Source organism: Glycine max, chromosome 9 (genome assembly GCF_000004515.6).
Source record: "Glycine max cultivar Williams 82 chromosome 9, Glycine_max_v4.0, whole genome shotgun sequence".
Classification (NCBI taxonomy): Eukaryota; Viridiplantae; Streptophyta; class Magnoliopsida; order Fabales; family Fabaceae; genus Glycine; species Glycine max.
In genome coordinates, this window is record NC_038245.2 from 39,315,112 (window position 1) to 39,376,370 (window position 61,259).

At 30.3% G+C, this 61,259-nt stretch overlaps 5 protein-coding genes across 8 annotated transcripts; 2 read left to right on the plus strand and 3 right to left on the minus strand.

Moving 5' to 3' along the window:
• The first annotated feature begins 8,034 nt into the window (after nucleotides 1-8,034).
• LOC100816914 (uncharacterized) lies at nucleotides 8,035-15,263 on the plus strand. Of its 2 annotated transcripts, none has more exons than XM_006587343.4 (6): nucleotides 8,035-9,055; nucleotides 12,638-12,855; nucleotides 12,948-13,191; nucleotides 13,310-13,395; nucleotides 13,786-13,877; nucleotides 14,595-15,263. In XM_006587343.4, the coding sequence occupies exons 1-6, from the start codon at nucleotides 8,921-8,923 to the stop codon at nucleotides 14,867-14,869; spliced, it is 1,050 nt and encodes a 349-aa protein (XP_006587406.1). In that variant the 5' UTR covers nucleotides 8,035-8,920; the 3' UTR covers nucleotides 14,870-15,263. The 2 variants fall into 2 exon arrangements, with proteins under 2 accessions (XP_006587406.1, XP_006587405.1); XM_006587342.4 differs by lacking the exon at nucleotides 8,035-9,055 and adding an exon at nucleotides 10,659-11,861.
• A 5,108-nt stretch (nucleotides 15,264-20,371) lies between these two features.
• LOC100787320 (uncharacterized) lies at nucleotides 20,372-29,082 on the plus strand. 2 transcript variants are annotated; one of them, XM_006587344.4, is made up of 7 exons: nucleotides 20,372-21,041; nucleotides 21,169-21,404; nucleotides 22,414-23,095; nucleotides 23,892-24,258; nucleotides 25,321-25,415; nucleotides 27,465-27,659; nucleotides 28,316-29,082. In XM_006587344.4, exons 1-7 carry the CDS (start codon nucleotides 20,841-20,843, stop codon nucleotides 28,955-28,957), a joined length of 2,418 nt encoding a protein of 805 aa, XP_006587407.1. In that variant the 5' UTR covers nucleotides 20,372-20,840; the 3' UTR covers nucleotides 28,958-29,082. The 2 variants fall into 2 exon arrangements, with proteins under 2 accessions (XP_006587407.1, XP_006587408.1); XM_006587345.4 differs by having other exon boundaries at nucleotides 20,379-21,041; nucleotides 23,892-24,243.
• Nucleotides 29,083-32,934: 3,852 nt separating this feature from the next.
• Nucleotides 32,935-34,717, minus strand: LOC100787847 (pentatricopeptide repeat-containing protein At2g29760, chloroplastic). The gene is made up of 4 exons (XM_006588202.1): nucleotides 34,439-34,717; nucleotides 34,165-34,354; nucleotides 33,859-34,072; nucleotides 32,935-33,766 (listed from the first exon to the last, which is right to left on the minus strand). The coding sequence occupies exons 1-4, from the start codon at nucleotides 34,715-34,717 to the stop codon at nucleotides 32,935-32,937; spliced, it is 1,515 nt and encodes a 504-aa protein (XP_006588265.1).
• Nucleotides 34,718-39,509: 4,792 nt separating this feature from the next.
• LOC547845 (alpha galactosidase) lies at nucleotides 39,510-45,718 on the minus strand. Of its 2 annotated transcripts, none has more exons than XM_041004839.1 (15): nucleotides 45,211-45,718; nucleotides 42,775-42,833; nucleotides 42,603-42,659; nucleotides 42,469-42,503; nucleotides 42,293-42,396; nucleotides 42,130-42,190; nucleotides 41,976-42,034; nucleotides 41,830-41,895; nucleotides 41,569-41,652; nucleotides 41,058-41,122; nucleotides 40,789-40,871; nucleotides 40,601-40,691; nucleotides 40,470-40,519; nucleotides 39,938-40,078; nucleotides 39,510-39,833 (listed from the first exon to the last, which is right to left on the minus strand). In XM_041004839.1, exons 1-15 carry the CDS (start codon nucleotides 45,432-45,434, stop codon nucleotides 39,747-39,749), a joined length of 1,266 nt encoding a protein of 421 aa, XP_040860773.1. In that variant the 5' UTR covers nucleotides 45,435-45,718; the 3' UTR covers nucleotides 39,510-39,746.
• A 12,318-nt stretch (nucleotides 45,719-58,036) lies between these two features.
• LOC100817450 (aquaporin TIP3-1) lies at nucleotides 58,037-60,098 on the minus strand. The gene is made up of 3 exons (XM_003534021.5): nucleotides 59,743-60,098; nucleotides 59,196-59,446; nucleotides 58,037-58,681 (listed from the first exon to the last, which is right to left on the minus strand). The coding sequence occupies exons 1-3, from the start codon at nucleotides 59,873-59,875 to the stop codon at nucleotides 58,298-58,300; spliced, it is 768 nt and encodes a 255-aa protein (XP_003534069.1). The 5' UTR covers nucleotides 59,876-60,098; the 3' UTR covers nucleotides 58,037-58,297.
• Between the last annotated feature and the right edge of the window lie 1,161 nt (nucleotides 60,099-61,259).

Genomic DNA, 61,259 nt, shown 5'->3' on the forward strand with positions numbered 1-61,259 from the left:
AATTATCGAAAGCAAAGCAATTTTTTTATGAGCAAATGAAATACTAATATTTTTACCTCAGATAAGATCCAAAAGTTAATCAATCACAAACACCCCTACGAGTGATCATTGAGGAAGATTAATTTGAGCATTGTTTTGTCTATTTATTCAATGCATTAAATAAATGAGAGCTTAAAAAAACACGTTGGTTGACGTTAGGAGTCAGAGATTGAGGGAAGAGAGAGAAATGATAACTCTCTTGTTAAGATTTAAGAGGGTAAAGTCTAAGGATATTTTAAATGGCCAAAATTTAAGTTAGTCATTTTGAATATTTTATCGTATATTAAATTATTTTTTATTTTTAAGAAATTTTGGAAATGTGTTGTTTATATAAGATATTAATGTCAAAATTTAAAGAACCCACAATATCAATTAGATTTGTTCAAAAAAAATTATCTTAAGAAACTCATTAAATATCTTTCATTATAGATGACCCAAGAGAGTAAGAGCAAGTGAGCAACAAGTCAAGGAACACACGTGACAAATGCTTTGGGTGAAGAGACTGGAATAAATTTTGTTAGCAACGTAAAAGAAATTTTAAATAAATTGTGTGTTCACTTAAAACAATAACCAACATGTAGAGAAATGCAACGCAATAAAAATATTTTTATTAAATTAATTTAAATTTAATATTGATGTAACTATTTAAATTTGTAACACTACTCGAGCATATTAGTATTATTTTTAGTTTTAGACCCTTGACATTTATAAATTATGATCGATCGAATAAATTTGCTTAAAGAAAATATTTCAATAATATATATATATATATATATATATATATATATATATATATAAATAAAAGAGAAAGAGTGATCAAATTATATTGATATAACTTAATCTAATTTAAATAATTATTATATTATTTAATAGTTTTTAATTGGATAATATTTTCTTATAATCTACCATTAAATTAAAAGTTATTCTCACACATATCATATATATAAAATTTCATATTAATTTAAAATTATTATTACCTATTTATATAAATTCAAAATGAAATAATTTAATTTTTTTAAAATACACTACAATATGAATTATCTTATTACTTATTTACTGTCGTTTAATTTTGATAAAATTTGATACAAACAATCTTGATAGTCTATTATGTATCATATGACTAATTGACTATATTTTAAAATCCACTAATAATGTCTCATTTTCATTAGTTTCTTCAACTTTCATCATGTATCACCCCCCCCTCAAGAACATATATTTATAGAAAGACAGTATAGTCATCAAACTCTGCAATAGTTAAAGTGGATAATTCCTTTGCAAGAATTGCATACTTTTCATAAGCAGATGGACATTGAAAGTTTAAAACATGTTTTGAATAGTTGAAGTGGCTAATTCCTTTGCAAGAATTGCATACTTTTGTATTTTGTTTTTCTTCCCTTTAACATTTTAATAGTAAATTGCTTAAAAGTTAACCATGATTAATTGCTTTCTGATCTGATCATCTCGTTTAATTTCTCTGTTGTGAAATTTTCTGTAGGATTATTACATGAAATGCTTAGGTCAGCGAAAACAGGGGATTCAAAATCTACATGGAAGGTATAAGATGCTGAATTCTTCCTGAGTTTTTCTGCTTCACCATAATTACAGATGGGCCATCCTTCTGTCTGTTTTGGCCTCAGTCTGTAATTTCATTCTAGGAATTTTTAGAAGAAAGTTGAAGAAACTAATGAAAATGAGACAAAAAATGGATGGTGAGTACGGAAAGATCCGCTTACTCCAAGAACCTATCTTTAAAGTTATTCTAAATCTTAATCCTCCGTTATTATAAAATTCCAACTGTCCATGTTAAGAGTCTGTTTTGTATCATATGACTATATTACTCCCCTTTTCCTTTGTTTCATTGTTGGAAGTATATATAGAGAGAGTTTGACTCAGATAAGCATCCTTCTTTATGTGAGAACATGACTATCAAATAATGTTGGAGTGAAATATACTCGTTTTAAATATCATTAGCATACATTATATAAACCACACTGGAAGGATACTGTATTTATATTGTGTGTCTTTACGGTTTTGATAAAGATTAATCAATATTTTTAAATAATAAATACTTCCTACAAATTGATATTAGTCCATTATGGTAGTAATAAACTTGAGTTATGACTTACATAGTAATATAAGGGAATTAAGATATAAACAAATATATAATTTGATCCTGGACTAATTATTCTCACATAGTTAAAGAGAACTATTTCTGGGGTTGGGAATAATGATTAAAGAAGATTTTTTTTCTTCTAAAATCACATAAGTATCCTTTTATGAAAGCAATTACTCTTGGATGAATATAAATAATACCTTCAAATTAAAATATTAAAAACATTTAGGTATGTAAATTACTCATTAATTTCTGCCATAAATACCATTATTAAAAAATTCCTCATTAAATAAATATAGAATCATGTTCATTGTACATCTCTAAGAAAACACATGATTGTGATGTTATAAATATCATACTAAGGTGTGTTTAATTCGCTAAAAAAGAAGGGGCTGAACATCATAAAAATATTTATTCAAAGTTTGATTTAAAAAATAACTCAACGATTATACAAAATAAAGAATGATGGATTAGACAAAAATACCTAAAAATTTGTAACTCACTAAATCCAATATAATTTTTTGTCTCGTGTCTAACAAGAGTAAACATACAATATTATCCTTATTTTTTGACTTTTTATTATTCTATGCATTTTTTATTTTTTTCATATGCACCTTCTTCTCCAAACATTAATAACCTCACCACCCTCCTTTCTACCGTGTGAGAGCTCTCTCAATTCACCTCCTTCTCGCCTTTGCCACGCCCCACCGATCTCTTGAACCGCTCCTCCTTCTCTATTTTCACTGTTCGCAACACCTACCTCATTGCCGAAGACCACCTCTCCCCGATTGCCCTTGTCGACATCCTTCACTACCACATCCTCCCTTAGTTCCTCTCTTGGTCTGACCTTCATGCCCTCCCCCCTCTGGCAAACTCATCACCACGCTCCTTCAAACCATCGTCCGCACCATCAACAACTTCGACTCCATGAACCTCACTTGTGACTCTCAATCTGACATCATTTCGATATGCTCCCCCGCACCGTACTTTCCCTCCAAGTGCACTATCATCTCCTTTGATATTTAATAATTAAGAAAACTTGAATTTACTTATTATAAAAAATTATCTTAATAAGATTTTATATTTTTAATAACATTGTATTGTATGATTGTGACATATTTTTAGTTATAACATATGATCAATTATTATTAGTTTACTTATGTATTTTGTTAATTTATTACGAATTATTTTTTAGGTTATAATATGATACTTGTAAGATATAGTTAAAAATATATAAACATAATTAATAAATTGTATTTTTTTTATAACAATAAGTCTAAAATAATGCTTTAAAATATATCACAATATCAATAAATTATACATATTAGTAAAGCATGATATTAAATTTAATGTTAAATAATAAAATAGTTTAAAAAATTTTAAAATCTTGTTCTGTATCTTTTCTTAGTACAAATTAAACATATACAATATAAAGGATATTATAATAAAATTTATATTATTTTATCTAGTATATAAATGCATTAAACAAGATATAATATAAAATTATTTGTATTATACATTAATCACCACCAACCAGCATAAAATAAAAAAGTTTATCTTGTGAATAGAGTATTTATGAATAGAGTTCAATTCTCATAATATAAACACTTTTGCATTACTAATTAATAAAAAAAACATCACTATAATTTTAAAGTAATTATTATAAAAATTAATAAATTATATATAAAATTTTTGAAATTAAATGATAATATAAAAACATTTAAACTCTGTCGATATATTCTAAATAACTTCTTATGGATATTTTTATATTACATTATTCTCTGTTTTCAACAGTATTTTTTTTAAGTGAGTATATTATAAACTGAACTCTTTTTTTAGAGGGATAAACTGAACTCTTGAAACGCATATAAAAATAAACTCTTGAGTTATTTTATAAAATTATATGCATTTTCACGTTACTCTGTCAATAATTTCAATAATATTAGTTATTTAAATTTTGCTACCAAATAAATTAGTCCTTAAAATTTTTAAGATGTTTCTATATTTTTTTTATAAAAATGTTTTAAAGTATTATTTAGTAATACATAAAATGTTAAAATAGTTATTTTGTAATAATAAAACTATTAAAAGACTAATAAGGTAAGATTTAAGATTTTTCAAAAAGTAAATTAAAGAACAAAGTTTTTAGAAAGCTACTAAATTATATGTAGCTTAAAACGTGGTCGAGAGATGAAGTTCTATTTATTTATTTATTTATTTTACAAAAGAGATGAAACTCTATTAAAGATGATGAAATTGATTTTTTAACATAAATTAATTATTAATAAAAGTAAATAAATATTTCACAATAATATTATAATATATAACCCAACAAATATGTTAATAAATGATGAAATTAAGAATTGACTTTAAACTTAGATATCAAATTAGGAGATGACTTTTCACATTTTGAATGACTCCTTTATTTTAAAATGAAAATTATACCTTAACTAAAAAAAGTTAAATGCAAGGTTACATCCTTTTGTAAATGAATAGAATATGTATTTTTAATGTAAAGAAGTTATATAATGTTATTTCATCATAAATTATTATATATATAATTTTTTATAATAATTATCTTAATAATGATAATAATAATAGATAAAATGTTAACTCATATTTTTAGGATATCCATGAAGAACTTAAAAAGTATAAATATTTTTAATAGAAGACGAAAAATTAAGTTTTTTTTTTTACTTTCTAGTGATTTTCATAATAAATAATTTTATTTTAATTCTTTAACCAATATTTTTAACTAATATCATAAAAATACTGCTGAGCAATAACCTTATTATTATTTTCAAATAGTTAAAGAAAACTATTTCTCGAGATGGGATAATGGTTAAAGCAATTTTTTTCCAAAATGACAAAAGCCAAAGTTCACTTTATGAAAGCAATTATTTTCGGATAAATATCAATAATATCTTTGAATAAAAAAATACTTTTTAGGTTACTTATTATAATATTCGATTAACTAAAAACTCAATAAATTTAGTCAAGAATATAAAATTAAACCTTAATTAGTACTATTATTTTTCAGAACTATTCATGTGAAGTGTGAAAAGAACCAGAAAAAAATTAATGAGTTATGCTTCTTTTGTTTTATTGTTACATTATTCTAAAATTGACTTTTTAAAAAAATAATTTTTGGAAAAATTGATTAATATAATAAACATTTTAATTAGACCTTATAAAAATAATTACACCACACTTTTAATTTAAACATTATAATAATAACCAGAATAAGTATTAATAGTATCTTCAACTTAAATTATTAAAAATCATGTTAATTACTCCTTTTGGTCTCAAATATAAAATAAATTAATTTACACTAACTAAAAAAGTTTAATTATATTTAATTATATTAATTTTAATTAAAAACTAAATTTTTTCAAGTTACCATTCATTCAAACTTAGTATAAAAAAATCATTAAAACTAAAATCTTAATTAAATGAAAGTAAAATTAATTGGTTTTATTTTATATTTAAGATTAAGAAACTATTTTTTTTTCTTATATTTGAGATCAGAAAAAATATACCGGTTATTCATTAATTCATATCATTAATAGAATTATTTAAACAATTGTCTTTAATTATAAAATCATGTTCACTATACATCTCTACTAAAATGGATGATTGTGACTCTATAAATATCATACCAAGTATTTATGAATAGAGTCGATTTTTCGTATTAAATATTTTATATTATTAAATAATAATTTTTATAAATATTTCTATATTATGTTATGAATTTAATATTTATAATTATCTTTGATTATTTTAAAATAATTATTTTAACAATTAAAAAATTTATCATTATGATTGAATAATTATATACAACTTTTTACTTTACCAATTATAGGTATTTTTCTCTCTTATATTATTCTCTGTTTTCTACAGGATGTTTTAAGTCAGATAAATTTAACTCATGAAACGCATATAGAAAATAAAGTCTCGAGTTATTTTCTAACATTCCTATGCATTTTCACGTTACACTGAATAATTTTAATTATTAAATAACTCTTGAAAATCTTAAAATATTATTATATTAGTCATTTAATTTTTATCATTAAATTAGTCTTTAAAAAAGTTCATGATATTTGCTTAAAAAAAGGTTCATGATATTATTATATTTATTTTTAATAAAACTATCTTAAAAACTCATTTAGTAATAAAATAATGTTAAAAAATTACTTTATTAACAATGCTATTGAAAGATTAATATATTATTTTTATCTAAACCATAAGTATCCTTTATTAAAAATATCCTTTATTAAAAATAATCCTATTCAAATTGGATAAAATTATTATAAGTATGAAAAAAATTTCTTTATTATTTAACACAATTATGTGCTCAGCCCTTGAACCCGAAAACTATAATTGAATTATAACAACCTAAATCCATAGATGTAGGTGTGTTTGGTGATTGAACAACCAATAAAATAAGATTTTAGTTTTTTTAAAAAATTAAAATAATAAACTAAGTTCTTAATAGCTAACATAATTATACAGTATTTTGAATTATCAACTTAAGAGTTTACTATAATAACTTAAATATCAAAGGCAATGACTTATGACTTTTGAATGACTCCTTTAATTTAAGAGAAAAATAGTTATATAGTGACATTGAATTTATTTTTTCACAGTTATCTAATCACAATATTATTATATATAATAAATTTATTAATTTTTAAAATAATTATTTTAAAATAAGTCAAATAATATTTTATGATTAGATAATATTATAAAACTATTTAAAACATTAAACTCTTGATTTAAAATAAAAAATAGATGTTTGTATGAGTTAAAATAATTATTGTAAAAATTAACAAATTATTTTAAAATATTAATCAATCAAAAATCAATATTAATATGATTTTTAAGATAATTATTATAAAAATTAATAAATTTATCTTATATAATAAATTATGATAACGGTCTAATTTTTTTTTCACAATTACTACATAACCTATTTTTTCAAATAATATATATATATATATATATATATATATATATATATATATATATATATATATTCTCAGTTTATAGAGCTTTAATGTTATTATTATCATAAAATTCATATAAAAAGTAATTTTTATTAATTAATAATATAAAATTCTTTCTACTTGTAATAATAATAATTCAGCTGGTATATTGGATTGAAAAACAAACCATCATCATCAGACGTTGATTTCTGTACGTTGATTAAACCAGCAAATGTATTTTATTTATTTATTTTATTACTCATGAGGTTTAATTGTAACGTTACATTTTTACAGCGTGATGACGCATGTTCCTTACTGAGAACACAGCCAAATTAAAATACTCCAGCTAATATAACTTGTTTCTGCACAAATAAATCCTAAACCCCAGTATTAGTTACGTTATCCTAAAAGATATTCGACACGTGTTCCATGTTGCAACCCAATTATTGATAGAAAACTCTATACAATTTAAATTCAAAAACTAAAAAAATAAAAGAATCTGAAGCAGAGTTAAGAACAAAAACTTGAAGATAAGGACAAAAACAACCTGTCACCAAATTAAATAAATAAATAAATTGAAAATTAAGAGATATTAAAATTAATAACCCAATTAATAATTATATTAAAAGTATTCAATGAAATTAAATAATATAAGATAATATTTAATAACGTAATTAATTGCTTGATCAAATCTTAAATCTTCAAAATATATAAGATAATATTTAATAACATAATCAATACTATATATTTTAAAATTTGAGATGCAATAAATAATAATTTTATTTTCTGAAGAGATTAATATTAATAATTTATGTGAAATAAACATTTTATTTTAGCTAAAAAAAAGTGTTGTGTAGGACATACATAATAATACACATAAAAATAAAAACAGCCTCTGACAACACTTTTGCCTTAACACGCGGCGAAGCGAACTCTCTCTCCTTCGCCACCGCGACGCGCCATCACATAGCTTCCCTTCTCTTTCTTCATTCACTCTTTTTTTTTTTCTCTTTCAATTTCAAACAGACACTCTCTCTCTCTCTCTCACTCTCTCTATAAATCTTCTCTTTCTATGTCACTTTTGTCCAAAAACAAAATCAGCAAAAATAAAAGGCCCCAAAATCCGTTTCTCTTATCTTCCAATTAATTGAGTAACTGATTAAGCGCTTCATCTTCAACAACACCAAAAAAAACATACACCAAAAAGGAGTTACATTTGTTCATCTTCTTCTTCTTCTTCAACTCCAATTTGGGTCACCAAAATATCCTCCACCTTTATCAAACTGAAGCATTTAAAAAACCCAGAAGGGTCAATTATTTCCTTGCATTTCCTAGCTTAAAATATTCAGTAGGTGCACTTGGTCCATTTGCTTCTTTCTCTCCATTAGCAATTATTATTACCATCCCCTTTTACCCCCTCCCTTTTCTTATTTTCCCATTTGCAATTTTAATCAACCTTTCTTCTTGATACCCCCACCCCATCAAATCCATGATGAAATGTTTCAAATCTCTTCCTATAAGGAGAGTAGAAAAGTTCTTCCCCCCAAAAAATAAAATCTTAGATTGATTAAACCACATCCTATCCTACTTACCCATATTAAAAAAAAAAAAACATGATCTTTAGTCCCTTATATGATACACTCTACATAATGAGAGAGACTTGAGAGCTTCCTATATATACAAAAAAGAAAAGGCATTTAAACCCATTTGCTCAATCACTCTCTTGTGGGTTTTTTGAGAAAATTTTCCATCACTTTCTCGGGAAAATCTCTGAGAAACGACAATGCCCTCTTCCACCACCTCTTCCTCATCCTTCACAACCTCTTCATTCACATGTTGCTCCGCAAGTTCTCCTTCGAACCTGGAACGCTTTCTTCAATGTGTCAGTCCTCATGTTCCTTCTCAGATTCTACCCAAGGTATTCCATTTTATTTATTTTATTTTTCTCTTCTTTTTTTTGGTTAATTTATTTTTTTGGTTCGTGTTCAAGTACTTCTATTTGTCTCTCTGGGTTGATTCTCTTTGTTCCGATTCATCGGACGGTGCGTTTGTTTGTTTGTTTTGTTGTGGTTGTTTAATTTTTATTTTTCTAATTCCTGCAAATCCCATACACAATAAATAGAATATTTTTTTGGATCTTTGTTCGATTTTCATTGTTTCCTTTTTCCCTCGTATTTATCTTTATGAATGATTACAGGGTCAAACATTTTTATAGTTATTATGCATTATCCGTGTAATATTTTTTTTATATTGTGAATCAATTAAAATTATATTTTGTCCAATATTAATGTATAATTTATTTTCTCTTTTAAATAACATCCCTTATTTTGATTTGAGTAAATGGCCTGTATATTGACTTTGTATATTATATCATTCAATTCAATTAGAAATTGTTATATAAGGCAGTTTTACTAATTTACTTGATAATTGCTTTAAAAATTCTATATATTATGATATTTATGGAATTTTTTTGACTAGTTGATAAGTGGATATACATTATTTTTTATTATTTTAGTTTCAATAAATATTTTATTTCTTTAACTTATTATTATCTGCATATATTCTGATTTTGATTTTTCCGTTCTTAGAATATTTGTACCTGTTACGCACATTTATGAGTATTCGAGAGGAAGTAATTACTAGTATTATAAAAAATTGAAATAAAGTAATTCAAATTGGGAATACGGAAGGTGGATATGAAAAAAAATTAAACGTGTGCTCTTGTGTTCTTTTAATGTCTGATATCAAATAATAAATGAGAATATCCGTACCTTTTCTTTTTTAACTCTTTCTTGTATTGTTGTTCAAAAAAGTTTTCATGGGCTAATGCTACTCAGGCATAGCACAAAATAATATGGTTTTAGTCGAAATTTGTTAAGATTTTTTTTAATCAGTCAAATTTGTTTTGATTTGTTTTTTGGTGGATCAAATTTTTTAAGATTTTATTGTTGATTTTTTTGTACAATTGTTGTTTTAGACAAACTATTAGCTTTCTAGTAAATTTTTGTCGTATCCTATCGCAATTAATAATTAATATATAAAAGATTAAATAAAAATTAAATATACATTTAATATCTTAATAACATAAAAAATGTTAAATAATACTTTTTCTAATACAGTAGTAATTTCGAAAATTATTAACATGATCAGTTAAGATAGTTTGGATTTATTCTATTTAAAAATAATAAAATGAGTCACGGTTACTTTTTTTCTTCTCTTCTTTTGAGTGTTCAAATGTTTAAAAATTCGTTGAATACTACGTGAATATCTTTCTATTTGTCAACTCTCATTAAATATATTAATGAATTTAACTTCTTTCAGAATATACTTTAAAAGAGAAAATATAATCATAACTGTTAATTAAAAAAAATTTAAATTTTGATTTTAAATAAAATGTTTATCTCAAATTAATAACCAAATTCAATGATAATATGTTAATGTCAAATGGGTTATGGTTCTTTTAATAATAAATAGCCATTTGTTTTATTCTATTTGAATTATTATTATTATTATTATTTTTATTAACTTTGTTTATTTGCTTGTCTTTCATTTTCGTTTTCTCTGTGGGACTGTGATTGTGCATTTGTGGCGTTGAAGGGATCTGTCACTGGTGAGAGGAGACATTAATAAGTTAATGTTAATAATGAAAACTCTGAAACGGTGTCGTAAAGATACGAAGCCTTTTTGTCCTGTGTAGGGAATATCCATTGGATGCCTTTTGAAAAATCTCCCTCCACGTTTCATTTTTTCAATTATTATTATAAATAAAATAAATAAATGTTTAATAACCCATGGTTGATATTGACACCAAAGTTTTCTTAGTCGGGGAAAAAGACATTTTATTGTTTTTTTGTTATTTACCTAAAACCCTCGTTTATTTTTCTTGATTTTGAAAAATAAATATAAGGCGTTTTTATTTTTTTGTTTCTCAACTTACAAAATTGCATTAATTATTATACACCACTTGTGTGATTTGTCTTCTTACGTGGATGTGAGACATTACCCATTATCCTCTCTGCAAACCTGTTTGAAAAAAATGGAAAGTTAATAACTAATTAGGTAAGTTTAATACACCTTGCTTGTAAGATTCAAATTTGATAACAGTTACTTACACCAAATCCAATCATTCTTTGGTAGAAAATTAAAAAAAAAATCTGAAATAGGAAGGATAGGGTGAGACCACAGTTTTTTAATTCCAATTATTTTTTGACTTGACAAATTTCAGTCAGAGTACCAATTCAATGAATGGAAAAAAATCCTAAAAAATCTGTAAATCTGTGATATTTTTGCTTTGAGGGAAATCTGTGGGTATTTTGTTTGATTAAGGCATGGATAATAATGAATAATAAGTAATTGTTCTTAGTCAAAGTGGTTTTATGGGGAAACTATGATACTAGATCTGATTTGGAGAGAAATTAAAGGTTTCTACTTTCTTCTTCTCTTGGCCTGTGGTTCAAAGGACAAGGGCCAAACTTTCAAGATAAACCATAAAATATTCTTTAATGAGATTACTGTATGTATCTCTGGCGGCTTAGAGTTCACCTTTTGTGTCGTGTGTGATGGGGAAATTGGTCATTGCATTTTGTGGGCACAGACCACTAGTTTTGATTGGTGGTCCAGTGAATAAAATGTTGATCCTAGTATTACTATCATTCATTTTTTTGTGGCAACCTATTATGGAGAAAAATGGGTCCTCTGGGGTTTCCTATTTGCTTGCTTTTTTGGTACGACATTACAATGTCATTCATTATGTGATTTTTCTATCAGCATCTGTTGTTTAGAGAATCAGTCAATGCTTTATGGCTGTTCAAAATTTGGCAAGTGAAGGAAACAAAAAAGCAATGTTGTGGAATATACTAGCTGCTGCTAGCAGTTTTGCTTTTTAATTTGTTACTGTTTATAGTGGTTAATGACTTTTTTTTGTCAACTATTCCTATTTTTAACATATTCCCTTAGCCTAAACTTTTATCTTTTACTAATTGGTAGTTAAAACAGCATTGTAGATGAATTCAGGAATGTGTTTCTTGCATTTTAACTCAGTTTCTAACAAATAACCTCTTTTTGCAATATTGGACACAAATGGGTAACATTGGATTATGAGTTTAATTTATATGCTCTATTACTGTAATTTTTTTACCATTGCCAATCAATAAAAAAATTTTGTTGCTGTGACTTTTATGGTAGTTATTGTAAGAGTTAACAAATTTACCAAAACATGACAATTTGTAATTGGATAACAATGTAATAACCATTTACATTATCAGTGTATTTACTCTTGCATTATTTGTCCTCTTGTAATAAACTATTTTTGTTTATAGTTAGGTGATGAGAGAAAGTGAAGTTGTGTTAGTGCTGGATGTGATTTAATGTGCTTTTTTTTTCTTTCTGGTTTTTAATTCAATTAAGAAATATTGCTATTCATTGTATTAGAAGGGAGAGGGACCATTAACATGGTGATTTGTTTCCTTAATTTTCTTTGCTTTTATCATGTAATTTGCAGAGCTGCTTTAGTGATCTAAATCCCCTCTGGCAGCCTCTTGGTAAGGACACAATTGAATACTTCACTCTGCAAGATCTTTGGGACTGCTATTATGAATGGAGCGCATATGGTGCTGGTACTCCTGTGATGTTGGAGGATGGTGATACCGTGACTCAGTACTATGTTCCATATCTATCTGCTATCCAAATCTACACCAACAAGTCTGTTGTCGCTTCTCGGTACGTTGGAAACAATACCTTGTCATGTGTGCTTATATACTAAATATGTAAACAAAATGGTCTAAATGATCTTCCCCTTTTTTGTTTTGTAGCAATCGGAGAGAGGATAGTGATGGAGTTGAATTTGAAAGTGATTCATGGAGTGAGGATAGTTCAAGTGATAACCTATCTAGATCATTAAGTAACAATTCCAGCAAAGCTTGGGAGGATGCTGTTTCTGAGGATTCAAGCTGTGACCAGGAGGGTTCATGGCTAAGGGATAACAAGCTTGGCTGCCTTTACTTGCAGTATACTGAGATGGCTTCACCTTACTCGAGGGTTCCACTTGCGGAGAAGGTATTCTTTTATTGTCAAGTAGTATTCACTTTTTAGCACCTCTTCTCAATGTTAATAATTTTTGTCTGTATGTTACACTCACAATAAATACATCACTTTTGATTGTTTCTTGTTTCAGATAGACGAGTTAGCTCGAAGTCACCCGGCATTATTAACATTGAAGAGTGTGGATCTTTCCCCAGCAAGTTGGATGGCTGTTTCTTGGTGAGCATAGTTTGTTGCTCTTGTTACATGTAATTTTTTTTCCTGTATGAAATATGTGAACTGTTTACATTGTCTCTAAAACCATTTTATTTTTGTAAATATATCTTTGAAGATTTGGTCTTTAACTAAGCTAAATAGCATTGTGTGGTTTATGTAACTTCCCTCATCTAGTAAGATAAGGCTTTTGTTGTTGGTCTTGTAATGAAGACAAAGTTGATCTTATGTCTGTGATTTGATAGACAAGACGAAGTCTATAGCTACCATGATATAAATTGGTTAGAGGAATACACTTTTTAATTCATAGTTTCTGTATCTTTTTTATTGTAAGATGACTAGGCTATGTTAGTTTCCATGGTAGAGATGTTATACTGACTTTTCATAATTGAATAGGTACCCAATTTATACTGTCCCATGCCGGAACACTGAAAAGGACTTGGAAGCATGCTTCCTCACTTACCATACATTGTCATCATCTTTCGAAGGTATCTTAATGTAATTTTTTTCTAATCAATATTTTCTTTTCTGGAAAATGAAGAAACAGATCAAATTAGTTGTAGTTCTTGCTATTTCTTAGGAGGTAGTGGTAAATTGTTCAGTCATAGATCAAATTCAAATCTTTTGAGGTTTGCTAGGTTTTCTCATTAATCACCCCTGAAGTAATGAACATCACGAGTGACATTCAATTACATTAATCCAAATTTTACTTGAATAAAGGATATTAGAGTACGGTATTAATGGATTTTCAATCTAATATTTTACAGTCTGTTTATCTGCATGAGTTTTCGGCCATTAGATAAGCATGCATGATGCATAAGTATTGAGACTTTCATCTGATATCCTTTACACATTATTTCTTTCTAAAATCTATGTCAAGAGGTAAGTGTTACCCACTATTTCATTTGTCTTGTCAGTAGAAAACATTGGTATACATTTTTTTAATTTGGTCTTTAACAAGTCAAATGGCTTTGTGTGGCCTATGTAGTCAACTTCACCTATTAGGATAAAACTTTTGTTTTTGTTGTTACCAATAGAAAACATTGGTATACATTTTTTTAATGTGTTTTGGTATACTGCATAATGAAAAAGAGACTAAATGAGCATTAATTACACTGTGATTTGGTTGACATAATTTCTTGTAAAGCTGGCCTTGATCTCATTCCTTCTGAAAACTTGACATTATCTCTATTGTGTGTATGCAGATTGTGCAATGGAGTGTGATGACATTGACATAGGGAATGATCCACATTGCTCCATCCAAGGAGAGAAATGCAAGGAAAAGAACAGTGGCCATGTCTCTCTCCTTCCATTTGGGCTAGCAACTTACAAAATGCAAGGAGACATTTGGCTAAACCCTGAACCTTATGACAATGAAAAGATATCCTATCTGTACAGTGCAGCAGACTCATGGTTGAAACAGCTCAATGTCCATCACCATGACTTCAACTTTTTCACATTACACAACAACACCTTGTAAATTGGCTGAGTAGAGACATCACCATGTCCATCCTTCAATTCACTGACTGCCCCTTTGTTTAGCTTTGAACTCTGACACCGGCTAAGGAAAAAAGGTTCCCCTTGGAGAATTTCTGGAAACATTCAGAAACTCAAGAGTTTATATCTGAAAAAGAGTGTATAACCCCATGCAATGTAAAGTTTTGTTAATGGGGGCGAGTTTTTTTTTACCTTCCATTTTTTTAGTAGTACTTTATTTTAGTAAAATTACAACAGTTTGCTCTAGGTAACTAAACTATGATATGTTTTGTACTATAGACCTTTATAGTACTTTTTTTAGTAAGATTATCACAGTTTGCTCTAGGTAACTAAACTATGATATTTTGTAATATAGACCTTTTTTTTTTCTTTCCAAACTTGTCCTCAAGTTGAATTTTGTATATTTTGGTACTTCTTTTTAATCTTATGGGCAGAAGCTATTTAGTGTCGTTTTGGATAAGCTTAACAAGAATGGGACCCAATCTAGCATCATTGTTATGGCGTGCGCCAAGAGCAGAAAACATAGCTGGTAAATTTCTTTATGTAAAACCAATATTGAACTATTGGTTCAACCACTTTAACAGTATTTTTTTTTTTTTTTTTTGCATAAAGTGCTGCACTTGCTAGTTGTAAATAAGAATTTGTAGTTCTATTCTTTTCCAATTTTCAATCCCAGATAAACAAACCATTCATAAAGTTAACCCCCCCAAAAAAAAAGAAGAGAAAAACATCCGATCTTTTGACCATGGCGTAAGGCTTTTTCTAATGAGTAAAAAAAGAAGGAAAACAACCCTTCTTATAGCACAAGGATTCAAAAGATCAGGTTTAGGGGTGGCTAAATTTTTCAAAAACAATTGATTACTCGAACCGAACTAATTCAATTTGATAAAAATGTAAAATTATATAAAAAAGGAAAATCATAATAGAGAAAAAAGTAAGAAGTATGGAAATACACAACATAAAATAGTAGAATTATAAAATTATACTACTTAAAAATAAAAATTTCTAAAATAGTATGATTTCAGCATGGTTCAAATTTTATATGCTCAAATTTGATAACTGAACTGATGATACCGAGTTCGTAATTTTAAAATTTAAACCAAATTGATGATCCGAATCAATCTGAATATTTTACTTTGATTTAGTTTAGATTCATCATGTCATTGATTCGGGCTAGAACATGTTGGCCCCTAGTAAGGTCATTGTTAAATTGGTAGGAAACATTAATCCCTGTGAGCAGGATCATTGAGACGTCCCTGTGAGTAGGATTATGGAGATATGCGTGTGGATTTTGTTGACGTAAATTTCTCAAATAGCAAACCATGACAAGATGAGTAATAAGATCTATAGAAATCAATAAGAGATGTCTTGCTCATGTTCACGAGGTTTTAAGGAAAGGGCACTACGTTATTGGACAAGATGTGGCCCATAAGCCACTCACCTATGGCTTGTTTGTCTGTTTGACTGTTTCATATAATAATTTGGAGTCTGCATTTTTGCATTTTAGTTAAGAGAGTAAAAAATATATATTTTTACTCTTAAAGTATTAACTTTTTCTTTTTTCATTTTATATTAAAAATCACAATTATAAATTAAAATTTGTAAAAGTATTTTCTAACTTTAAACTAAATACAGCCTTCACAAAATTAGTGGTCATTGTGAATCTAGGTATAATATTTTGTGAATAGAAGGTGCGCCTAAGTTTTTGTTCACCAACCCATATAAACTGAAGAGAATCTCTTACAACGAGAACTCTTGGTGGTTAGGTAATTCTTAAGATGGCTATATTGTGGTGGAGAGTATATATATGTAATTGAAATTCTACGTCAACCTATCGTATGCCTCATATCGCTATCCTCGATTTAAATTTACACATTAATTAGTCTTTCAGAAACTTTAATCATTAACTTAGTCCCTCAAAAATTCAAATAGTCATCGTATTATTTTTTCAAGAATTTTATGCTAAATTAGTCCCTTAATATCACCACATATTTTTATTTTTTTATACAAAAAAGATAAATTAAAGTGATGGTTAAAAATATCTTCACGGGGCATAGATTAAATTTTTGAGACTGAGCAAAAAAACAACGATTTTAGTGATAAAACTTTGAAGAACTAATAATAATAACGTGTTTTTTGTACATAACTAATACAATAACGATTGGAAATATCGGCCTCAAAAAACGATTTGAAATATTAAATGAGTATTGAGTAATACAATAACGCATGTCATTTTGGAGAACCAAATCTGAGTTTTTCTCCATATTTTTTACGTTGCTTAGATAAATATATAGTTTACTTTATTCTCCAATTTTGTTGATTATAATGCATATATTCCTTACCTGTGCATTTTGTCTCTTTTCCGAATGCGCATGATGATTGTCACTGTCATTATATGGTTGAAGTTGGAATTTCATTGTTTTTTTAGTTGTTTCATACTTGTTCTTTTACCAAAAGTGATTTGAGTTATTCGGCTTGGTGCATATGTGAAAAGGCTATATCTTATATCTCGTACTTACTAGAATATTTATATTTATTTGATAGAGAAAGTGTGGTATTTATATTTGTAAATTGTTAATCATTCCTTTAGAAGTATTTTAGTTATTTTGGTTTTATTCATGTATGGAAAAGTTATGTTTTACTTTTATAGTAATATATATTGAATAGGGAAAGTATGATTATTATTCTCACAAATCGTTTTACATTCGCGTAAAAATATTCTTTATTATAACGATGATGAATAAAAAATTCAAAATATAAATATCGAAAGTGAAATTTAACTAATTTATTTTGATTTATTTATTTTATGTTAATTAATTTTTACAATGTCACATCATAATTAAATAATTTATATATATTTTACTCAAATGATAATTTGTTTTACTCATAAGCAATTGTTGCTTATATAAACAATCAAAGCTTCATTTTAAATAATCTAACATGACACGTAGATTATCTCTAATGAAAATAACTGCATCTAAAAATAAATAATTCGTTAAACAATTAAAAGATGTTTTTAAGAAGTTAAATTGATATTAAATAGAATAAGTTTATTAATAGAGATATTTCACGAGTCAAACCAGTTGAAATGGCTATTCGATCCAAGTTTGAGACATTATTCTTTAGACATTCATTTTAGACACATTGATTAAAAAGCCTTGTGATAAAAATGTAGAGTAATGATATGATTTTTCAATACATAAACTAATTCTTAAAGTAATATAACTTGTATGGAATATGTTTTTAGTGCATAAATTTTTTGAATTTTTTTTAGCCTTTGAAATTTTTTTTATTGGTTAATGTTCCTAAATTTTTGTTCCGTTCTTATTTGTATTCTTTAATTTTCTCTCTCTCTCTCTCTCAGTTTTAGTGTTTTAACAGGGATTAAAATAAAAAGTTTATAAAGTTTCAGGGGTTAAAAAAAATCCCGTTTCTCATGATCATATCATTTATAGGAACCACCTAGTTAATTTCCAATCACTACAACCATGTTAGCCACACCATTCATGGAGTTAACTTTAAGAATCAATATTCAACAAAAATGTGGGGATAGGAACTAAAACTCTTTTTTTTTTTTCATTGAGAGATCAATACTTAAAATAACACTAACTAAATATACTTTAAAGTTAAAGTATGAATGCTATTTTTAAAATATGAATATCAAGATTTCAAATCATACTCATTTTTTTTATTAATAAAATTGCGGAGAGGAAATTTCACAATTCTGGAAATAACAACATGGGTAAATTTTCTCTCAAAAGGGAAATACTTTTCACATAAATCGAGTAAAAAAAAATCATTGTAAAAAATTCTTATACAGACTCTCATCTCTCAAGACTTATAGACTTAACATATTTCTACAGGCCAAAGCCTTTTGGGCAAATCATATCCATCATCACATTCATTATAAGCTAATGGGAAATTTTGAAAAGGATAATTATTATTATATTTGATAAGATATTTTAGTTAGTTTTTAACTTATTTTATTAATTAAAAATTTGTTTAATTGTTTGGTAAATAAATATCTTTTTAATAAAATTTCATTAGCTTATAATATTTTTTAAAACGCTAATTGAAGTAGGATTTTTTTAAAATGTTAACCTTTAATTTTTTTTATATTTTCTTTCCTTTATACCCTTAATTTATTTATCAAATTTTTTGAATAACCTTTTTAAATAAATTATAATTTTTTTTCATTTTATACTTTTTAGTTATTTGAATAATTAATTTTACTCAACACAAATAATTTAATAAATTAATTTTTTTAGCTTTTAGGTATCCGTTTCCCATTGTTAACTACCAACTAGTAAGAGAGTAGGTGGATCGGTTAGTTTGGTCAAACCTGTGACCCAACCCAATCAAATTTGAACCCGTTGATTTGGATCGATTTTCTAGGAAAAAAAAGAAATTCAATTCAAATCAATCCATCTATAAACGATTTGAGTTGGGTTGGATTCACATGTCAAAACATTTAATTTTGTCTATTTTTTTAACGCAATATTTTTTAGTAAGTTAAATTTTGTATTAAATAAATCAGACAGAGTTGTTTCTTGTTATATTTTTTTATTAAAAAGAAAGTTTTGTGATGTTGTTACACCATTTTACTCAACTAACTCATCTATTTATTTGTCCATCCACGAGAGATGATAAATTAAACATACCATATTCGAGATAAGGAATTTTGATAAGTATGATGAGAATGAATTTCAAACAATTTTTTCTATCAAAACCAATAAGAAATTGTGAGACCTACTCTTGGTAAATAAATCTAAAATATTCTTAGAAGTCCATTTGAAGTGGCTTCAATGAATAAAATCCTAGTCGCTTTGATCTGGAAACTTAATTCAAGTCGATAAATCTATGTAATCAATAGTTAATGTTATTTGATTTTTTAAATTTAAAAATATATATTATATATTACATATAATAATAATAATTTAATACAAATTAACGGATCAACGAGTTCAAACATTAAAATCCGTGACTAACCCAAAATTTAACAAGATTTGAATCTGATCCAAACATAAAAATTATCCAATAGTGTTTGAATTAATTTGAGTCTATTTAAGTTCGTGAATGATTCACACTCACTTAAATCCCTACCAATTAGGTTTTTATTTAATTTTGTTGAACGGAAAACATAATTTATATACTCTTCCTCTATACTTTTCAAATTCTTCTATTAAGTAAATAACATTGTATTATCTATTATACCATATAATAAATAGTACTTACTATTTAGTATCCATACATAACATTTTCATTTTAAAATTATTCCCAAATTTTTGGTGAAATCAAACATCCCGTCCCCATAAGAGGGAACTGAACCATGTTTAGATCCAAAGCATGTGATAGTCATCCATAATCAAACAAACAAAACCCGAATCAAATATAGTTAAAACCCGTGGCCAAAAGACAAATATTATGATCACACATAATCTATCACACGATCCTTCAATCACACGTCCCATGCGTGACGAATAATAATCAAGAATTCATTTGGTGCCCATAAACTTATAAAGTCGTGACCCACATTATTAGTTTCTTCAACTCCCACTCTTCTGTTATCTTTATTTCTCTGCATGCATAAACACACAACGCAAATTCTGAAAATACAAAACAAAACCCCCATTTTTAACTAGTGAAAAATCCCTTCACTCACGTTTCCGTTTGTTGTTCCATTCGCTCCAAACAAAACATACACAACACAACGCGCTTTCTTTCTCTCTCTCTTTTTTTCTTTCTCGCTCTTAACCGTTAACGAAGAAAAGTGATCATTGCTTGCCACTGTGTTTGGCATCAGATTCTTTCGGAAGCTTCCATTTTGAGCATCTGGGCATCTCTTTCTCCCGCTTTTTCTTCGGTTCCCTCATCTGGGTCGGTCTCGTTTTGCTCACTTTGGTTCGTTCCCATTTCCCCTGATTCGAGAAAATTTGAACAATTGGGGGGGTGAAATGGTTCTTGTTTTCGCTTTGATTCTCCTCGGGTTTCTTCTTGGGGTGGCGGCGGTTGTAGCTGCCGAAGCTCTGGGATTTTTGTGGGTGATAAAGCGATTGCAAAGCAAGATCAGCAAAGACCAAGCCAAAATCGCGTCGAAAACGCAACTGGGTAGTGCTCAAAGTGATCGTCCCCAACAACAATTGCTAAAAAAGGAGGTGGCTTTCTGGTTCCCAATGGTGTCTGTTTTTTGATTTTGTTGTTTGTTTATTATAGATTTCTAATTTGTTCATGTGTTTGGGTTTGGCTTTTTTGTTGTTGTTGTTGTTGTTGTTGTCTCTTTAGGGCGTGGTTTGGGTTTTGGAGCCTGACAAGGTTTCAAAATTTTGGGTGGAGAAACAGTCGTCAAAGGAGCTGAAGAGGAAAAAGGAAGTGTTGGAGGTGACTCCTGTTAGGAAGTATGGGAAAATCAATGGGCAATCACTTGTGCTTACAGATGCTGATGGCTTTCACACCACCATTCAGCTTAAGGGTTGCTTAGTGGAAGCTGTTTCAGCTACAAGTCTTCCTTCAAAAAAATGGTAATGTGAACTGTTAAGTGGGAGGGAACCACTCTTTTGTTTCTTATTTTGGTGTGTGGTGTTGGTTTGGTTGAGAGAATTTGATCTTTTTAACGAGTCTAATGATGTCATGTGATCGTGATCCATGAATCCAAACTCTCTTAATAGGATAATAAGACTATTTTTTTGATGGGCAAATGTTAGTTGTTAATTGTTAGTTTTTTGTTAGCGGGGAGAATGGAACCCACAACCTTTCCCTCCCTCCCTTCTCCTTTTACCACCAAGCCAACCTTATAAACTTCCAGGGGGGTGGTGGTTTGGTTCCTTTTGAATTAGCTGCCTGCATTATAAGACTTCACTTTATGGTTTGTGGTGTCCATTGTGTTTTTGAAGCTGCCTTCTTTTGTTGATAAGTGTGTTTACATGTTACGAGCTGAGAAGTGAGATTCAATTTGAGGGGAAGTAATTCAGAATGTTCGAGTTAGAATTGTTGTTGTGTTAGAGTGTTACTGGGTTGGGTTTGTCCTAGTTGTATTAGACTTGGTCTAGCCAATATCTTATTCTGAACTATAGGAACTGTGTAGATGCTGTAGTTGGTATAGAATTTATTTCAGTACAAAGGTATAATACACGTCAAATCACTGCTATCAACTGGAGCAGTGCTACAATTTGCAGAAATCATGATTATAAAATTGATTATGCTAGACTCATAGTTTCTCTTGTACAACAAGTTTTTTTATCCTTTCAGTGGGATACATAGTGAAATGCACATCATTTTTGATTCCACACATGATTCACAGTTTAAAAAATTGTTGAACATGGGTTTCTTTTGAACTTCTCCTGACATTAAATTCAAAATGGAGAAGTCTCAATTCCTTTATGCCCTGCATACATCCTAATGAAGTAACCTGTTATTTCTTGGCTTATGGGTTTCATACTTCAAATGATAATGGATAGATATATTTTTAATTTTTATATTCTTGCTTATTTACTGAAGAAATTAGGTGCTTCAATGTAATGAATCCTATAGGGCGAAAAAGTTCCCCATCAAAGTGGAAGCCAAGACCTCTGTGATCTACCATGGAAGCAAGACTTTTTGCATATATCTTGAGACTGCATGCGAGAAAGAAGCATGGTGTAAGGCCCTCCGTCTGGCTTCTTCTGATAATAAAGAAAAGCATGAGTGGTTTGCCCAGTTGCAAGAAGAGTTTCATAGTTATTTGACATCATTAAATACTGAATATCTTTCTCTCGTGAAACCATCCGTAGGATCAAGTGCTGAGACAATAGAAAAGGCTAGTAAGCCTGATGGTAGTTCCTCAAAGGTTCGTCAATTTTTGAAAAAACTTACAAAAAAAAGTTCCCGAGTTGGTGTGGAAAATAAATCAGCTTGGACTTCATTGTCAGGCCGTGAAGAAAGAAAGAACACTGAGAAGCTTCGTGCTTGTCAAGATGCAGTATTAGCCACTGGTTTGATGAAATCTGCTGCAGCAGCAAACCATCTGAAAAGTCCCTTGTTAGACAATTCCACACCATCATCTTCAACCTTACCTCATTCAGGAAGCCAGAGTCAATTCTCTGTCTGTTCTGATGCTGATGAAAAGTTAGGTACTGATGAAGGAACACTATGTTGGAATTTGTTGGTTTCTCGACTCTTTTTCGATGTCAAAGGAAATGTGCGAATGAAGAAATCCATCCAAGAAAGGATTCAGGTAACAATTTTTTCCATATGATGATATGAATTATGCATTTTATTTTGAGTCTGTTTAATTATGTTTAACATTGGGAGACACGAATTATTTTGCATCATCATCAATTTCTAGTTTTTAAATTGATAAAACTAGCTTGTTCATAACTGGATGAAGGATATTATATCTTTCTAGCAAACTTTTCCTTTGCCAGTTGTTCCAAAATGTCAAGTAGTCAAGTGGATTCATACAAGCTGAATTATATTTTTAAGCTTAACACATTAAGAATATTGAAAAGATTTACCTTTTAAATACATCTAGTTTTAGTTTGTTACTTTAGCCAATGTGAAAGTCCTACTGTATCTGACTAGAACTAGATCAACCAGACAAAGTGGCAACAGTGCCATTTTCAGAGTTATTTTTAATTTTTTGTGATGAATGGATGAAAAAAGCACCAGAAAGATTAATTTCTCTTTGGAAGAATGAGGGGGACATTATTTCAAAATGTTCTTTACAATTTCCCTGCTGGCCTTCCCCGCTTCCATGCAGCAAACCCCATTGCTGTGATTATTGATTTTTATGTGATAAATTGTTTGTGTGTGCGTGTTTGTGTGTGTATGAGGAGTGATCCAGTTAGTCCATGAGTAACTTTAAAAGAGTTACTCATCTCCACCTTTCATTTTCTTTTAGTGATTCTTGGAGTAACTTGATCTCCTCTCTCTCTCAGAGAGAGTTTATTTACAAGAACACCCTTCAGAAAACCTCATTTTGTTTTTGGTTTCTATAAGATAACTGTTGGTCTTTTCTGTTATTTTTACAGAGGACATTGGCAAATATGAGAACTCCCAGTTATGTAGGTGAAGTAATCTGTACAGATATCAACATGGGGAATGTTCCACCCTGTATCATTCGAATGAGGGTTCTTCCAATGGAAATGAGTGAGGTGTGTGCCTTAGAGTTTGACATTGAATATTCTGGTGGTGCATTATTAGAGATTGAAACAAGGCTTGAAGTACGTGAACTAGAGCATGAAAGGGGGACAGAGGACTCAAATCCAGAGTCAAGCAATGTTGGCGCTGTCCCATCAGATCTTCTTGAAGGATTTGAATATTTGGGTGAGCAATTGAATCTTGCAGAAGGGATGAATGATTTACTAGAGCCAAAAGGAGATGGTGAGTGGAACATTGGTCAGTACATTAGTCCAAACAAATCCAATTATTTATGCATTTTCTCTGTAATGTTTTGTTGACATTATACTGGATTTTCCCCCATAAAAATGGAATTAACGAGGACCATAGTAATAGTTTATGTTCAAGGTATAAAACCATTTACAGACCTCCATCTAACATAGTAATAGGCTTTTAAAATAGTAGATCTTTGACATGGTATTGAATCCTTTATAAGCAAATGATCAGGAGTTCAATCCTTGTCTTTCCCATTCCTTATATTAAATTTTATTTGTACACAAGATAAAGTGAGCTTTTGAGTGTGTGTTATCCACACCTCAAGTCCAAATGGCTCTTGTCCATGTGGCATATTTGAATACTAAAATCATTCATGGGCCTCACTCTAATAACTTAGCTTTTGGAAGACTTAGTATTTGAAAGTTTTGGACATTTCCTATAAATATAATGAAACTTCTTTTGGCTGTTCTTGGACTACAGTTTCTACATCATCAATAAAGGAGGATGTTATTTTTATCTTGACATCTTGTTTGGCTGCTTCATAGGATGTCCAATTAGTTAGTCACCTGAGGTCACTCACACCACTTTCTGTCCATGCATATTTAATGTAGTTTTAATTTTGAGACTTGACAAACTAGTTGATGGAAGGTGCCTTCCAAATTCCTATAGTATCTCTACCTAGTACCTGTGGACTATGGTGCCTTCTTACAAGATTATATCTTTTTTGTACATTTATTGGATTGAAAATGAACCAGTATGGTTTTTGAAAGGTTTTTTTTTTTTCCCTAGAGGATACCTATCAGCCTTTTCTAGTTCTGCTTTTCTCCTAGAGATGATGAATTTCCAAAAATAATTTGTGTGCGTGAGTTGCAGGATTATAAGTTCTTCTTGTATCTAGATATTGTTATATAATGCTCTTAGAATTTGGGTTTGGACATAATTTAACCTCAAAAGCTAGCTCATTGGTAAGGGTTGCCTCCCACTTATATACACTATTTTGATCATATTACTATTCGAGTGAGATCTCCAACATAAGCATTCTTATTGACAATCTGCCCTTTGCAGATATGTCCAAGAGCTTTAAGCACAGTACATCTTCCTCAACTCAAGGATCAAGATGGAAGTCTATGTTAAATTCTGTTGCCAAGCAAGTTTCACAGGTAGCATCTTGTTATTGTTCCCTATTTTTCCTTTTCAATTGGTTGCTGTTGAGAATCAGGAATTTAATGTATAATGGTTTGATAGGATATGATATCGGATTTAGAGGAAACTGAATATCCTATAATTATGTGTAATCAATACTACCTGTCTATATCACGCTCCATAAGGTCTCTTAGACACACGGTTTCAGTCTATTATCCCTCTATATTTTCTCTCATTTTACAGTTGGTTTTTTCCCACTGCATTTTTCTGCTGTTCTTTCATTATTAAGAATCTGTTATATTATTATGTAGTGTGGTAGTGCTTGTATGAAGTGTGTTTCTCTACATTATATTGTTTCTCTCCAGGGTTAAAGAAATATAAACTTGCTTTGCCTTTGTTGTTTGATGATAGTTTGTTAAATTCTTGTTTAATTTCTGTTGTCGTGTATATATTTTGGTGCACAATCTTGTTTGGTTCTATTCTGTTGGTGGGCAATAAGCCAATAACTTCACTTTTAGGTAAGTTACAGTAACCTCCTGCCGAGGTTTTCCAAACCCATGCATAGATCCCATTTCATTTTGTATATTACACTGGCCTTTCCTATTATAATTTTGTCAGACAAACTCCTGTTTGTAATTTTTTTCTAGAAACATAATATCCCATGATATTTTTTTTCCAATGAAAACTTAATCTCAAAGGAGATCTTTGTATGATGTGAAACTAGATGTGATGTCTGCATATATGCCTTGTCAAATCCTGTAGGAGGATTATGCTTTGCTCTCCTTTTTTACCATGGCTTATTCACAATAGTGTTCCTCTGCAAATTATTGCTGTAGAATTTCGGACTGCATGGGTTCTTATGGTAGTGACTCTGTTTGGCACACATAGAAAATTTATTACATGGTGAACTTTTATGGGTATTAGCATGTTGGCATAAGTTCATACTTCGTCCCGTAAGGCGATGCTACTCTAAACTGGAAGAAAGGGAGGTCAGTAATCAATATGCAATTGTTTAACTGGAGTTGATGTTTTATATTTAATCACAATAATTTATATATTTGATTAAACTCCACCAAAAGCTTCAGCTTTTAGGAGAAGATACGTAAGGGTGTGTTCATTTGTAGAGAAAGAGAGTGGAAAAGGGGAGAACTGAACAGTAAAATGAGGTGGGACCCACACTTTTACACTCTATTTTAATTCAAAACCTTTATCTCAATTCACTTTCTTTCCATTTCTTTTCACTCTACCAAACGGATCCTAAATGATTTTTATAATACCCCTTCTCACGACCTTGTGGCACTGAAGGACAATGCACAGGCTCACCTACCTTGTGCTAAAATCCAACTTTTTATTAAAAGAATGGTTGGGCTAAAATAATTGTGCCAACAAGGATTGAACTCTAAATCACTCTCAAAAATGTAAGCCTTTGGAGGTGTTTGTTTCAAGTTATAAAATTGTATTCGTTGGGATTATATTCCTAGGAATGTTATGCTTGGGAATATTATTCCATGAACATGTTTGGTTGTCATTAAGAAGAATTCTAGAAAAAAAAGTGAAATAAGAAATGTGAAGAAAGAAGTGGGGTGGGTAGTTATTGTAGAGAATAACTTCTATTCTCATGGGAATGCCAATACCCACCTCTTAGCATGGAAATAATAAGTAACATAACCCCATGTGTATTTTCATATTCCTGGGAATCAACTATTCTTGGGAACGTTTTTACAAAACTTGTAGCAAACATGAGAATGCGATATTCTCAAGTCCATATTCATGAGAATATTTCTTGATAACTTGAAACAAACGCCTCCTTTAGGTAAAGCATGAGGTTTCTTTTTCCATCTCTAACAATATGCTACCAGAAGGAGCATAATGTGAATCTTGTCTTTGAGCGTTTTCATGTCAATAGATGCACATGGAGACACATTTACTTATTTGATAATACATAAATGTTGTACTATTTTATATTTGATAATGTGTAGATGTTATGCTATTTTATCTATCCATTCAGTTATAAATAGCTTAAGCTGTGTTATTCTCAAATTAACGCATTATTCATTATCAAAAAGGTTCCTCTCTCTTTGGCAATAAGGATAGCATCCCTCAAAGGGACATTGCGGTTGCAGATAAAGCCACCTCCGTCTGATCAATTGTGGTTTGGTTTCACATTTATGCCTGATATAGACTTCAGCTTGGAATCATTTGTTGGAGAACACAAGATAACTAATTCACACATAGCTTTGTTCCTGGTCAATCGACTCAAGGTATGATAGTTCTCTTCTCATTTGGTTATGAAAGGATGTTGATGAACAATTACTATTTCCCTGCAGATGTTGTTTGAGGTTTTCAAGGTTTATTGTGTTCATTAACATGTCCTATTTGTTTAATCAATAAACAAATAAATCATATATACCAATATTGGTAATTATGTTCAAAGAGGAGAATTTCATTGGGAAATAATATAAGGAAAAATTATTTATGCTCTTTTTGTCAGTTCAAGTGACCCTCCTTTCAAGTGCCCATTTTTTTCCTTCTTTTTAATGACTTCCATTCTCTCAAGTATGTGGCCATAGAATTCTTGTTAATATTTCTTCCTTGATACAATTGGTTCTCTCTATCTGTTTTCCAGCAAATAACACTGTCCATAAGTTTTAGTGAATATATGATTCCGTGTAACCTACTACACTAATTTTGGATCAGTTAAATCCATGAGTGAACACCTAGACCTGTAGACCAATGTCTCAAATATCACAATTACTGTGATTTCTTTTGCTGTATTTTGGATTTTGAGCACATGGTGCTCATCCTCTCTGTTGTATCTATTCTAGTACTCAACTGAAGCCCTCTCTTTTGTATCTTTAAGAAATGATTAGAATATCTTTCCCTAAACCCTAAACTTGATTTTATTTTTCTCCTGCAGGCAGCGATCCGGGAAACTTTAGTGCTCCCAAATTGTGAAAGCATATGCATTCCATGGATGCTAGCCGAAAAGGATGATTGGGTTCCTAGGAGTGTCGCTCCGTTCATATGGATCCACCCAGAATCGGGGAACGAGATTTCAACCTCAGTTGATACCAATAATCAACCTTGTGGTGGATTGAAAGCTAGTGCAAGGACCTTAAGTGGTGATGGTCCAGAACTCAAACAACATAAACCGCCAAAGTGTACCAAATCTAGTCAGGAACCAGCTAGGAAATCAGATTCTGTGGCACTTCCACCAATTTCCTCTAGTTCAGTAACATTAAGGAGCAGCAAAAGTTCGGAAGAACTGACAAGACCTCTGTTAGAGAATGACAAACCACAAGAAACTAGAGATTTGCAAGAACTTAGAACTACTTCATTGCAGAATGATAATACTAATGAAGCTAGTGAAGAGAAGATGGGGGATATTTCTGTGAGTGAATCACCTCCCAGAAACGTGGTGATGGATAAACAATATAGTTCAATTGAACAGGATGATTCAAGGCCAAGGAAAATTGGAAAAAGGGAAAGAATTCTTGATTTGAAAAAGAGGATGAGTGAGAAATTGGAAGAAAGAGTCGGCACATTGTTGAGAAGATAAGAGGACCATGAGAAATATAAACAAAGTAAATGTCAGAATGGTTACAAATTTGTTACTGATTTTTTACTATTGCAGACATTAGTACCATTCATAAATAAAAATGTGGGGTATTAGGTATTGTTTCATTGATGAGTTGTATATTTTTTAGGGGCTTAGAAGATCATATGGAACTAGATATATACATCACAGAAAATACTTTCATTTCGTTCCACGGGAGTTCCACAACACTGACGTAATCCACTTGTAAATTTGCAATTGTCACAGGGTATAATAGAAAACTCATTTAATTGATGTGTACAAATAATCTCGTGACAGAGAAATGATATACAGATTTATAGTTACTCTCATTTGAGGAATGTTTCATTTCATTATTTTACATGAATTTCTATTAATGCCTTTGTTAACTAACCAGCTGCAATTAACTATGAACTATCAAGTGGATAGTAGAAACAGTATGAACTAGGAAGAGATTATTCTACACGTCTTTGTCTTTAAATTTGCTCTTTTTAGTTGCTATTATCAAGTGCAAGCAGGCAAGCATTGCAAGTCTGGCGTCCTAATTGACTTCTCAAATGTTTATTTATAGTGATATCCTTTTTGAGAAATGAAAACAGAAATGACGACTTACATAGCTACACATGTGTAACACTCCATTTTTTTAAATAAATTAAAAAAAATATTTAAAAATAAATAGAATTTTAGAAAAATAATGAGGTTTTTATAATTAAATAAATAAGGAAAAATAATTTTATTAATTTAAATAATAGTTTAAAGGTAAATAAAATAAATATATGTTCTTAGAAAAAAATATTTTATTTATTTGATAGAGTAAAATAAAGTTTCTTTTTATAAATTGATAAAATAAAGAAGCCTTGAGTATCCTAGTTATAAATAAAGATATATTAGGTTAGTTTTCTAGTTTTCACGCTTTTTCTTCCTCTCAATTCCCTTCTTTCTCTTCCAAGATCCTCTCTTTTTCCCGCTTACACTTAAACCTGTCTTATTAAAACGACAATCCCGAACTGGTTAATCGTTTAATTGTCGTGAAATTTGAATACCAGGCTTGGAACTCAGTTTCACACATAGCTCTTTGTTTTTTCCGGATACACCCAAATCTATTCCAGTAAAACTACGATCCTGGACTTGTTAACCATTGGATCATTGTGAAATTTGGACACCATGTTTGAAATGCAATTTGACACATCTCACCATTGGGATTTGCAAAATAATGTGTGTGGAGGGAGAAATTATCATCGCATACAGACAGTGAACTGGATGCTCCAATCTCTTCTCATTCTCTTTAACTCTTGGAAACCCTAACAGAGGAAATAGAGAAAAAACTTGAAGAATCTTAGGGAACCACTAGAGACACCGCTATCACTACTGGACTACACACGTGAATCCGCTTAGAGGTAAGGAATGAATTTATCGCAATTGGGGTTAGAATGAACATGTAAAGTGATCCTTAGAGGATCAAATTGAAGTTTATTTTGGAATTTTTATTGTATTGTAATTCTTTCTGTATGATTATGTGAAATTTATTGAGGGATTTTACTCCCCATGTTGTGAGAAACATTCCTATATAATTTTTGTGTGTTTTGGATAAGATTTACTAGATTAGCGTGATAAATTGTAATATTGGGATCATGAAATTGTGTATAAGTGATAAATTGAGTATGTGATCAATTGTGATAACATGTTGCTTTGAGATTATAACATTGTTATTGAGATTGAATATAAGTGCAAAGTTGAACATGTGTTAATTTGCAAGATACACATAAACATGTGATGGTGAATTATGACATTGTGAGATGTTAAATTGTGGTCATATGGTATGTGTTGGTTATTTAGAAAGATGTATAGGGTTGTAGCAAGAACAAAAGAAAGATATTGAACTGCAGAAGGTTGTATTTTTATTGAATATCATAACATGCATTTATACAGTAATAAGAAAATTAGAATCCCATAAAATCTGTTATTGATTGGCAAAACAAATGCCACAAAAAAGGGAATCGAATATTCTAATTCTAGCAAATTATTTGACTCTTTATTGCCTACAAATTAGGAAACTTAAAAGGATAATTTGACAGCTTCATGGGTCATTGCAATCAACAATATGATTGTGAATAAGTGTGTGGTTAATACTTGATGTTTCAATTACTTGTGTTGTGAGTTGTGAATTATTTAATAACCTGATTGGTGTTTATCTTGAGAAAAATGTAAATGCGCGAGGTGTTAAAAGAAAAGTGTAGGGTTCCAAGTTAGGAACCTGAGGTGTTAAATTGTAGCGCAATGTGTTAAATGTGTTTGAAAACAAGTATGAGGTCATGGGTATTGTATAATTCATGAGCAATGTTTACATGAAAAAGTTTAGGAAGGTGAGACCCTAACGAATTCTTTGGAGTCTAGACCTTGGGGGTAAATACACTTGGTTTGAGTATTCCTTTAAGCTTATGTTGATCCCATATGATTGGAACATTCTCGCAAAACAAAGTGACCTTGACTGGTCACCTTATGATTTTACTTAGTGAGAGTGACCTGACATACTCATTGTGTGGCGTGTCTTGTTATGTACTCTTAAGTGCCCTGGTGTTGTTTTTCACTAACAAGGTACCACATTGTATATAGGCTTGAGTCTTAGTATAATTGTTGCGTAATGCCTGTGAATTGTTTATTATGAAATTAATGAGTGTTGTTATGTCTTGACTCGAGTGTGTGATCCATGTGTAACATGATTGGTGACTGAAAAATGAATTTTAAATGATAAAGTAGTGAAGTAACATGAATTGTATTAAGTTGAATTATGTTATAAATACTTCTATAATTTATATTGATTATGTCTTTGTTTATCTGTATTTTACTTAGAAATGTAACAACTCACTCCCTGTGTGTTATTTGTGTTTGGATCCTGTGATGATCTCGAACCTGGTGTTCGTGACAGCAGATGACTAGGTGAATGACTTTAAAACATCTCGTGTTAGAGAACGCTGAGACACAATGCTTTGATAGAATGTGACATTAGGACATGAGTTTTTATTTCAATTGCATGATATTATTTTACTTTATTTTATTCCACTATTTAACAATATTTATTTTGTAAACTTTGACGGCCTTATTCTGATCCGGATATGTTTTTAATAAGTTTTATTTGGTAATAGTAAAGCGAATGTGACATTTTTACCCACATGAACTCTTTTATGCTTAAAATAAAATCATTTTAGTTAATTCCGTATTTTTATATGGTTTTCTTATTTATATGTATGTCAGGGTAGAGGGTATCTCAACATGAATGAGACAATCATAATGAAGCTTGATATCATGAGCTATGCTTGACCAATATTTGGTAACTGCAATAATGTTACTGAGAATAATCACAGCCAGTTGGTGACCAACAAAAAATTTATGCAAGGAAGATGGATATGGTTGTGATTTTAATCAAGTTGGTTATCTACCCCTAGCTTCTCAGTGTAAAAATGATGTATAAATCTGTTGCAATAACTGCATGTAATCATTAAGAATGTGGCAGAAAGGACAATAAAAATATGATGTTTTAATTTAAATCATTTATAGTTAGTAAAGAGGTTGATTTACATGTAGAGTAATCTATATTAAAATCATTGGTAAACACTTTTCCTGGTCAAGGGTAAGAAATAACTGCTCTATTATAGAGAATCAGGGTAGAAAAGGTGAAACAGAAGGAAATCACAACTTCGGCTGAATTCCTGACGGTGATAAGAACCATATTCAAAATGCAACTGCATGATGATCTTGCATTATAAATTCCTAGTCATTAGTTATGGAGTTGAACTCCATATCATGTTCTTCTAATGCTGGATATGGAAATTACTATTGACACAACCAGCTGCAACAATTCTATTTCTGCTGTATATCTGCCTTCTTGAAGAGTAAAATCTAGATCTTCTAGTGTCTTATAAGCAACCTGTGATTGATTTCCGGCAGCAAATGTATGACAGTTATTAGCTACCACTGACCTCAACTTGGCTCCAGCCACATTCTTTAACCAATCCTTTACCATCTATCAAATTTCTCATATGTGCCTCCTTCCACTTGCCCAAAGAGGCATACAAGTTAGCCATTAATACATAACTTTCGGAACTTCCAAGACTACTGTCTAATAACCTAACAGTTGCAATCTCCCCAAGCTCTACATTGCCATGAATCCCACAAGCATCAAACAATGGACCCCAAGCTTGAGCTTGGACTTCTGGTGGCATACCCTGAATTGCATCTAAAGCTAAGTGAAGCTGGCCAACTCGACCGAGAAGATCGATCAAACAGGTACAATGTTCTACTGTAGGAGCTATTTCAAAATCCTTTTGCATACTTTTGAAGTACTTCAGTCGCTCTTCTACCAATCCAGAATGGCTACAGGCCAGCAAAACACTAGTGTAAACAATGGCATCTGGCAATGGCATTATCCCTTCTGCAGTAGTCATTTTGTGAAAGAGGCTGATAGCCTCATTCCCCATCCCATGGATTGCATAACTATTTATCATGGAAGTCCAAACAGTTAAATCTTTATTTGTCACCCTTTCAGATACTTCTCTAGCTTTCATGATGCTCCCACATTTGGAGTACATGTGTATGAGAGACATTTGGACTTGTTGTTCCGATTCCAACCCGCTTAGAAAAATGTACTCTTCAATCTCTTGCCCAATGCCGAGTGATCCCAAAGCAGCACAAGCTGATAAAAGAGTTGCAAGGGTTGCTCCATTTGGTCTAATATCAGTCCTTATCATACTTCTAAACAGATCCAGTGCTTCCCCTGTATGACCTGAATGGACATTCCTGCAATCATTGATGTGCATGATAACATGCTCTTTTCAATGATCAGATCAAATATACTTCTGGCAGATGTAAGATTACCACATTTTGCATACATAGTAATAAGCAAATTTTCAATGGAATCCTCTTCACCACACCCGCATTTAAGTACAAACGAGTGAACAGATGAAGCTAACAAAAGCTCTCCTACTTGTATGCAACCAGAAATAAGATTTAGAAACACAGCAAAGTCTGCGTCAGTACTCTTATGTTGCATTTGATTAAATAAACCAAATGCTTCCACAACATGCCCAATTTTCACATAACCCCCTATCATAGTTGTCCAAGAAATTATTGACTTCTCATCCATCAAGTCAAAAATTTCCTTGCTTCATCCATTAGGCAAAACTGGACATACATACCCATCAGTGAGTAGGCCAGGGAGACCTCCAAATACACAATCCCAAGTTTGATCAAGCAGTAGTGTATCGACTTCCCCAACAAATGAAACCCGAAAGAATCCAAGTTGGAATAACCTGACAAAATCGAAACAAATGTGGAAGCAGTTGGCTCAAAACCAAGAACCCATATTTCTTTCAGGAAGGTCAATGCCTAGTCCATCAAAGACCCGCAAGAGTAAGCTAAAACCATGGCGTTCCACGAGACAACACTTCTTTGTGGCATTTCATCGAACACCTGTTGTGCAGATGCAACATGGGAACATTTTGAGTACATGCCAACAAGGGAAGTTTGAACAAAGGTGTCTGCTTGGAACCCAAATTTGAGGACATGCCCATGAAGCATTGTGCCATGTTGAATGGAAGGGAGGTTAGCACAGGCCTTGAGAAGCAAAGGGTAGGTGAGGTTGTTGCCATGGCACACTCTGTATATGTTTAAAGTTTGTGTGAAGAAGCCATTATTGGTAGAGTCTCGAATCATCAGGTTCCATAGGTAGAGTGACCTTTGGAATGACATTTACTTCTTCTCAGTTTGTAGCCATCTTTGTTTCTCTTGTTTGGTGCTACCAAGGAAAGGAACAGGCGTAAAGACATTTTGGGGATGTTAAAAGGGTCTTTTTTTCTTACAAGAATTTTAAAGAGACTTAGTATATTATATAAAATATCAATTTTTATATTAATCTTGTAGTTTTTTTAGCTGTAAAATCATTTATCAGAGTTTTATAATCAATCAATTGTAACACTTCACTTTCTATAGATAAAATAGCTAACTCATTCAATCTATCTTGTAACATTGTTGATTTTAGATATGATTTAAGCAATTTTAATTTTGAAAAACTTCTTTTAGTAGTAGCAACTCTTACACGGATTGTCAATAAAATTCTATATGCAATATAAACATTTGGAAAAGAATCTAAAGTTTTAATATAACTCAATACTTCTATTGGTGTACTAATTTCTTCTCTTAACACTTATCTTAGTACTTTCAATTCTGAAAATAAATCAAGACCATCAATATCAGTGTTCATTAAACCTTAAAATTTTTTCAAGATTACTACAATATTTTTTCAATTCATCCTCATCTAAAGCTTTAATTTTTTTGGAATCAAATAAAAAATCAAAAATAGTCTCATATTGTAAAAATTGTTCAAATTGTGTCTCAATAGAATTAATTGATTGATCTAATATGTATAAAAAAATACTCAATACGAAAAGATTCTTCAAGTGAATGTGTGATCTCATTACTAATTTTTTCATCAAAATGAGGTTTTCTATGAATTTTACGTTTTTCACGAAATTTTGGCTCTATATCCATTTCGATAGCCATTTTTTCTATGGATTCTAAAGCCAATGCAAACCCGTTTTCCCTATAATGTTTTAAATAAGTGATAAGACCTTTTAAATAATCTATAGCAGCATCTATATGCATATCTTTTGATTGTAGAATCTTGCTAACAGAATTGACAACAAACAAAATCATACCAAATATTCATTCCTAATAAAAATTCAAAATCTTTAAGTTCATGAGTTGCTAATGACATGACTTCACTTTTTAATTTAGGATCTTCACAATTTTTTGATAATTCAGTCAAAGCATCTCTTACCTTTGGAGCTTGAAACTTAATAGCTTTGACACTTTCTATTATACTTTCCCAAAGAGTTTGAGATAATGATTTAACAGAAAATTTAGATACATTATCTTGCAAAATTTTCCACCGTTTGGTAGATGAAGCAAACAAAGAATAAATACATTGTAGAACTCCAAAAAAAGAAATAGCTCTAGGAGACGAACTAGCCATATCACATAAAACTAAGTTCAAGTTATGACACCCACACGATGTATAAAATGCTCTAGGATTTATGTCTAATAATCTTCTTTGCACTCCTTGATTTTTACCCTTCATGTTGGAACCATTATCATAACCTTGTCCCCTTATATCATGAATATTAAGGCCATATTTTTTTTAAAACATTAACAAGCTCATTAAAAAGACCTTTTCCTGATGTGTCATCAACTTTTAAAAATTCTAAGAAGTATCAACACATCTCAAGATAAGAGTCATTTATTCTTGATGACTTACATCAGGAGTACAATCAAGAATAACAAAAAAATATTTTGCATCTTTAACTTTCTCTATGATTGACTTTTTAAATTGGAAGACTATCATTTCTATAAGCTCGTTTTGTATGGTATTACTCAAGAAATGATTACGAGTTTCATTACTTTTTATGCGCCTAACATGTTCTTGCATAATTGGATCAAATTCCGCAAGCATCTCAATCAAACTCAAAAAATTACCATTACCTTTTTCATATATCTTTTCATTTGTTCCACGAAAAGCAAGATTATTTTTAGAAAGATATTTGACTATAGCTATAATCCTAAGTAGAACCTTTTCTCAATGTTCCTTTTCTTTGTTAATTTGTTCTTGTATATGCTTATCAATTGTTTGTTTTGTTGTCAATCTCTTTTCTAGTTCAATCCACTTGGTCATATTAATTATATGTTCACGATTTGTTCCATGACTCTTAAGTTTGGAACCAAGATTCTTTCAATCTTTAGTCCCTTCATTTGCTAGTTGACTAACATTTGTTGAACCAAATAACTTACAGCAAAAACAATACATTTTGTCTAAATCTTTAGAATAAACTAGCCATCTTCTATCAAGTTTTTCTCCATTTGACAGTGTTCGTTGATAACATGATGAATAGAAATATCTATTATTTTCATCTTTTGGATATTGAAAATTGTCATGTCTGATAGGACCCTTTTCTATCATTAAATCTCTAAATTTTCCATCAATATTTTTCTATAGTCCTGGGTCATAAATATTTGTAGGTACTTCACTAGAAGTGTTATTATGCTTAACATTCCCTTCTACTCCTATTTCTAAAATATTGTCTTCTAGTTCTTGATTGAAATTATGACTATTTGTGTTGTCAGTATTATTTATAGGTGGTTGTTCTATCACGTTTTCACCATTGTCAGTATCATCTCTAGGTGGTTGTTCTACACCGTTGCCAGTATTATCTATAGGTGGTTGTTCTATAACATTTTTCTCGTTGTCAGTATGATCTATCAGTGGTTGTTCTATCACATTTTCACCTATTGAACTTGTTTTTGCGTCATTTTTATGAATAACAAATTTATCAAGGACACCACGTTGAGATTCAATTAGCTTTTCAACTTTTCGTTTTTTCTTCAATTTTTCATAACCAGATTCATACTTTCTATTTGACATTTTCTTTTTGTAAATAATCAAAATAAAAAAAATTAACTAAATATTAAAGAAATCTAAATACACTAAACTCTAAAATAAATATAGAAAATGATGATCGATGAACAGAACGATAGAACCTGGAATTGGAAACAGACAGAGATTTTGTTGTTTAGATGTTGTGTCAGGCGCAAGGGTGCTATGTGATACGTGTTGTATTGTTGTGTACCCAAAGTCATGCCCGTGAAATGAATCGTTCCACCAATCCACTGGGATGGAGATGAAAGGCTCCGTATGCGGGACATCGGGATGTATGCGGTTTATAGGCGTTCAGAATCCAGACGATGTCAAATCTAGAGAGGTTGAGCTGCAGAGACAAAGTTTGATCAATAGATAATAGGTTTCATTTAAGGGAAGGAGAAGAATAGATTTTTTTATGAATAGAAGATGAGGAGATGAAAAAACGTGAAGAATGGAGGCTGGAGAGTGAGATACGTTAGTTAGGGAATTAGGATGGGTTAAAGGAAAGTTAATAGGGATTTACTTTTTGGGATAAATAAAATACTTTAAATGACATTAATTGTGATATTGGTTAGTTTTTAAAAAGATTATATTGATTGACTAATTTTTAGGGAAGAGAGAGATTCTAAATTATTTAATTTTGATCCGTTAAAATTTGTTAATAGTTAGTAATAAAAAAATTTTAGGGGCCTAAAATTTTTTTTTTTTTGGGCCTTAGGTTGATACCTAATTTGTCTTGCATCTTGCACGACCCTGGAAAGGAAGCTTCCATGCATGAAGCCAATACCAAATGCTGATGTTTCAATTCTTTGTTTTTGTTGATTACTCAAACTCAACTTACTTCAATGCAAGTCATGGTGACTACTATATAAATATTTGTTTGTGCCTATGATTTGTGGAGTTATAACTATTTATTAATAATAGAGTCTAATTTCAGTTTTCTAATTACACTGTCAATTAGAGATTGTAATCAGTATAATATTAATACAATTATTGTAAAAATAAATAAATTTATCATAATAATTATGATTAAATAATAGTATAAAATATCAACAAATTGTTGGTATAATTGAAAAAACTTGATTGTGAGAAGATACATTACTACATGTTATTAGTTAAGTTACTCGATGTAGATTAGCCATCGCCTCATTAATGTTTCATACCAATAACAATACAATAATATGTATATTAATGGTTGGATGAGAAAAAATTTGGTCAAAATGCAATTTTCGTCCCCTATTTTCTAAAATTTGTGATTTAAGTCCTCCTATAATTTAATTGAGATATTTCATCTTCACTTTTAAAAAGTCACAATTTTAGTTTTCCATTTTTTAATTGAGACATTTCGTCTCCACTTTTAAAAAATTTGTAATTTTGATCCTTGTGATCAATTTTAAATGTTAATCTATATACTTTATAAACCTTGACTAACACATGTCTATTTATTATTCATATGACACATTTTTTTAATTATTTAATTGCTAACAAACTTAACTTATTAAAAAAATAAATAAAAAAAGTACATAGTCAAGTTTAAAATTGAGAAAGAAAATTAAAATTGTAGATTTTTTAATAAGTGAGGGACAAAATATTTAAATAAAAAAATAAGACAAAATTTGTGGATTTTTTAAAAATTGAGAACAAAATGTCTCAATTAAAAAATAGGAAAACTAAAATCTTTAATTTAAAAAAATAGGGAAACGAAAATTAGATTTTAGTCAATTATTAAGACTTAGTCTCTTTGTTGGACAGATTTAATAATATATAAACGAGAGATTATAAAACCAATTTGTTGGAGATAGTTCAATTTTAGCACCGATCTGGTTGAATTTGATTGTAGTATATTGCTGAACCTCAAGTCTTCAATTACTTTTCAAAGGATCCTTTCAAATTTAGTTTACCATAAGGACATAGAAAAAATTATCCATATTTTCTTCAAGCACAATGCCAAATATGCACACTACAACATTAGAATCACTAGATAGATAAAAATGTCAACCATATATCTATATATAGAAAATATTCTATGTACTTCCTTTCAGTCCATGCTTGATACCAGATTAACAGGAATTAGGGATATGAAATGCATATTATATTGAAATCAAGTAGATCTCAATGACAATGTATAATTTAAAATGGAAACCTTCGGAGCTAAACAACGTATACATATCTTTCTATATTTCCTATTGATAAATAAATATCCTATTGATTTCTTTTTCCTTCTATGGAACATCCAACTATTGCCAATGCATTTGTTTCTCCTGACTTCTGTTTTTACCTCCTTTTCTGCCTCAAGAAATTAACAGCTTAGTTAGGAGTGACGACATACATCTTACAAGCATGTGAATCTAATTCAGCAGATATTTCTCCCGAAACAGATGATTGTGTTGAATGCTGCAAAATTCAAAACAAATTGTCAAAACGATAACACATAAGCATTTTTAGATGCTTTGCATTGTAAAGAAAAGGAACAAAATAAGTCAAACTAAGTATCTCACCGCCCATAAATCTCTTGCTTCAACTGAAGTTCCAGGTTTCAGGCCTATGTCAGACCAGGATGCAGTAACTTTTGCTTTGGATGAACTTCTATTCCATAAGATCACTGCTACCTTGTTATTACTGAGAGGACCTGCCCAAACCTGCAACACTAGCTTACTTTTAAGAAGTTCTATTGAGTAATATGACATACAAGAAAAATTAAAATTAGTAACAGAACAATTTATATTGAATTTTTTAAAATTTACCTCAGAAATTGTTGTGACCACAGTATTAGTGAAGAAAAACAATTTTTGTCACTAAATTTGGTCACTAAATCACTGAAGACACAAGTGATTTTCACTTCAAGTACATATTTGTTAGTATCTACTTTATTTTTATATGATAAGGCAATAACACTTGAAAACTAGGCTGGTGCCAGCATCAAAGTTTTGTAGTTATGTGAAAACATGGAATATCATTATAAAGGAAGATGCTGACAACTTTATCCCCAGTTTTACTAGAAAAGAAACACTGAAAGGGAAAGGTTGTTACCTCTAAATCATTAGTACTTTTCACCTTCTTTCCTTGAACTCCAAGCTTGTCTGCAATATCATAGGGTTATTAGTTTTAAAAGCATTCTCTGTTTAAGAAAAGATAAGAAGGTTAATTTAGTCTGTCCATGCCTTGATTAACTGCAATAACTTCTTTGTTGCTTAGCAATTCTTTTGTGGTGGCATCCAGTGCTCTAATGTCACAACCAATCAACAAAGGAGCCTATATACACAGAAGAAATGTACTTAATGTGCAAAATACATTATTATATGGAAATGCCTAAGCAGCACGTGCTAAGTTTTTGTTGCAACTTAATTACCTTAGCTAATGACCATATGCTGAAATGAGCACGATATTCTTCTGTTGTCATGCCTCCATTTCCAACTTCTAGCATGTCAGGATCTATACACCAAAAAATGAAAATGTGAACTTTAGTTTCTTTAATATGATGTAGTAAATAGGAATTATACATGGACCTATTTCTTATTTATTTACTTATTTTAGTTGAAGAGCTAATTTTTATTTAAGTACTAAGCAATCTGAGATTGATAACTATGTCCAAAACTAGTGAGTGGTGAGAATGATTACCATTCCATCCTCCAGGTCCAGCATAAGAAGCCCATTTGTCATTTAGATCTGCACGAGATATCATACTGTGGAGAAAATATTATAAGTTTCCGATGTTGAAAATGAATATATGAAACATAATGATGCAAGAAAATGATTTCCTTAAAAGCGATACTCTTCATAACTTAATAAATAATGTGTGCACAGATAATGTAAAGGGTTTTACACTGTTATATAATCATAAACTGTCATATATAATAAGTTTGTTAATTTTTACAATAATTACCTTAAATGTCTTATCAACAAAATTCTTTTGATTAGTTGACAGAGTCAATTTTTTTACACAGAGAATGTGTAGAAAATAAACTCAACTTACTCATCATGTTGGTTCAAATAAGCTCCAGTGACTTTGTCAAGTGTTCAATAAAGCATGAATGTGATGCAAACAAGATAATGAAATTCCTCAAATTAGATTCATCTTATATTGACATTGAAGATATATAAATTTATATATCATACCACGCATGCTTACCTATCCCACTTATCTTGAATGTCTCCTGTTGTTCTCCAACTATTTCCCACACTTTTGGCCCAAGTTGCTGGATCTTCTGATCCCCTGTGTTTGAGAAAGCAATTAATAGTTAAAAAAAAGTAAATTTTCTGGCTTAGAGGAATAGTAGAGGAGATGAAATTCTAATTAGTTATACTTTCTTCTAGCTATATAAATTCCTCAATGAAATAGTGAAGTTTATCAGCATAATGTATGTGAAACATGATCACCAATCTGGCTCACCATTCACACAAAGAGAAGAAAATTGGCCTTCCAGTGTTTGCCAAAGCTTCACTCATTGGAGGGTACCTGTGTCACAAAATGTATCAATTCCTAGATTTTAGAAGCATGTAATTAATTGTTTGTGTGCACTTGAAGGTCACAAATACCTTTCTTTGGGGCTTATATTGTTATTCTCACAGTTATCATACTTCAAGTAGTCAATCCCCTAAAGTAACATTGAAAGTAGATGTTAATAAAATTAATTACATAGGATATATGTTGATATAAATGAAAAATGACTTTGAAATGAATGCATGTTACCCAGGAAGCAAATGTTTTTGCATCTTGTTCTTCATGTCCAAGTGATCCAGGCATAGTTTTACTGCACGTTTGATTTCTGCAGATAAATTGTCACAGATAAAAAAAATGGTTGAATAATCATAAATATACAAAAATCAAAGTTTAAGTTTAACATATGACATACCCTGCATCAGAATATATCCCCAACTTCAAACCATTTTTATGAACATAATCAGCTAGAGCCTTCATTCCGGAAGGAAATGTTGAGGCTTTGGGAACCAAATTGCCCTGCCACAATTTTACATTAGCCAAATTAAATATCACAGAAAGAAGATATTATATTTTGATATGCAATTTTACCTTTGAGTCTCGGTTAAGCTCTCCCCAACAATCATCTAAAAATTTATAGAAAAATAATAAATTAGTATTTCAATGCATAAATAAGCATAATTTTATACTATTAATGACTACAATAACAATACAAAATGTCCTACCTATGTTAATATATTGGTAACCTAGAGCAGCAAGGCCAGTTGACACCATAGCATCGGCTGCATTATGAAGAGATATAACACAACAAATATTGGCAAGAATATGTCTAGCAATCTAAATAGTTTTTTTTTTTTTTTTGTATATTCCAAATTCATGTAGTAATAGTTAAGTTACCTGTTTCTCGAATTAAGTCTTCTTTAATATTGCAGGCAAAATGGTTCCAGCTATTCCATCTGAATTTTATAATCAGTAATTGGTCATTGTGCATTTACTTTCATCACTAATGAAATCAGAGGTTTTTTTTTTAAACATCACTTTATGTATGTTATTTTTATGGTTACAAAAATAGCCTTCCAAGTCAAAACATTAAGTGTAAAAAACATAAAGAAGTCAAAACATTAATTCAACACTCAATAGTATGGGCTTCCAAAATCAAACTTTTATGGGTGTAGACTTGAGCTTCCATCACAAGTTAAAAATCAAACATATTTCTATATATCAATTTCAAAACTTTTTACATTAAACACTAATTATTTGAAACCTAAATAATTTGATGAGTCGAATGTATGCACACTCGGCACAACGGTTCAAGGGCTCATACAATAATGAAAGTTCCATGTTCAATTCTCATTTCTTGTTGGCTTTAGGCAAATACAAGGTTTGCTTTTGGTTATGTTAAGCAAAGTTAACTGAAAGTTAGTTGAAATCTGAAAAGTTAGTTGGAAGTTAAAAAATTAACTGAAAGTTAAAAGTTAAAAATTAGGTTATTAAATAAGTGTTTAATAAAATTAACTAAAAAATATAAAATGACAAAAAAATAAGAATACCATGATTTATTTTATTAAATGTAATAAGGAAATCAATAAATATATCAAGAATGAAAGAAAATATAAAAAATTAGAAGTTAGAAGCTAATGTTTTAAAAAACGTGACATAAGTAGTGTTTCAAAAAATTCTAGAAACTACCAAGAAGTTATTAAAAAAATTTGTTTATCAAACAATTAAATAAACTTTTCAGCTAGTGAAAAAAATTAAAAATTAATTGAAATATCTTGTTGAACATAACATTTATCTAATATAATGAAAATTCATAAATAAATAATTTATCCCACTATTGCTTCTTTTGGATAAGATGGTTGTATACAACAAGACAACAAATCTTTCTACTAGAGATGAAATGAAGAATAAATCATATAATAGTGGCAAAATAAATGAAAAATAGATAGCAAAATTACGTGACTATTCAAATTATCACATTACTTGTACATTACGGCTATAAACTTTATATTTTTGCTAATTTATCAAATAAGCATTATGTAGTTGTCACTGAAATTCGGCCTAAAAGTTGAAGATAAGATCGTTTAATTAGAAAAGTCCTTCAATAATAACAAGAAAATCATTAACTTTTTATTGGCCTACCCTAACCATAAGAAGTGGTTGGAGGGTCAATTGAAAACTCAATTATGAGTTGAAAGCTCAATCAAGGACCATTAATACATGGATCATGGATGTTGCCACTACAATAAGTAGAAAATATAAGTAACATTATGAAATAATTAATCCTTGGAGGAACTTGCACGTGAATGCTTGTGAGATCTATTTCCACACCATCATATATACAACTCCTAAATTATTTATTTATTTATATCTATTGATGATTTTAAGATATGGATTCTTGAATATTGGTGAATGCAATAAATAAAGATGGAACAAGAACCAAACCCAGGGTTTGTTTTTATTTCCTATAAGTGGCTTAGGTAAAACTATCAAATGCTACTATAACAACTCCTCTTGAACCTTAATATTTTGTGCAATTGATGCAATAAAGTCACCAAATGTCCTTTTCATCTTGCCAATTGCCAACAAGTCGGTGAAAGCTCAACAAGTAACGAAAAATTCCACAAACCCCAAACAAGAATCATAATTGCAGCTTAATCAATTACAAGACAAATAATGCCACCACAATGGACATGCCGTGGGAGCACTCACATCATCTTGTGCCATTCATGATTAAGTAAATTGGATGTAGTTGGGAGGACTTGACGGTGCCATCATAAATCATTGATTGATATGTATGAAGAATCAGATCAAGATAAGACATATAATATTATTGTTTATTGTTTTATATAATTTGTTTTTATTGAAAAGAATTAGTCCCATTTCAAATAGCTCTCTTAAATTCCTTCCCAATTTCCCTATTATCCCCTAAATGGTAAACTTGAATTGAAGATAAGTATTCTCTTCAATTAATATATTGATGCATACAGTGAGAAGACTTAGATATAATTTCATAAATATTTTTAATATTAATATTTAATCAGAATTTTAGTTTCATCTTAATAATTCGCACAATAAAAAATTTTATTCTAATCGAAGAACGACACCAAAAATACCTTAAAGTTGCATCTAAACTTTGACCACACAATAATTAACCAAGATTAATTATTTGAGACCATGCACGTGCATCAATATTAGACTATCACACTCTCATGCCAAATAGTATTTCAATTATTTGAGCATGTTAATTATATATATGCAAAAGCTAGGGGGACAAAGAAAAAAGAAAATAGGCAAGTTTGGTGGGAAAAGTGAAGAGAAAAAGAGGCTTACCCCATGGGGGGTGTATGGCCAAGTCCATTATCAAGCAGGTTTCTCCTATGTACTTCTTTAGGCATGATCGTGAACCCTCCTCTTGTTCTATTGAACAATAAACGAGCAGATGAAGAACTTGCATTATTGCTCAACATCACAAGGAGGCACAAGGCAAGCCTTGCCATCATGGATAAATTGCAGCTCCAATTTGATGAATATTGAATGATCATGTTGTATACCATATACTATATGAACATATAAATGTGTGTGTGTATATCTTTATTGGAATTTGGAGGGTATTGACGCTGCAAAAAAGATATTGAACTTTTGGGTAGGGCAGGGTAACCAAGGTGAAGAAGAATAACAACAAGGTAGAAAGGGAGGAAATTAAAGAAGGAAATGAAACTTGGCGGTGGCTTAGAGCTTACTGTTATTGAAACAGTAAGACAAAAAAGCCAATAAGAGGTAGCAGCTATAGCTAGCTTTGTGAACTAGCAAGAGTATCGTGCAATTTATTGTGCAATATTGGAAGAGTAACTTGCAATTTATAGAGCAATGAGAGTGGAAGTGAGGTTTGGTGCAATGGACCAGCTTGTCTTTTTTTAAATTCATAATGGACCAGCTTGTCTAATTCTTTTTTGGTTTCTTACATCATTTTCTTTTAGAAAAAAATATGTTCTAGATAATTATTGTTTAACATTAAATATATATATTTCTCACAATAAAAATTTAAATTTTGGTTTGTCATTAGGAAGAACTAACTCCTTGTATTAGATCTAACTTCTTTTAATGGATCAACCTGTCTCGTATAGGTATATAATAATATCTACTAGTCAACCTCGAATACGTTTAAGTTCTCACATATTTCTGTCCGATCAATATTTCGCAAAACATTTATAAACTGTGTTTAGATTAAAATTGAGAAAATTCTTTTACAAATTAATTCTAATGCTTAAAATGAAGAATAAGAAAAATAGTTGTTTTTGATAATTAAAATATATTCAAACCTTTCAGCTGAAATTCAAACATTATTTAATCATTCAATTGCTTATTGTATAACAACTGAGGGGAAAAGAGAATATAATGCACTTAATCCCGCCGGAGAAGCAGGAGAGAACATCTGAATTCATCCTTACTTTATGATTTGGATTCACTCTTGTGCATAATAATCTCGTGTGCGGGAGAGAAAATACATAAATAGTGTATTTACAATTATATAATTGTGATGATAAAAATTATGTGTTTTTTGTTGCGATAAAGCTTATTGCAGGTTTACTGCTATAAATTAATTAGTTATTACTAATATTATTTATGTTTAAAAATTCATACAACTACAAGTCATATTTCTAACACTCTTTTAAGACCAAATAAATTTTAATGAACTAATCTATAAGTATCTGTAAGAGAAGAAAATAAAATAAATTTAAAGTTAAATTGTATCAGACTTTTTATACAAGTTAAAATTAATTCATGTTGATAAACTTGGCTAAACCCAGTTAATGTATCTACAAACACCTATAAGCTTTACACTACTCGATATTCTTATCCAGAGATATTGATTAGTTGAATTATTTGTGAATTACCTAAGTTTATCTATTAAATGTTTGATCTAGTGTGTTTATTTTAATAAATATTAAACAGGCTTGAACTGACTTTAAACCCAATTATAAATTTTAATAACCTAATTTAAGTTTTGAAAAATTTCTTTATGCATCGTAATCACTAATCAGGCATTCACGTACCCTGTCTCTCTCACACGTGCTTGTGTAATAAAAAAAATCATATAAAAAAATTAGTACAGTTACGATTGAGTACTAAAAAATCATCCTAAATACATTGATATAAGTACATTTTACAAGAAAATATTTTTATTTATAATCCGTATTTTTTATAATTTATATTTTTTATTCTTAATTCGTATTTTTTAAAGAAAATATGTTTTTCACCACAAAGAACGTGATTGGTGTACATTTTACAATCACTAGGACAATATTATACAGTTTTTTTTATATAGATTTAATACATTAGTAGATTTGAATTTTTTAAGAAAAAATTAATTAGGTTCTTGATTAAATTACAAAAAAAATATAATTGAATCTTTAATCTTCTATAATTTTTATAATTCAGAAAACTGTCACAAATTATCATTATTTTAATAGTTTCAAGCATCATAAACTAGCTTGTCCGCTTGAATCCATCCCTGATTTGCTGTATCCTATTTTCAATATAGATGAAAACAAGAAATCAGATCAAATCATTGAAAAACAATTTCGTACCAACATTGTTGGAATTGAAAAATCACAAAATTAGTTTATCATGAAAATTTGAAATATACAGTTCTTCCTACGCAGTGTATAATATAAAAATAATGTTACTATCGGTGTATCACTTTTGGACTTTTTCCTGTCTTGTATGATAGAAACAAGAAAGAAATGTTAATTTTATACAGCAAGAATCAAGAAAAGTATTAGCTGTTTTGCAATCATGTACTTATGAATTGATGCCCTTGACCTCAAGCTTTAATTTCAAAGTATTTTTTTTTTAATTTCTCATTTCAGTTACTCTCTATTCATATTTAATTTATTCTTTATGTGATAATTAGATTGATGGTATTAAAAAAATGAAGATGACAATTTTAAATCATCATAAAATGTAATGACATTAGCATGTCCTTAATGCCCTCATTTTATTTCAGATGCCAAGATCAAATTAAATTAATTTTAAAAATTAAAAGACTTAATTGAACATAAAAAATAAATTATAAGACAAAAACCTAATAACTTATTTTTTGTAATATTTCATTTTTTTCATATTACTAAACTCTCCTAAAAAAATGTAGGTTAAAGTAACGTTTTAAATTTTCTAATCCTTAATTTAATTATGGGTTCAAGATTGTTAGATACAATTTTAATGGTATGGCAATTGTCGCAGTTAAAAAAAAAATGGTATGACAATTGCATTTGTAAGGCTTGTTATTTACGCATCCTTCCATAGACACTCTCCCTTTTACTTTGTCTTCTTCAAGCGTTTTGTTTGTTCTGTTTATTTTTTACTAGTCACAACAAACGCATGAGCCAATTCTTCATTATCTCTATCTGAAACAACAATGCTAACACAATTTAAATAATTTTGTGCCATCTGTCCTTATTTTTAGCAAATTTAGGAGGCTCTCTCAAAGCAGTAAACTTCTCAGAGGAACCCAAAGTTGTGTGACTCTTTAACCTATAACCTTCTGTTTTCCCTATGAAATCCAAGATATCAAGGTGTACATCTTCTATTTAACATATCAAGCATGTCTCTCACCTTTCTCTATAATCAATGCCTCTTTAATTTAATCATGCTCCCTCCAATGCTATTATTGTAAACTATATTTACAAAACAAATAAATAAATTTGGTAAAACAATTCACTAAAATAATGCTTAATTTCGTGAACATAACAAACTAATATTTAAGAGTATATGAGATAGTGTGTTTCTAATATTTTTCTTATAATATGTTTTTGGACAATAAGCATTTGTGGAGAATGATTTCGGTCAAATCTCATGTTACATTTTTCTAATTTATTAATCAATATTTGTTTAAAAACATGACATTAATATTCCATGTTCCTAACCTTTTGTGCCTCCATCATGTTTTGTACTAAATAGCATTATTCGAGTTGAAAAGTTTACCTCAACTACTAGTCTTAAGATGAAATCTTACATATATAGATATATTGTGTCTTTCTTACTAATATGTATAGCACTTTCAAAAGAAAAAAAAAATCAAAGTAAAAAAATACTTAATCATATAAGAATCGTATTGATAATGATGGCACCATAACAAAATGTCATGTGATAACTGATAGGAATGAGATATGTACGGGTGTCCAACTAAATTTTATATAAAATTAATTATAGAATTTTGTGAATGAAATGCTTGTAGATTTATTTATTTATTTATTTTTTTTGAGTTGGAAAATGGGAAGCCATTACTTGGGGCCTTGCTATAGATATATCCTAATTAACGTGAGTCAGCTAATTGCTATCAATTGAGAGCGTACGCGTTATACTGAGTTGCTTGTCGTTTGGTAAATGGCAGCATCATGTTTCTGTGCTCTTGTTATTATTCATTTAGTTTGTATAAGTTTATCATTCATCATCACCATGAAAACGCTCATGGTTGCAAAAGTCATGGTTCTGTTAATGTTATGCCTTTTCCCACATTTTTATCAAACTTTGCAGGCGACATGTTCAAAGTTTTTAGCAATACATGACACATAAAATTGTGCTATTTTATAATAACTCTAACAATTTATAAACCACTAACACCTTTTTGTGTTTATCTCTTTTTATCATAAGATTTATTACATCTCTAATTTTTTTGTCTCTTTCTTAGTTATGAAATTTAATTATTGTATATATAATAGTATACTATACAAATAGCATTTCTCATTGTTATATTGTTCTGTCCATGAATATTGCATGTGTGCCCCCGTTATTTGGCCATGACGTACGTGCATTCTTTTGCCTTTATTATGTTGACGTGATATGTTTTTGCTACAACTAGAACATTTTATATGTAATGGGATTGGATTGAAATTGGACATTGGATAGGGATATATACATTCTCTGGATTTATGTTTAAACTGCAGAGAGATCTCAATGTTTGAAAATATATAGTTTTATTATATGATAAAAAAAATTATACTCCTACTATAGACAATTTATAAATCTGGAACACTGAACTAGAAATTTAGTGTCAGCCTTTTATACCAATGTTTTGCGAATATATCTTCGTTTCAAACCTGAGGCATGGACCAGAAGCATAAGCATTTAAAGATGATCTAAGATGTGGAGGGCACATGCAAGATTGGCCAGATTAATTGTGTTGTGAGACTTTTGAACAAAGGCCAGAATTCGAGGAGTGGACCAACAAAGGATAAATGCTTACTAATTGTGTGATCTAATCTAGAATTTAACACTGGCTGACTAGTAGAGAATATTGGATCTCAAACTTTAAATAGCACTTCCTCCTTTACATTATAATTATAATTGATGTGTAAATTTTTTTTATCTCAAGATAATTATTATTTTAATTTTTAATATAATATTAATTATTTTTTATTTATATTTCTTATAACATTAATGATAAATGTTAAAATCTATAAATTAATAATGATATAAGATTAAATTTATAAAATTATTTTTTATATACTTAATTTGTATAAAACAACATAGGATGGATGAAAACTATTTTGGGACGGAAGAAACTATTTGGTAAAATGGAGGAGAATAATTAAAGGGAAGTTAAAAACAATTGTTTACTGCACCTCCATTTTTATTTCCCGTCCTTAATTGAGAATGTATGTAAAAATTTACATTTTGGAAAGGTTAGCCTGAAATATAATTTTGCATCTTAGAATAGTCTTTTCAAAAGCTTAAAAAGGTGGAGGAAGAAATTTTAGAGGTGCAAGAAGTAATTGTCGAAGTTAAATTCTTCGGCATTAAAATTTTTCTTTCCTCTAATGTTGAGAAATTTAGAGAAGAGGAGAGGAGATTTAACATATTTTAAGTGTAATGACTAAAATACTTATATTTGTATTTTAAAATTTTAAATTATAAGGATAAAAAAATAAAAATTAATTTTTAAAATTTTTTTCTTTCATTGCAAACAAAACAAAAAATAGGTGTTTTTCCTCCCCTGCATTAAAATCCCTCTATCAAACATGATGTCTAATCAAATTATGTTATTTTTAATTATAATCAAATTAATTACGAATGAATCAAATCTCTTTTTTAATACCTTTTAATTTTTTTAATAGTATCATAATTTTTCGGATGAATCAAGGAAATTTTAAATTTTGGAAATTAGTTTTTTTTTAATTATAATATAAATATGAAGTTGTTTCCATAGAAAGTAGTGACAAATCTTTGTCAGGGACCTTGAAGGTATACAAAGTGAAAATTTCTCTTTTAACACGATTTATTTCATACTCAAAGATTAACCAAGATTCAAATCTTAGACCACTTGATTAAGAGACAAAGTTATTATAACTTGTGTTAATCATAGTGAATTTTTAGAAATTAGTTAATTATGAATGAATCAAGGTTATAAAAAATAACACAATGAATGTACACATAATCAACAAAAATGTGTTTTTCAATATAAAAGGTATTTTTGTTTTTTCACTTTGACCAAAGCTAAAATATGTTTTTTGTTTTCACAAATATAAAAATAGAGTTAAAATTTTTAGTATGTTTTTCATTTTTATAAAATTAGAATGTATTGTTTTTTGATTTGAACATAAATTCGAATAAATCTAAACCTATGATGATAACTTTTTATATTGATTAAATATATAACTGATATAAATGTTTCACTTTCGGTTATGTATATAATCAATATAAAATGTGATTTTTTTTACAGAAATAAATTTTGAATATTTTTATATATACTAGGAAAAAAAATATGTTTTATAAATAGGAGAATAGTAATGCCCATAAAACAATGAAGAGGCACACTCCTGTTCTTGTTGGGCCCCAAATTCTTAAGCTTGTCCGGAAAATTGCAAGAGAAAAAAACTATGTGCAAACTTGATTTTTATGGTAAGTTCTTGCTGCCTTGATATATATATATATATATATATATATATATATATATATATATATATATATATATATATATATTATTGTGACATAATATGTATTGTTCTGGGTTCATGGAGAAAAATCAAATGCCAAACAAGATAAGAATTTCATTTCTTTTCTTCAATTTTTTTTCAATAAAAGTCTTTTGCAAATATCCATTTAGAGACAGAAGTTTTGAGAACTTCCCTAAATTGTTTAATAAGAAAAAATAATCTTTCATTTTTTTATGCATGAGAACTTTGAACAAGAAAGATGCGTAGGCTTAAAAAAAGTGAGAATCAAATATCTTAAAAAAGTGAGAATTAAATATTATTTTATTTATGTAAAAAATATTATTTTATTTATGTAAAGATAGAGACTATAAGAAGGTGAATCATAAAATAAATTAAAGAGTTTTTTTCTTCAAAGAATCATGATTAATTAACTGGTTAAATTAATAAAATGAATAATTAATAACACTTTTGTCTTCAGTTAATAACACTTAATCTTACAACTTTACACAAAAAAAATAAAAATGGTAGCCTTTAAAAAAATCTGTTTTCGAGAAAAATGATGTACGAACATCTAATCTAGATTCTAGTCCAATGAAAGTAACACAATATCCTAAACATAAATCACATCTGTGACGTGGCCCATCATCAAATTAATTTTTTTCCCCTTTTGTATACATGTTTCTCGATGAATTGACTATGTTTCTCATGATCTTTTGATTTTGGGCACTTTTTCGATGTTTCCTATGTAATTCTTCACGGCCCAACTTTGAGCTTGGTTTTCCTGTTATGAGCTAATTATCAGCTACCCTTTTGCCATTTGTTTATCTTAGTGGCATTTGTGTGATGGATTAAGATCTTTGTCATATATTTATATAATATAAAGTGTTTATTTTTCTTTTAGTCAGCATTTTGTGCTCATGGTGGTGAGTTTTAAGTTTAACCCTTTATGTCTCACCCTCTTTCATAATATTTGTAATACCTATTTTTTTCGTAAAATAAATTAAAAATGATTTTATTTAAAAATAAATAAAATTTTAAAAAAAAAATAATTTTTTTAATCAAATAAATAAATAAAATAATTTTATTAATTAAAATAATAGTGCTAAGTTAAATAAAATAAATATATGTTCTTAGAAAATAAAAAAGATATTTTATTTATTCAATTAATAGAAAATAAAATAGAATTTCTCTTTATAAAATAAAAAATAAAGTAAATAATAAAATAACAAATGCTAGTGGTTTAGGTTGAATAAAATAATTTGTACATGTGGGGCATGTGCACATTATGTTGTTCTTTCGGTAAGCATTATTTTTCACGGATGTAGGTAAGTGTATTGATTCGCACAAGCAGTATAAAATGGTAAGATCGAGTATCATGTTCACATGAAATTTGTTTCACTCAGTAGCGTATAGTCAGTGAGCAAACGTTTGTATAAACTAAAAGCAAGTAAATATCAAGTTGGGATTTTGTTTTTGTTCTAAAATCTATTTAAATGCAAACTAAATATCTAAGGTTTGAGAAGTAAAAACAGTCAAGTAATAAGCGTCAGGTCGTTCTACTGAATTTCCCTTGATGTTGTTATGTATTTTTTTCTATTTAATGTTATCTTAGTGTTCTTATACTGAAAAATTACCCAAACCAAGATCCTTCGAGTGAATGAGCCTAACTCTCTTTAAAATCTCGTCCTTGATCCCTCAACAAACTCAGCCTAAAAGAGTTGCATTAAGTCTACATCATAATATGGACTAGATCGTTGCACTTCATTCCTAGACATACAGTTTTCTAGCTTGCTCTTCCAAGTTCTAAGGCTTTAAAGCACTTCCCAATGCTAGAAATCCTAACTATACATACAAATGGGTGATCAAGCCACAAGCATGTAAAAATAAGCATAGATAAAAGCAATGAACACATAAAAACAACATTAAATAGATAGTGAAAGAATGTTGCATCAATGGTTCAACAGAACTTCCCAACCAAGAGGTTTAGCCTTCATTACAAGAAATAAGCTTACAATACTAGGAAGAACATAGTTTAAGTGAAGGAAAATGGCTAAGGAAGGTTGAGAATGTCTCCTTCAACCTTTAAAACCCTAATCTCACTTCTCTAACCTAAACTCTCTTGGTGGCTCAGTTTCTGTTGCTCTAGCTTTTCTCTTTACTTTGTTTTTCGACTCATCTCCTTAGTTTCCGCCAACTTTAGTGTTTTAAAGGCTACTTGAACGTTTCAGCTACTGAAGGCTCGCTTAGCAAGATTGGCTCATTAAGTGAGAGTAAATGAATTTTGACTTAATGAGCTGGGCGCGCTGAGCGCGAGAAGAGACAAACAACTCGCTGGGCAAGCTTGCGACGCGCTGGGCAAGCACATCTCTGACTGATCCTCTTCTAGGGTTTTCCAGCATGCTAAGCGAGTTGCATGCCTCGCTTAGCGGATGCCACTCGCTAAGCGCATATACCTCACTTAGCCTAAAATTGAAGTGGTTTCAACATTAATTCATAAAATGGAAGTATCTACTATATAAAATCATAATAAATGAGAAAATATGTACAATTCCTACAAAAAGAACCATAAATTGGAGAAAAAATGCTAATTTTATGTAACTATTCGATACAAAAGTTAGTCGTGAATTACAACTAACAAGTATGCATATGCATGCATACAGAGGGAGAAAAGAATTAGACCATGGGTGCATAAAGGAAAAAAAAATTAAATTTCAATTTAATAATCCTTCCATAATTCAAATGCAAGATGTGTTATAGAAGTTTAATAAAAAATGATGGTCCAAGGAAAGTATCTAGCTATAAATAAAAATATATTAGATTAGTTTTTATATTTACGATACGTATATATATTCTTTCTTCCTCTCAAATTCATTTTTCCTTTTCCTTTTCCCAAAATCTTCTCTTTTTCAGGCGTACACTAAAACCTGCTCTAAAACTACAATTCCAAACTCGTTAACCGTTGGATCGTCCTGAAATTTGAATTGGAACTCATTTTCGCACATTCCCACCGTTGTGATGAGAGAAATATTCCTCGCAAGGAGACAATGAAATGAAGACTTCAATCCATTATCCTTTTCTCTAAAACTTGGAAATCCTAGCAAAACAACCAGAGGAAAAGCTTGAGGAATCTTAGGGAATCGCTAGAGATGTCACTATCACTACTGGACTACACACGTGAGTCCGCTTAGAGGTAAGTGATGCGTTTATCGCAATTGGGGTTAAAATGAACAGTTTTCTAGCTTGCTCTATCAAGTTCTAAGGATTTAAAGCACTTTCCAATGCTAAAAATCCTAACTATACATACAAATGGGTGATCAAGCCACAAGCATGTAAAAATAAGTTGGATAGAAGCAATGAACACATAAAAACAACATTAAATAGATAGTGAAAGAATATTACATCAAAGATTCAACAGAACTTCCCAACCAAGAGGTTTAGCCTTCCATTACAAGTAATGAGCTTTCAATACAAAGGATATATTTTGAGGGAATAAAATGGTTAAAAATGGTTGAGGATGTCTCCTTCAACCTCTACAACCCTAATCTTACTCCTCTAACCTAGACTCTCTTGGTGGCTTCGTTTCTGTCGCTCTAGCTTCTCCCTTGGCTCTATTTTTCAACTCCCCTCTTTAGTTTTTGCCAACTTCAGTGTTTTAGCCAACTTCAGTGTTTTAAAGGCTCCTTAACGTTTCAGATTCTGAAGGCTCGCTTAGCGAGATTGGTTCGCTAACCAAGAGTAAGTGAATTTTGACTTAGCGAGCTGGGCGCGCTAAGCGCGAGAAGAGACAAACGACTCGTTGGACAAACTTGCGGCGCGCTGGGCGAGCACATCTCTAACTGATCCTCTTCTAGAGTTTCCCAGCACGCTAAGCGAGCTGCATGCCTCGCTTAGCGAGACACCAGCTACTTGAGCCTTCTCTTCTTTTAGCCTGAAATTGAAGTGATTTCAACATCAATTCACAAAATGGGAGTATCTACTATATAAAATCAAACTAAACATGAAAATATGTACACTTCCTATAAAAAAAACCATAAATTAGGGAAAAGATGTTAATTTCATGTAACTATTCAATACAAAAGTTAGTCGTAAATAACGACTAACACTGAGCTCTCAACAATGGGTGGTTTAGCCTCTCATTGTCATGAGAGACTTACTAATACAAAAAGGAAACAATAGGTATGGAAGAAATTTGAAGAAAATGGAGGAAATGGTTCCCAAGTGAATGGGTTCTCCCTTTTCTCTCTGTGCCTTCGCTCCTTATTTTGGTCCCAAAGAAGAACTATCCTGATTTCTCCCTATTTTTCCCTTTAAAACACAGCACAGTCATATTTTTTGACATTGACTGTGCGCTAAGTCTACATGTGCTCGCTAAGCGCATATGCAGAGTCCAACTGGCATAAGTGACCGTGCGCTACACCGTCAGATGCGCGCTGAGCCGCCAGATGCGGGCTAAGCTGCCAGATGCACGCTAAGCCGCCAAAGATGTGCTAAGCCTGGCCTCCAAGTTGGCTCCTCGCGCTGAGCGGTTGTTGACGTGCTGAGCGCACTGCTCCAGTTCTTCAACCCTTTTCTAGGCCTCCTGTTGTGTAATACTACAAAAAATACACCCCAAAACACAAATGAACTCACTTTAACATTTATTGAACAAAAACTTAGAAGAAGCTAAATTCCTAATGTTTTAACACAAAAGAAGCAATAAAAAAAAGGAAATTTAGATAATTGCTATGTGATTTAAATATTCAAATTACATAAGCATAGCAATTATCAGTATCGCTGATGTGTTCAACTAATGGACATGGCATCACAATTTTAACGGAGACTAACGACATGAATTTTCCACAAAACTTTGAAAATTTCAGGATCCAACGAGGAACAAAATTTTTTCAAGAATTAATTGCAAAGTTCGAGTATATTTTAAAAATCTCTAACATATTTTAGCTAAAATAAATTTTCTGAGAACTCAAGAATATAAAAGACATTATTCAATTCAAAAGCAAAGTAAGTCTACACATGCCAACAATTATCACATGTGGACGCATCCGATTTCTAGATGAATCATCAATAAATTTTGATTAATATTCCTCAGTTCTCCAAGAATTTAATTTATATTGCAAAACTTATTTCTTTGAGTTATTCAATAAATATTAACACATTTAAATCAAGGAATATAGCTCAATTAATTGGAAAGATGGGTAAATATTACCGTATTCAATTTCTACAAATAAAAAAAACACTCAAATAATTCATTATTTAAGTCTATTATTGTTGAAAATGGCGTGTTAAATAGTTGTGATACCAAATGTGAAATAAAACTGTAAACATATCACATGTTCAAACAGATCACATAATTAAATAGGATCACTAACCTCTTAACATTGCTCTCCAAGCAGCATTTTTGAAGACTTGAAGACACAAAATACTTCCATCCCTTTAACACTTTCCAACGATACAATGGGTATTAAATTTAAGGATATGTTTAAACTGAGAACTCTATGTTATTTATAGAGTTTAGCTTATATCTATCAATCATAGAAAATTAATCCCTAATTTTCAAGATGTAGATAATCCCTAATTTTTAGGATGTAGATAATAACCGTTAGGCATATCACATAACAATACGACTGTTATCTGAAAATAAAGTGATCAGATACATCAGTGAGAAAATTAGAAAAACATGGATGAGAAAAATGAGGACCACTCAATTGTTTCGTAACCACTATCAGATTCCGCTACGTGTTGATCAATCTTCCTGTGAATCCAAATATTCCTTAAAACTTCTTCTTCCTGTGAATCCAAATATTCCTTAAAACTTCTTGATACGTGTTGATCAATCTCCCTGTGAATCCAAATGCTTATTTGATATTTTATAAAATTTATTCCAAATTCTCAACAAACAAATCTAATAGAAAGGCTTCCTATGAATCTAAATATTTCTTAAATGATAAATCCAAATATTCCTTAAAACTTCTTGATAATATGAGATAATGTATGTGTTTTGATGCTCATTTGATATTTTATAAAATTTATTCCAAATTCTCAACAAACAAATCTAATAGAAAGGCTCTCTATTATCTTGAATTTTTTTTACTTCTTGGATATACTATTATCTTGAATGGTTGCATTATTATCTTTTACATCCTTTTATTTGTTTCCCCCCTTAAATGATCTATTCGTTACTTTTAGCATACTAGTGTTTACATGCAACTGACTCGAATCTGATGTAGCATCCCTATACAAAATAGGGTTTCACACATTTTATTCAATATGTGTAGAAGACAAAATACAACAGCTACACACTCAACTAGGCTTTGGCAGTTGTGACCCCAAAACAAGAAAAATAAAAATGCACATGCAGGAGCCTAGTGGCCACTCAAGCAAAAGGGTGGTTGCAAAAACAAAAGAAAACACAAGCATACCCTTATATTTAGATACACAAAAAGCTATTAATAACACTCATATTTTGATACAACTAGTGGAAGCAACTAGTAATCTTCAGGAGCCAAAGGTTGGTGTTGATGAGGGGGTTCAGTTGGGATCACAACATATTCATAGACCAGTGCTGCTAGTGCTGCCCCAATCAGTGGACCCACCCAGAAGATCCAGTGCTGGTGCCATCTCCAGCCCACTAAGGAAGGCCCAAAAGCCAGAGCAGGGTTCATGCATGCTCCATCAAATGGTCCACCAACAAGGATGTTTGCCCCAACAATGAGTCCAATTGCCAAAGGTGCAATATTGCTAACAGCACCTCTTTTGGGATCAATTGCAGTACCATACACAGTGTACATTAGCCCAAATGTCATGACTATCTCAAGTATAAGCATGTGCCCTACTCCAACACCTTGTCCCACGTGGAACCCTGATGGTCTCTACAACAAGCAACCGCAACAACACATCAGTTTTAATTGAAAAGTCCAATTTTTTATTTTTATTTTATCATGTCTCCATTAAAAAGATTGTACAAGTTATGCAATTAATAAACCATATAACCAAGTTAGAATCTATTTGAAGGATAGAAGTCCTTTGACAGTTTTTGAGAGCTTCTCTGCCAAAAAAAACTTTATATTTCTAGAAAAAAAAACTTTATATTTCTAGTAGAGAAGTTCGCAAAAACACTTATACATCGTATCCACACAGGCCCTTAATCAAGTTAGTATGGTAAACTCATGAAGAACTAACTTGGTTTAACAAAAATTCTGAAATTAAGTGTTTTTTTTTTTAAATTAGGAGAACAAAGTGAAACTGACTCAAGGAGCAAAAGAGTATCTTAATCCTGTTAAATTTACATGTCACATATATAATTAACTCTTTGTATTCATCATCCTTAATGTATCGGAGAATGTTTTGTATACTGTTTTTGAAGAAGTGGAATATATAGTTTACCATGTTATTAGTGACAAGCCTGAGAACGAGGGCAGCCACTATAGCACCTAGAATTTGAGCAATCCAGTAGTATACGGCACGGAGAACAGAAATTCTGCCTCCAATGAGAGCACCAAATGTCACAGCTGGGTTGACATGGCCACCTGATACATGCATGCTTGCAGAAACAGCAGCAAATAGAGCAAATCCATGTGCAAGTGCAACTGCCAACAATTCACCAGCTGAGAAAGCTGAATCCTGGTAAATTTTAACTGCAACAAAGAGAAACCACACAAATAATAATCACCCTCACATATACACACCAAAAAACTAATACATATTCATAGCATATGTATGCATTAGATAATCCAAGATTATGCCTAGTAATGTATTTTTTTTGGTTCATAGGAACCGAAGACAACCGAAGACAGTGTCAGGTGTCAGGGGTTTATACTAGTAATGTAGTAATGTATGAGTATGAGTGTATGACTAGAAACATACAATAAAAAAAATTTCAAAGCACTTTTTACGTGAAGTATGAACCAAGATTGTGAATATATGTACAGACCCAAAGCAAGGCCAGAGCCTTCTCCAGCAAAGACAAAGATGAAAGTAGAAACAAATTCAGCCAAAGTGGCCCTCATGGAGTCTGGATGAGTGGCCTCATCAGCTCTTCCAAAAGCATATCTACGAGTTGCCATCACAGCAAATTCAGTTCTCTCTTGCACCCTCCTTAGAACTATAAAGATTGTCACACACAAACTCTTCTTTCAAGATGAATGATCCTTGTCCAGCTGAAGACTATATTCTTTCTCCAGAAAAGGGTTTTTTCTATGCAGAAAATGAAGCTGAATGGAGATTTGAAAGGTGAGAAATTATGAAGGAAGAGAAAGCTAAAATGAGGGCACTTTTTGCATGGTTGAAAAGTGGAGTGATTGTGCTTATATGGGGAAACTAGGTGTTGAACTTAGCTGAGACACCTAGGTACGTGAAATGTTACATGGTTTACACGTGGTGGTGTTGGTATGTGTTGGCTGCTTATTACAATTTTGAGTCATTCTTTATTTCCTACACACATCTACATCAACAATCACCTGTGTTTGAATGCAGTGTTTTTATGTTGATCCTGATTTTCTTAACAGGACAAAAACCAAAGTGTAGCTGCAAGCTATGCCTTGCGGTTGCGGTTTAAGAGGCTTTGTCTGACTCGTGTATTGAAGTTTGAGTTACTTTTATTAATGTTACATAATGCAAAAACAATTACATTTTATTTTTGTATTATTAAATATAAACATTGAATATGTTTATAGTTATATCAAAACATGTAGAATTTAATAAATTTTACTTATTAATTATATAATTACTAAGAAATTATGTCCTATATTTTTCTTCGTCTTTCATTATGTGGCATTGCATCTTACTCAACCTGTCGAAAGCAGAGGCTGCAATCTGCAAACTATTCCTGTGGATGAGGTGGACGTGCACAAGCCTAACTTTGCTTGTGGAGAGTACCCCATGTGAAGAAGCTTGACTAGCCCAATATCTTTGGCCCAATTCATGTTCATCATATTCTCTGACAAGTTCTCGAGTTTGGTTAATTATGACATTATTTTTAGTAAATTACACTTCCATCTTATTAATGTTTTTAAATTTCATGTAGCATTTAATTCTTTAACTTTTACCTCAACTTTTCTTATAGCATACATGATATAATATTTTTTAAACAATTAAGAAGAATTAGTGAAAAAGAAGAAAAATGAGAGATATTTGAGAAAAAAATTGATGAAACCTCAGGAAGTATCGATGTTATGCAATTTACTCTTTTTTGCTTCAGTTATTGATTAATTGGAGTAAAACTTATATATAATTGTTGGACAACTATACTTAATAACTATTGTTTTAACTTTGAATTTAACAAATATTACATTTATTAACTATTAGAAATTACCCCTTTCTCTTCAAACTCAAATGCTTAATTGACCATCTATGATCCACTTCTCCTGAATCTGTCTAATGGAGAGGATAAACATACTTTCATTCAATAAATAGCTCAACTTAACTGGGATATTCTGAGGTACCAAAATC

What these genes read in the sequence shown, in the direction of transcription:
- LOC547845 (XM_041004839.1), bottom strand. Translation starts at nt 45,434, where the DNA reads ATGGTATACAACATGATCATTCAATATTCATCAAATTGGAGCTGCAAT. An exon ending in GGCCATACACCCCCCATGGG is followed by an intron (nt 42,834 to 45,210) that starts GTAAGCCTCTTT and finishes TATAAAATTCAG; the next exon opens with ATGGAATAGCTGGAACCATT. An exon ending in TTCTTCTCTTTGTGTGAATG is followed by an intron (nt 41,653 to 41,829) that starts GTGAGCCAGATT and finishes TCTCAAACACAG; the next exon opens with GGGATCAGAAGATCCAGCAA.
- LOC100816914 (XM_006587342.4), top strand. Translation starts at nt 11,697, where the DNA reads ATGGGGAAATTGGTCATTGCATTTTGTGGGCACAGACCACTAGTTTTG. An exon ending in CCTATTTGCTTGCTTTTTTG is followed by an intron (nt 11,862 to 12,637) that starts GTACGACATTAC and finishes TGTAATTTGCAG; the next exon opens with AGCTGCTTTAGTGATCTAAA. An exon ending in AGTTGGATGGCTGTTTCTTG is followed by an intron (nt 13,396 to 13,785) that starts GTGAGCATAGTT and finishes ATAATTGAATAG; the next exon opens with GTACCCAATTTATACTGTCC.
- LOC100787320 (XM_006587344.4), top strand. Translation starts at nt 20,841, where the DNA reads ATGGTTCTTGTTTTCGCTTTGATTCTCCTCGGGTTTCTTCTTGGGGTG. An exon ending in AGATGGTGAGTGGAACATTG is followed by an intron (nt 24,259 to 25,320) that starts GTCAGTACATTA and finishes TGCCCTTTGCAG; the next exon opens with ATATGTCCAAGAGCTTTAAG. An exon ending in TTGCCAAGCAAGTTTCACAG is followed by an intron (nt 25,416 to 27,464) that starts GTAGCATCTTGT and finishes ATTATCAAAAAG; the next exon opens with GTTCCTCTCTCTTTGGCAAT.
- LOC100817450 (XM_003534021.5), bottom strand. Translation starts at nt 59,875, where the DNA reads ATGGCAACTCGTAGATATGCTTTTGGAAGAGCTGATGAGGCCACTCAT. An exon ending in AGGCTCTGGCCTTGCTTTGG is followed by an intron (nt 59,447 to 59,742) that starts GTCTGTACATAT and finishes TCTTTGTTGCAG; the next exon opens with TTAAAATTTACCAGGATTCA. An exon ending in GGCTTGTCACTAATAACATG is followed by an intron (nt 58,682 to 59,195) that starts GTAAACTATATA and finishes TGCTTGTTGTAG; the next exon opens with AGACCATCAGGGTTCCACGT.
- LOC100787847 (XM_006588202.1), bottom strand. Translation starts at nt 34,717, where the DNA reads ATGTCATTCCAAAGGTCACTCTACCTATGGAACCTGATGATTCGAGAC. An exon ending in ATGTTGCATCTGCACAACAG is followed by an intron (nt 34,355 to 34,438) that starts GTGTTCGATGAA and finishes TTGATGGACTAG; the next exon opens with GCATTGACCTTCCTGAAAGA. An exon ending in GAAAATTTGCTTATTACTAT is followed by an intron (nt 33,767 to 33,858) that starts GTATGCAAAATG and finishes CAATGATTGCAG; the next exon opens with GAATGTCCATTCAGGTCATA.